The sequence below is a fragment of the Vidua chalybeata genome, chromosome 7, assembly GCF_026979565.1.
Source record: "Vidua chalybeata isolate OUT-0048 chromosome 7, bVidCha1 merged haplotype, whole genome shotgun sequence".
Taxonomy (NCBI): Eukaryota; Metazoa; Chordata; class Aves; order Passeriformes; family Viduidae; genus Vidua; species Vidua chalybeata.
In genome coordinates this window covers 2015156-2082512 of record NC_071536.1, presented here as the reverse complement: position 1 = coordinate 2082512, position 67357 = coordinate 2015156, and the positions used below count along the sequence as shown (strand labels likewise).

Here is a 67357-nt window from a genome sequence, read left to right as displayed (position 1 = left end):
GTCGGGATCTGACCGTGGCTCTGTTCGTCTCTCTTGCAGGCCTTGAAGAAGTGACAAATGACAGCAGTCCTGCCATCAGAAACATGGCAATTGAAACAGGGTTCGTGATCCGGGCAATACAGAGAGCTCCCTACTCCACATTCCGCAGGCTACGAGATCAATTCCGCAGCGCATGGAAGAGATGGCCTCGTCTATGCAGCCCTACCTTCCTGTGCTGCTGGATCCCTGTGGAGGCCTGATCTGGAAGGCTTTGCCTGCTGGGGCCACTTGAGCCAGCAGCTATTTTATTTTTCTTCAAGTTTTTTGTTGTCGTATTTTCATTTTGTTTAGTAGGTAAATATAGTATGTGTTATAAAAGACAGACTCCCAGGATCTTTCTTTTGCTACCCTGGATCTGCAGGGCATAGGGGAGGAGGGGGAAAAGGGTGCTTGCACTCAGCAAGTTTCCCAGTCGTGCAGTGTTACAGGGAAAATGGCCAGAAGCCCCCTGGCCTTTGGGGGTTCTGCTGAAGCCTTTGTGCTGCCCACAGAGCGGGTGGGCAGGGCCGGAGCCGCGGGGATCCCTGCGAGAGCGGTGCCTGGAGATGGCCACAAGGCCTGTCCCAGGCAGGAAGCGCCATCCGTGTCCTCCTGCCCGTGTGTTGCTGGCTGGATTGCTGAGGGCTCTGAGGTGCCTCTTGATGGGGCTCCCCTGGAGCTGCTGTGGGGCTGCGGCGCTGCTGCCGGGCAGGTTGGCCGGGCTGGGGGAGACCCGGAGGGGCTGGGGCAGTGGGCAGCCCTGAGCAATTGGGTGTCAGAGGCCACAAGCAGCCCCCAGGCAGCCGCCTTGTTCCTGGCACCCGGCTGCTCTGGCGCTTCCTCAGTGGGCGGTTGGAGGGACCCCCTGGAATCAGGCGTGGAACCCTGGTGCCGGCCTTTCAGGGCTGTGAGGCCAGGAGTTGTGGGGCTGGGCGTGTGCCCTCGCTGTGCTGAGACTGGAGTCCCTGGCCCCTCAGCCTTAGGCACCGAGCTTGACTGCCTGCTTGCTGAGTCTTGTTGCTGTTGCCGTGGGGGATGCCAGGCTCTGTGGGTTTAGACATTATTGAGCGAGAAGAGCAGCAGCTTTGAGCCCAAGAGGGGCCACAGAAAGGCCCTCTGGGCAAAGGGCATTGCTGGCATTCCCAGGGCAGGGACACACGAGAGTGCAGCGGGCACCTTCAGGGTGCCAGGCTGGCTTTGCTTTGGGCCACCTCCCTGTGTGCAGGGCTGGGTCTTTGCTTTGCTGTCGTTGGCCTTTTGCCCTCGTGCTGCTTTGGCTGCCTGCAGAGAGGGGCAGCCCTATCAGGAGGGTGAAAGGCCCTGTCTCTGACATCTCAAGGGGGAAATGGAGCTCTGCCGGCCCTCAGCCCACGCTGTGAGCAGAGCAGAGCCTTTTTCCCGCCCCAGTGGCTTTCTGCCTGCTGCAGGCCCCTGGCCAGCATGACCCACTCTCCTGGGGCTGAGTCACTGAGGGGGTGGGTGGCTGCTGCCCCACGGTTCGCTGACAGGCTGTGAGGGTTGCTGAGTGAAAGGTGGGTGTCCCAAGCGCTGCTGAGGGGACCTGGGTCACTGAGGGACATGAGGTTCACTGAGGGGTCATGCACCAGTGGCTCCTGTCCAATCAGTCTGCTGAGCTCAGGCTGAACAGGACCACTGCTGGATCTGACCGAGTGTCCTGCTTTAGGGCAGATTTGGGAGAAAACCTCCAAAAAGGGGTCCCCTCAGAAAACCAACCCACACCGCCCCTCCCTCCAAGTGGTTTGTGAAAAAAATCTCCTTCTGGAGAGAAGTGGAAAAAAACCTGTTAATTTAAAGAGGCAAAACACTCCCCAGCACAAAAAAGTGAACAATACCAGATGACAAAACTCATTTGCCGCTCTGATGGGATGACAAATTCAGAAAATCTCTCTGGTGGGTGGTTGCTCTGTTCTCAGTCCCTCTGGCCCAGGGAAAGGCTGCTGGCCCCAGTAGGCCACAAAGTGCGAGCTCTCGGTGTTTCCCCGGGTCCCAGTCCGGAGCAGGTTCAAACAGTTCCAAGAAAAAGGAAAGGAAAGGAAAAAAACAGTCCAGGGAAAACTTCTCTGCCTCAGCTAGCTAAACTGACTAAAAAGCAAAGGAGGGCCCTGTTCTGCCCCATCCGTGCCCAGACAACACAACAGTTCTGTGTTCCAGCAGAATGTGGAGCAGTGAGTGCAGGCTGATAACAAAACTCCGTGCTTCTTCTTCTCCCCGCCTTCGCTCTCAGAGCCAGTCTTGAAGGCACAGAATATAACATCCAGCATAAAGAGAACACACGACTGGGGATACAAGCATCATAACGTCACCCTAGGGCATTCCACCCCTTATCCCCGTCAACTTATATCCTCAACTTACTACCAAACATCATGCATTTTATTCACGTAAAAACTTCCATCTGTCCCACTCAAAAAATTACAAGCAACACCCATCATGCCCCCGTCACGTCCCCACACCAGACCACTGCATCCAGACCCCAGACTTCGGAGCTGCAGGATTCCCCACTTTCTTTTTACTCACTCCAACTCCATTTTTCACTTGCTCAGATCTTCAACACTTACACATTTCCTTCTATCTCATGTCTGTGTGGTTTAAGGTACAGACAGTGGCAGTAACATCCCGCAAACAGTGATATTGGCATCTGAGTCTCACCCCACAATCAGATCTCCCTGAGGTACACATCGTGTTGTTCCATCTCTGCATTATCCACCACGTGCAATCTGGTCCCTGGGCAGAGACAACGCCATGAATGAGTTTGTACTCGAGGCAGAATTGATCCACGCTGTCTTCCCTAACAAACCTCTGACATGTACCACTGGGACTTTGTCTCCTACATTCAGGGACTCAGAGCGGGCAGGACCTGCTCGGTTGGTGGAACCTCGGGGGATAACTAACCAGGTGGCCTTTGCTATATGCTGTTCCCAATTTTTGAAAGATCCCCCACCCAATGCTTTCATGGGTTTTGAACAGTGCATTGTAGCTCTCCACTTTGCCTGCAGCTGGTGCATGATAGGGGATACGGGACATCCACTCAGTGCCATGTTCCCTGGCCCAGGTGTTGATCAGGCTGTTCTTGAAATGAGTCCCATTGTCTGACTCAATCCTCTCAGGGGTACCATGCCTCCAAAGGACCCGCTTTTCCAGGCCCAGGATGGTGTTATGGGCAGAATTGTGAAGCACAGGCTAGGTTTCCAACCATCCCGTGGTGGCTTCTACCATGGTGAGCACGTAGCGCTTGCCTTGGCGTGTCTGGGGCAGTGTGATGTAGTCAATCTGCCTGGCCTCCCCCTACCTGTACTTGGACCACCACCCACCATAGCACAGGGGCTTCACTCGCTTGGCCTGCTTGATGGCAGCACGTGTCTCCCAGTCGTGGATAACCTGAGAAATACTGTCCATGGTTAAATCCACCGCTCGGTCTTGTGCCCACTTACAGGTGGCACCTCTGCCCTGATGGCCTGAGGCCTCCTGGGCCCATCGAGCTAGGAATAACTCTCCTTGTCTTGCCAATCCAAGTCTATCTTTGCCACCCCTATCTTTGCAGCCTGCTCTACCTGTTGATTGTTTTGCGGCTCTTCATTAGCTCTACTCTTGGGGACATGAGCGTCTACATGGCGAACCTTCACAGGTAATTTCTCTACCCTCCTAGCAATGTCTTTCCATTCTTCAGCAGCCCAAACTGGTTTTTCTCTACGCTGCCAGTTAGCCTCTTTCCACCTCTCCAGCCATCCCCACAGAGCATTGGCTACCATCCACGAATCAGTGTAGAGCTAGAGCTTTGGCCACTTCTCTCTTTCGGCATTGTCCAGGGCCAGTTGAAGGGCTTTGAGTTCCGCAAGTTGGCTTGATCCCCCTTCTCCTTCAGTGGCCTCGGTGACCTGTCGTGTGGGGCTCCATACACTGCTTTCCACTTCCAATTCATCCCTACGATGCGACAGGAACGGTCAGTGAAAAGAACGTAGCGTGTTTCTTCTGCTGGCAGTTGCTTGTATGGTGCAGCTTCTTCAGCCCTTGTCACTTCTTCTTCATCTGTGACACCAAAATTTTCACCTTCGGGCCAATTTGTAATTGCTTCCAAAATCCCAGGGCGATTCAGTTTACCAATATGAGCGTGCTGCGTGATGAGAGCAATCCACTTGCTCCATGTAGCACTGCTGGCATGGTGGGTGGAGGGAACCTTTCCTCTGAACATCCACCCCAGCACCGCTAGTCAGGGTGCCAGGAGGACTTGTACTTCTGAACCAATCACCTCTGAGGCAGCTTGGACTCCTTCGTAGGCAGCCAAGATTTCCTTCTCTCTTGGGGTGGAGTTGGCTTCAGACGCTCTGTAGCTTTGACTCCAAAATCCCAGTGGTGGGCATTGAGTCTCCCAAGGCACCTTCTGCCAAAGGCTCCAGGACAAACCATGGCTCCCGGCTGCAGAGTAGAGCACATTCCTCACCTCTGGTCCCGTCCTGACTGAGCCAAGGACGACTACATGAGCGATCTCCTGCTTAATTTGGGCAAAAGCTTGTTGCTGCTCAGGGCCCCACTGGAAATCTTTCTTCTTGTGGGTGACCAGGTAAAGAGGGCTCAGGATCTGACTGTTCTGAGGAATATGCATTCTCCAGAAACCAATGGAGCCTAGGAAAGCTTGTCTTTCCTTCTTATTGGTTGGAGGAGACATTGCTGCGATCTTGTTGATGACATCCGGAGGAATCTGACGCCGTCCATCTTTCCACTTTACTCCCAGGAACTGGATCTCACAAGCTGGTCCCTTAACTTTGCTCTTTTTGATGGCAAAACCAGCTTCCAGGATGATGCGGATGATTTTCTCTCCTTTCTCAAACATCTCTGCGGCTGTGTTCCCCCAGACAATGATGTCATCAATATACTGCAGGTGTTCTGCAGCCTCAGCCTTTTCCAGTGCAGCCTTGATCAGTCCATGGCAGATGGTGGGGCTGTGCTTCCAGCCCTGGGGCAGTCGGTTCCAGGTATACTGCACTGCCCTCCACGTGAAGGCAAACTGAGGCCTGCATTCTGCTGCCAGAGGAATGGAGAAAAAGGCATTGGCAACATCGATAGCCTTGGAATGCAGCTTGTACTGGAGCTCTAACATGTCTGGCACAGCAGTGCTCAGCCGTGGTGTCACTTCATTCCATGCACAGTAGTCCACTGTCAATCTCCATTCTCCTTCAGATTTAGGCACAGGCCAGATGGGGCTGTTGAAGGGTGAGTGGGTTTTGCTGACCACCCCTTGGCTCTGCAGCTCTCGCATCATCTTATGGATGGGAACCACAGCATCTCAAGTTGTTCTGTACTGTCGGCGATGCACTGTTGAAGTGGCAATTGGTACCTGTGTCTCTTCTCCCTTCAGAAGTCCTACTGTAGATGGATTCTGGGACAGACCAGGCAAGGTGTTCAATTGCTGGACACCCTCTGCCACTGCAGCTGCTATCCCAAATGCCCACCTGAATCCTTTTGGAGCTTTGAAATACCCACTTTGGAGGCAATCTATGCCCAAAATACGTGGGGCCTCTGGGTCAGTCACAATAGGGTGTTTCTTCCACTCATTTCCAGTCAGGCTCACATCAGCTTCCACTAAAGGAAAATCCTGTGATCCCCCTGTCACACCAGCAGTAGAGACAGATTCTGCCCCCGCATGTCTCGATGGGACTAATGTGCATTGCGCACCAGTATCGACCAAAGCTTTATATTCTTGTGCTTCAGATGTGCCAGGCCAAGGAATCAACACAGTCCACAAAACATGGCTTTCCCTTGCCTCTACCTGGCTGGAAGCAGGGCCCCTCTAAGCCTGCTTATCCTTCTTCCTTTGGGCACATGTCTTGGAGGTTCCTTCATGGGGTTCAGACATGTCATCATCATCATCATGATCATACGTGGCAGTTCAGCTACGGGCAACTGGAGCTGCTTTCCTTTTCGTGGTGAACCATATAAACCAAAACTCAAGGACAAAGACTCTCTAACTAGTCCAAGTTAGAAAGTGGTATGTTTATTAGACAGTCCCCGAAATGCGTGACCGTGCCACACAAGGATTTTTGCCTTCTAGAGGCTCACCACCTAGTCCACACACACCTCTTGGGATCAGGTAGTTACCCGCAGGCCATACACACTGCAGCAGCTGTCCTTCCTCTGATGGAGCTTCCCAGGACTCCAGATCTCTTGTAGGCTGCTCTCCGAATATCCTGGGGCTGTTCTTAATACCATTGATGTGAGCTGAGTCTTCCGCCCACTCTTGGGATTCTCTCATTGGAAGACAAACATTTTCTGGCTGGCTTCATGGAGAGGGAGGCAAAAGAAGGCACCCTTCAGATCGAAACAGTAAACTAGGTTAATTCAGGTGTTAAACAGGTTAACAAAGTGCAGGGCTTGGCAACCACTGGCTATAAATCCTCAGTTGTTTTATGAACAGCTCTTAAATCTTGTACTATTCAGTATGATCCATCAGGCTTTTGAACAGGTAAAAAAGGAGTATTGAACTCAAACTGACACTCTTTTCATAGCTCTGTCCGTAAAAACATTTTCATTACTTGGCTAATCTCTTCTCTGTCTTCCTTCTTTAAGGGATATTGTTTAATTTTTAACTGGTTCTTTCCCCCTTTTTAAGCTTAACTTGCAGTGGGGGTGCATTCTTTGCTCTCCCTGGTATATTAGAAGGCCACACCTCAGGAGATACCTGATCCATTATTTTCCTTTACTTCCCAAATAATCTCCCTATCTTTTGTTTTCAGCTGCTAGACAAACCTATAAATGCCCACTTGTTTTCCAAGTTTATATTTTGATCGTTTGCAAAAATATGCTCTTTCAGATTGGCCAAGTAGCTCCCCTTACCATGACATCATCATCGGTTATAGACATTAAGGCTTTATTTCACACTGAGTAAGTTGCCCCCATGTCTACTAAAAATTCCATTTTTTTTTTATAATTTCCACTTTTCTCAAATGTTATTTCCTTGCTCCTCGTGATCAGTTGCTACTAAAATCCTTATAGCTCTCTAAGTAGCCTTTGTTTCTTTAAAATGACAAGGTGCCTATCTCGGCCTTCTCTACTTAAATGTCTGTGTATACCACAACTTTTTACGCTGAATACAGAGAAAACAAACCCAGGGTTCACAAGGGGAGCCCTTTGAACAAGCAACCTCTACCAAATTCGGTCTCCTCTGATTTGTAATTTTATAGGACATTTCAGTTACTTATTTTTACTCACTCTACCTAAACTTTGACAAAATTTTACAGTCCTTTCCTAGTTTTTTCCTGCACAATCCAATCTTCAAGTACCAAAGTGACTTTGAAGACACCAACTTTAAAATCGTTTATCTCCGGTTGTTAAGAAGACACCATGTCCCCAATACCCACTGGCTTCCTGTTCAGTTAATTTGATTTGATCACCACCAGTGAGGGACACCCGGAAAACATATTCTGTTTCTGATTCATGTGGAAGGTGTACGTATTCCCTTTTCAGCTTAGCTAGCTCGGTGGCAGTGTTTAGTTGTGATGGTATGTGTTTGGTTGTGATGTGAGGGTCGAGATCATCATCACTGAGATAGTTATTCTCTCTTTTAATCAAGGGTCTCAAGTGATGGCAGCAATGTTCCCCACAATTACTTGCTGCTTCAAGTTCTTGATGAGGATAGATTTTTTTAATGTGAGGAGTTTCCTTCTCCTCAGGCTCTGTAGAGGAATCAGCATTATGTGATTTGTTAACATATTCCTCTGTTAAGGCAGCTCGCAATGCATAGATCACATTTTTTGCTTCATATAACTGTTTTTGCAAAATTTCAACTAGATTTTGAAGGGAGTCTATTATAGCATGTTCCTCACTTCTTCGCTCGAAGCGATTTTCTGTAGCTGCCATGAGACAAGCTCCCAAAACTGAGCCTAAGATAGTTTTATTTTTGCCCAGTTTGAATTTTGTTTCATGTTGTAATGAACACACTCTATCAATAGCATTTTCTAAGTTAAACCAATTACTCTGTGCCCATTTTTCTCCTTCCGTAGAAGGTTTGGCATTGTGTTTGGCTAGTAGTGCATAACATTCAGCTTTAATTTCAACACTAAGATTATCACTCATTTTGTGAAGGGACCAAAACCACAACAGGGAGGTACAAACTTAAGTTACACAAAACTACACAGCCCTCGCTGTGTCGCCCTTCGCTTCCCTGGGTGGGTGAAAGGACAATAATCTGCCTGGGAGGCTCTGCTTAGTTTCTGCAAGTTGTCCCTTCCTTCCCAGACCAGATACACACAACAACAACAAAACAACAGTGTCCCGCCTTTTGCACTAAGGGATCCTTTGTGAATTTCCAAAGACAGTGTGGATACCTTTTCACCTGCAACCCTTCTGTCTAGACAGAAATCCTGTCTGTGACACCAATTTTAATGTCATGATCCGCTTATTGCGAGGTGTCGTGATGGTTCATTTAACCGATACCAAAAGTGCAAAAAAGGCAAACAACAAGGGACTATCAGTTAATCACAAGAAATGCACCTTTATTAGGGGCCAAACCAGTAAATGCGATAGTGGGGATCAGAAAGGAGGTAGAAGGATAGAGAGAGAGAGAGAAGAGGGGTATGGGAATAGCTACCAACACAGGCGAGATCCTCAGTGGTCCGGACGATGGGGATCCGTCTGTCGTGTCGGGGAAGTCTTCCAAGTTCTGGTGGACTCGGGGGTCCAGTTATAGTCCACAGAGGAAAGAGGGAAGAACAAGTGTAACAGTGAAAGTCCATTGTAATCGCCACGAGGGAACAAGTGAGTCCACAGAAACCACCAAAGCAAGACAAATACAAATGAAGAATAAGTCCATTGAAATTACTGAAGGGAAACAGGTCATGTCATTAGTGGTCACATCACCAATTTCCCCTCCTGCCTATAGTCGGGGTCTCAGTCTCAGTGCTTGGGAGGAGAGTTCTCATTCTTTCTTTGTCACGGTGGTAAGGAGGCAGATGAGGTGTCTTCAATGAAGGACCACGGGAGTCACCCCAAAAGTTCATTCGGCTTAAGGAACGGAGATCAGAAGCAGGCCACGCATCAGGCTGTCCCGTGCTGGGTCCATGTCAGGTCTTTGCCAAGTCCTTGCCAACTCCTTGCCAAGTTCTTGTCAGGCCTTGTTTGGAACAGCGAGCATGACGGTTCAGTGGTTGCACCTGCACTGTGTCCTGTTGTAAGCCGGAAACTGCAGTGGGGGAAGGGATTCTTTCTCGTGGCAATCGGAAGGCAGAATGGAGAACGAGGGGCTTCAGACGGCCTCTTATAACATCTCCCACAACGTATCAAATGGCCTTTCCTGACCATGCATCTGCTATACAGGTCACTATTTAAAACTGTTTTAATTTTTAAACCTACTGTTTTGTCCGGAGTTTTAGTAGTCAGGGGTCCTTGTCTGCTCCTGGATGAACAGTCTGGGCAGCGGAGCCCACTCTTCCAGGAACACCCTGGGGTCGCCCCAAGGGGGTCCACAACCTGGGCTGGTCTCACAGCAGAGCAGAGGCTCCTGCTGCCTGGCTCGCCAACTGAATCATTAAAACCAAAAATCACAGACAAAAACTCTCTAACTGGTCAAAGTTAGAAAGTGGTATGTTTGTTACGCTGGTAGGCAGCACCATGGGGATTGTCCTTGAAATGCGTAACCGCGCCACACAAGGGTTTCTGCCTTCTATTTATTTCCCAAAATAATACATATGCGCAACCGCAGCACCTCCCATCTCCGCTTTGTATTCAAATGAGGTTATTAGTCCTTCATGCGTGCGCAGTTCTTCTCTTGAATTGGATCGGTGGTCTCAAATTGGGCCAGTGGTGCCAGGGAGGAAGTCAGGAAGGTCTTCATCAGGTCTCTGTGACCCTCTGGCATGATCCAAGGCCCCCTGTGTTATGGTTTGACACTGGCGCAATGCTAGTGCCCCCATGAAAATACACTTTCCCAAATAAATGCTGTGAGATGTTATCAGGAACAGAGTAGAGCAGGGTTAAGCTTAATAACAAAGGGAAAAAAAAAAACTTAATTAAACTACTACTACAGAAGACACATGGACTAAATCCAGGATGAAGACTTTTTAAAACACCCTTCTTCTTCCCAATTTCTAAAACACCTACTATGAAACATTACCCGGGATTCCTGATCAAATTACCACCTTTCAGATAATCAATACTCAAACTATTAAGGGAGAGAGAAGTCTCTCTTGCACCACAGACCCCCCAGGACACACAGTTGCCACCTCCTGTGTTTCCCTGTCACACATGGCAGCCGCACGGAGAAAATCTGCCAGTGTGACACTCTCTTTTCTGTGTCACAGTGTTCTCACCACTATGCATGGACAGACTGCTCATAGGGCTCTTTTAAGGATGCTTTGCTATGGACTCAAAGATATAACAGTCCAGCTTCTCATCCTGAGACTACAGTCCCCCCCCATTTTTCCTTGGGGCTGAGGGTCTAAGAACAGAGATCATCTTCTTCCTGAAGACAGAGGGCATCACCATTCCCTCCTCAGCTTTCCTCTGTTCTTGCCATTCTTTCGGTGGTGGTTGCTGAAGCAGGTCTCCTTGGGTTACTACTGCATCCCCCTAAAATGTAGTCTCTATTGCAGGAGATTTTGGTTCAGTCTATGGCTAACAAGAAAAGTCAAGCCAAAAGCTACTTCATCATCTCCTCCCACTTGAATATTTCTTCTTCTAACATCTCAGGTCCCGGACTGTCTCTCTTCCACTACAAATAGAGGAAGAGTAATATTTTACAAAGCCCTCATTTCCTGGAAAGGGTTAAAAGTTCAGACTCCCTGGACGGCTGAAATCTCTGTCTAGCATCCCGTCTCCTATGCTGGGCATCATCCCCCCCCCCTTTCTCTTTCTCCTCTGCTGGCAAATTTCCAGGTGCCGTCAGGCTCTCTGTCTCTTTCCCTCTGGGAGCGGGGGACAAAGGCATCTCCGATTCTCTCCACCCTTCCATCCGCAGGAGCTGGCTCGGTTCCAGACCTTCAGCCCCTCGGCCTACCTGGACAAGGCCGCATGGCTTCCCCTCCCCCTCCCAGCCCATGGCTGGGCTGGGGAGAGTCTGCACTCTCTGACGACCGGAAGCAAAGAGACCGTTCCCCTGGGAGTTCTTGCTTTTAACCCCCTGTGTTCTCTGAGGCGTGTCCATACTTTCAGTGGTCACTCCAGGTGCCAATATCCAAACCTGACCACTGATTGGTTTGACCCAACTTCCTAGAAAAAAATTCACTTCCGTGTCAAACCACGACACCCTGCTTCGTGATGGACTGACATAGGGTCCAGGTGCTGGGCATTGTTCTACTGGTTTCAATATGTTCCTGTTCACTTTCTCCACTTCCTTCTACAAACGAGCTTGTAATAGAACAATTAGCTTTAGCTTAAGCATCTAATCATCATTAACCTATCACTGGTGTATCTAACTTCAATATGAATTGGTTCTAACCATCAGCTAAAACCTTAACCCTTTAAAATCAGGATTCACAGGCAGATCCAATTCTAGTGCCAAGTTAGAGCGTATCAATACCCCCGGCTAGATAAACATGCACAGCCCAACATCCCCAGGGCCGCTCCTCCCATTCCCCCACTGGAAGGGAAGAGGCAGAGCCAGCCCCGCCCTCTGTGGGATCCCAGGTGGAGCTGACACCTCTCCTGATATCCCCCAAGCCGTGGAAGGCCCAGGCTAGGAAACAGGGACGTTTCCTGGCACAAATGATCACGAGATATCCCCATCATCATGAGCCACCCCCCAAGACAAGGTGCAAGTAACCCTCTGAAAGCCCAGAACAAAGGGTCTGTCACATTGAAAAATACTCCAGCAATGATCCTGAATCCATCCTGATATGGATAAGGCAGGGATGTCTGGATTTCAGAAGCCCCTGTGACACCTTAACAGCAGATAAAACGCCCAGCTTGCCAAGCACTCAAAAGTAGGTACTTGTAACTTTACTAACAGGATGTGATTTCAACTATTACCTACCAGAAGCTGTGTTACAGAGCCTACACGTCAACTTTTCTCCAACACCAACTGAAAGGAACATTGCCATGGTCCAAAAACTGTTGGAACATCCTGGCCTGCACAAATTGCTGCAACAGCAGAAGAAGACAAGTCAGAAGGCACTGATCAGTGTCCATCACAATACAGAAAAGGCACGTCATGTCCTAGAAGAAATGAAGAGGGATGGAGAGAATCACGGGCAGGAAAACTTGCTTGGATGGTCCCCAAGTGCCACAGGCTTTTCCAACCTAAGCTACATCCTGCAGTTGTGATACTGGCACTAACTGGGATTGGGTTTGTGTCAATAATTGCAGTGGATGTAAGAGTGTGGTACCTAATCCAGCAATCATGAAAACAAACTTGTCCAGAAATACACAGGATGAAGGAAGGAAAAGCAATGTGGGTTTTTTTTGCGCCAGAACCAGATGCTGTGGTTTTGTTCATAGATACCACTTGGTTTTAACATTTTGATAAAAGAACTGATTGGCTCCAACACTGAGCCAAGAGCCACCACAGAGACTGACTCAGAGAGGTGGGTATAGGCTTTATGTGGCGCTGGCTACGTGGGGGATTGCTCCTCTGTGAGAAATGAATTTGTAATGGATTCTCAGAAGCTGGCTGAAAGCTCACACCGTCCTGTACATCTGTATGCAAACTCTGAGATAAGGTGTGCGGACTTAGGAAGGCCATGGAATCAAGATGACATTGTTGAGAGAGAGATTGAACTAGAAATAAGTTTCAGAAGGTGGCCTTGCAAAAAGACCAGCTATTTTGAGAACTAGAACTGTGAAAGATGCATTGTAGCAAGATCACATGGGGTAAAATAATAGGTGGTTGGTGTTCGGAGTATTAGCAGCATTGTGTGGCAAAATCTAATAGGCTGAAAAACATTTCTAAGGTATTGCAAGCAGGAAATAGGGTGGCTTCTTATAGAATGGTGTTAAGCTTTACATCTCTTATGTCTCACCCTTCTACAATACTGGTAATGGAATAAAATCTTTGAAAAAGCCTCTCAGTTGCCCCGTCTCTGTAGAGCCAGGATTTCCCAACGCTCCTCCTAACACACACACTCAGCACATTGCACAGCACAATATATGGCTACATTTTGTGCATATTTATTACATTCCTTGGTTAGGACTGGTTATACAAATTACTTCTCAGAAGTCATTCATATCATTAGCATACGGGATGGCAAATTCAGTGTACTCTGGTGGTGCCACTGAGGAAGGCTCCGAGTCTTCCACAGGGCTCACTGCCATGAAGGCCGACAGTCTCATTCTGTCTGCACTTATCACCTTTCTTTCTGAAGCATGCACAGTCCTTTGTTGGCTGCTCCAATGGTATCAAGATGTTCTGTTCCTCTGATCTTAACAAGGAACCTTCCCTTTCTCTTAGCTTCAAATGGCTAAAGTGCATCTTGTTCCTTAGGCTTCTGCTTAATATTTGCTGACCCTTTCTCATGGTTTGACGCTGGTGCAATGCCAGTGCACCCATGCAAAGATATTTTTTCCAAATGAATGCTGTGAGATGCGGCTAGAAACAGAGCAGAGCAGGCTTGAGCTTAGAAATAAAGCAAAACACTTTATTAACCTACAACTAGAATAAAAGACACGCACAGAATTCAGAATGAAAACCTTCCAAAACATTCCTCCGCCCCCCACCCAATTCCCACCAAAACACAGTGAGACAAAACCTTGGATTCCCGATCAAGTTACCAGCCCTCAGATAATCAATTCTCAGCCCATCAAGGGAGAGAGGAGTCTCTCTTGTACCATAGACTCCCCCAGGAAACACAATTGCCACATCTTGTGTTTCCGCGTTACACACGGCACCACCTGGAGAAAACCTGCCATCGTGACATCCTCCTTCCATGTCCAGTGCTCTCAGCACCGTGCATGATGGATCGAGACTGCTCATAGGGTTCCTTTTAGGGACGATTTGCCAAGGAGCAAAGAACAACAGTTTCTCTTTTTGGGACAACAGTGCCCCCCATTTTCTCCTCCCCTGGGGACAAGGGTCTTGAGAACAGAGATCTTCTTCTTCCCTGAAGACTGAGGGCAGCACCACACCCTCCTCATCTTCCTCTCCACTCCTGCCACTCCCTTGGCATCACTGCAGCAGGTCACTCACACTCCAGCCCTGGCAGTCACTGCAGCCGGTCACTCCCTTGGCTCAAGCCATTACATCCCCCTAAAATGCAGTCTGTGTTGCAGGAGGAATTGCTTCCGTCTATGGCTATACAAGAAAAGTCCAACCAAGGCCGCTCCATCATCTCCTCCCACCTAGGATTTCTTCTTCTAACATCTCAGATCCCAGGCAGTGTCTCTTCTCTTTCCAAGCAAGGAGGATTAATGATTCACCAAGTTTTCTCTATCCAAGAAGGGGTTGAAGGTCTCGGGCTCCCAGGACGACTGAAGTCTTGGCTGCCCAGAACTCCCACGGCTGGGCACCTTCCCCCCTCCGCTTCTCTTTCTCCTCTGCCGGCATACTGCCGGCACATGAGATCAAATTTCCAGGTGTGTGGTAGTCTGTTATTTCACAGTTTGTTCTTCTGTAGTATATTTACATATTCCTTGTTCTAAGTTTGTAATGGTTGGTTCTATGTACCCAGTTTGGCCTCCCTAATGGTTCAGTCCTGAGTTGTTTACCAGTTTTCCCCCCCAAAATGTATGTCAATCTACTTGTCAGTCTCCCTGTATGCCTCCCTTGTTCCCTTGTCTTACCCCTGTCTGTCAAAGATAGCACACTCCTTTGGTTCTGGAGTGTTCCCTGTCATTCATCCCTTTCTCGAAGCACAATTGGATTGTAAGGTTTGCTCCCTCCCCGTGTTGGCTTCTGCTGGGGAGCTCTTACCCTGCACCCCTCCCCTAGTGCCCTCCTCTTGGTCAAAGGTTGTGTACTCCCCGTGTTCCCTCTACCCTTTAAAAGGAGTCCTTTCATCTTCAGATTTGGCACTTGCTCTGCCCCCCTTTGGGAATTAAATCCTTGGAGATTCAGACAAGTGTCCTTCCCTTATTCCTCTGCCTCTCTTTCCTCGTGCCCTGTGCCTTTGCTGTGCTGCCCACGCCACAGCAATCACCGCCACCCGCAACAGTCTCGGCAGAGAATTGGGGACGGCCACTCGCGTGTCTGCCCTTCGGCCACAGGCGGGACAGCTCGTCAGCGAACCTCCATCCCGTGGCCGCTGAGAGCCAGACTCAGATTTGCAAACCAATGGATGGCTTTTATTTTTTTTTTGCCTCCGTGTTATGTTTTCTAAAGTGACTCTCAATGGCTGATGTTAAGGCAAATGAGTTGCTGCTTTGAGAAGGGAAGCAAACTTGAAAATCTTTCATTTGTTAAAAATGACTAAGGCAAGAGTTGGCTCTCACAATTCAGAGATGAATATTATGTGCACGTGGAGAGAAGTTTGTAGAGTTCTGTTATTTTTCCATGTTCTCCCCATAGTCCTCTTTCCCTTCCCTCCTGAATTGGTGTCACTGGTCGGGGCTCTTAGAGGAGGGAGAGCTTGTTACTAGGAGGTGTGGCATGGCAAGACCTGACCTCCAATCAAGATGTAAAAAAGTAATCTCACTGATGGACAGCAGAGAAAGAGTTGACTGACAAAATTTTGGGAAGGGCTAAGGGTATAAAAGGCAGAGTATCCATTTTGCAGATGAGTACTGGTCATGGAGACTCCGAGCCCTTTCCTTATTCAGTTGTTTGTTGTATTTTTGTTCAGGTTTAATAAACCTTAGAAATTTTAAAAGTGAGTGTAATTTCTCAAAACATTCTTAGGCAATTCCAATTAATTTGGGAAGTTTGCAACTTATTGGAACTACTTGAGTTGAGCAATGGAAACTAAAGCATTCCTTAATTGAGGATTCTTTAATGCCAGATTCTTTTTTGTCTTCATGGTAAAGAAGTTTTTGTGCTGCAGGAAATGACTTCAATGAGAAAATAATTCCAGCATGGAGTAAGAGCTCCTGACAAATACCACATGTTGCCAGAAGTTGCTCCAGTTGCTCCTGCCAACAGCCCCCGATGCACGTGGGCTTTGGCTCCCTGTGGCACAGAAGCCCCCCAGGGGCACCGGTCTCTGGGGCAGGAGACGGGCACCAGCGCTGCCAGGGCTCGGGGGGTGGCAGGGCTGCTTGGGCGGGGACTCTGCCACACCTGCTGATGTCAGCGCTCCCCGGGCCCCAGGGCTCAGAGCAGCGTTCGTGCCCTGGCCCACACGTTCCTTGTCCCTGTCACAGCCGCGGGTTTAGGACGGCCACCAGCCGGGACTTGTCCCAAGGAGGCCGTGGCAGCTTCCGTGGAAGGCCCCGTGTCCTTCCCAGCGCGGCTGCGTCGGCAGCCCTGGGGGCTCCTTGTGCTGCCCTGAGCCCGCAGAGCAGGGCAGGCTTTGCTGATGCTCTGAGCCGTTCCTAAAGATCCTGTGCGGGCTGCCCCGGACCGCGTCCTGCAGGGTGACCCGCTGCTGCCTGATCAACAGGTGCCCTGATAGAGAAATGTAGCCCCAGCAAAAGACAGGAGGACTCTCGTGCTGCTGAAATCCTCGTGGGTTTATTGAGGACAGGTGGAAGGAGGAAGGAAGCAGGAACAGGAGCAGGGAGACAGCTCCAAGAGCAACTGGGGTAGGATGGGCCAGGGTATAGAACTGGGAAGGGATGGGAGTGCTTAGGGTACACACTGTCCAATGGGAAAAAGAGTTAAGGGATGAGCCCCAGGGCAGGTGACAGTGTTTCCAAGGGCCCTTTGTGACATGGTGCCGCACGGTCACCGTGGAATTGCAATGGAATCGGGTGTCCAAGGGCCCTTTGTGACACGTGGTGACACAGCAGCTGGTGGTGCCAAGAGCACGCCAGAGTGCTCAGAGCAGGCGACGGGACAGGACGGGACAGAGCAGTGCCGTGAGGAGTCCCCTCACAGCTCACTTGTTCGTGTCCGACCCGCAGCTTTTCTGAGGCGTTGTTCCTGCAGCTGACCTCGAGGCCACAGCACAGCACTTGGTGACCCGTGGCCTTCCCGAGGCTTCTGTTCTGCAGGTGCCCTTGAGGGCAGAGTGTGGGACTTGGTGCCCTGGAGCTTTTCTGAGGCATCTCCCAGCCCTGCCCCCAGTGCCCTCGAGGCCAGACCACAATCCCTGACAGGAGTCTCCTGTCCTTGTGGCAGGAGCCCTTGAGACCAGAGGGCAGGGCTTGCTTTCCTGAGGCTTCTCTCTGGAAGGTGCCTGCCAGGCACAACTGCAGGACTTGCTGACTTGGAGATTTTCTGAGGCATGTCTCCTGCATTTTCCCAAAAATCCAGTGACTGACATGGAGAAGAGACTCCCGAGAGTGCCCAATCTGGCCTGGGGGGAGGCGGAGAAAGAAGGCCCTGGAGCTGCCCCAGCACAGGAGACCGAAAAGGTGGTGCCGTTCCATCCACCGCAGGAGGGTGAGTGGCAGAGCTGGGCCCCAGGGCTAGTGCCTGCAACGAGCTTTGTCCCATCCCATCATATCCAATTGCATCCCATTGCATCCTCCCCCGTTGCATTTCATCCCATCCCATCCCATCCCATCCCATCCCATCCCATCCCATCCCATCCCATCCCATCCCATCCCATCCCATCCCATCCCATCCCATCCCCTGGGGACGTGCCCATGGAGACGAAGGAAGAAGGGCCTTGCTCCATCCCCCTGGGGCATCCCGGGGCTGTCCCTGCCTGGGGAGAGCAGGGCTGGGCTGTGTTCTCCGGCCTCTCCCGCAGCCCCTCAGCTCTGGCTGTGCTCACTCCTTGCCAGGTGCAGCCCTGGACCACAAACAAGAGCAGGAATCCACCCGAGGCCGCTTCCGCAGAGCAGCGCAGGTACCTGCAGCCATCCCCACCTGGGCTGGGCCTGCTGTCACTGCTCAGCCCAGCACCGTGTGTGGAGCACTCCATGCAACATCCCTGGCTTCTTGCCCTTCTCCTACAGCTCGTTTGCAAATTCATCAGGAGCATTCGGCAGGAAGGGACCCTCTCCAGGGGCGCTGGGCTCAAAGCATACTCAGAGGTCCTCAAACATGAGACCAGTGCTGCCCTGCTGGATTTGCTTGTGGAGAGGGGTGTTTTCAGAGCAGAGCAAGTAAGCAGCCTGTGGCCAGGCTTCAATTCCCTCATGAGTCACATGGCTTCCCAAACCACTAGTGTTGGTCCCTGTGAGCCTTTGAGGCCATCGCAGTGCGGTGGGAAGGGAAGCACTTCTCTGGGGACACTGGGAACGTTGCTCACTTCTGGCAGCCTTCCAAATTGCCCTGTGCCTTCTCCAGGTGCCTGCCATGGTGAGATTCATCCACCAGTGGCTCACGGCCAATGATTCTGCTGAGCACAGGCTGGATAACACCCTGCTGCATCTCACCGAAGCGCAGCCAGAAGACGCAGTAATGACACTCCTGCGTGTGGCCCCATCCTGTGACAGGTATGGGGCCCACCTGCCCAGGGGGCTCAGGGCTCCCCCCAGCCCATCGCCCTGTACAGCCTTTCCCAGGTGTCTGACCAACAGAGAGTTCCAGGGCGCTCTGGCTGCTCCCTTTCCCAGCCCTGGCATGTCAGGCCCCCCAGGCCTGCTGCCATGCTCCCTTGCTGCCCCTCAGGGGCCATGCCCAGGCCAGGGTGCTGTGCCTGAGACACCCTGAGACAGAGCTCTAACCCCACAGAGCTGCCATGGCCATGTGGAAGACCATCATGTGCTCACCCAGGACTGCGAAGGTGGTGCAGCTGATTCTCCTGGATGTGCTGGGGAGCTGGCCAGAGTACAGCACATGCACCTCTGATGGGGACAAAACGGGTGTCTTTGCCCTGGCTGTGAGTTTCTGCCAGTGGCCTTTGCTGGCCCCAAGGCTGCCTCTCCAGCAGCTCTCCTTCCTCCTTCCCCCACTGCATCTGCCTGCCTCAGGCGCTGCCCTGAAACCTGGCCTAGGGGCAGCTGCAGGGCCACCGGTCCCGCTGCTCCCCCTGTGTCTCTCTGGGCCTCTCCCTGCCACGCTCGGGCCCTGTCACACGGACACCTCGGCACTGAGCGCTGTCTCGGGGGGCTTTGTTCTTTGCAGGCAACGGTGGTGATGTGGAAGATCCTCCAGGAGCCCTGTGTCCCACACAATGTGAAGCTGCATTTCCCCCGCCTATTTGTGCGTCTGCTTTTCCAAGTCTTCTTCAGCACTAAAAAGATGCCAAAGAAGGTCCTTACCTTCTGGAAGGGATGCCGGGAGCAACACGGCCTTGCCACCAGCCCCAACAGGTGCTCCATCCCAGTCCTTCTGTCCCTGCCACATTGCCAGGGCAGGAGCCACTGCTCCCAGTGTGACCTGGGCTTTGCTCTGCACTCAGGTTTGCAGTGAGGACCCTGAGGTCCCTGCTCTGCTTTCTCCAGTGTGAGCATGTGGTGATGTCAATGGAATGTAAGCGTGGCTGGGACACGCTGCTCTGTGCTGACACCCACCACTATGCCGTGGGTCTGCTGGCCAGGTGAGATCCCCTTCTCCCCGCTGCCTCTGACATTTGTGCTCTGTGCCTGGGGTGCCCCACACAGTCCCCGTGGTCGTGGGCCAGAGGGCCTCGTCACCGAGTGACGGCCAAGCAGACTGGAAAAGGCTGGGAGAGGAGGGGGCCCAAGAGCAACCAACTCCTAAATGGGCCAGGTCTTCTTGCTGGAAGGGTGGTGGGGAAGATGAGAACTCTGTGAGTTACCCCTGGAGGAGGTTTGCCCCACTGGCTCAGGTCTTGTTTCCTTTTTCCTCTTGTCAGAGAATTGCGCCAATCATCCATAGACTTTTGTCCCGGGATTGCATTCTACCTGCTCAGGCTGCTCAGCAAAGAGATGCCATACTGGGATCTGCCTGCCCTGGCCTTCCTGGTGGAGGTGAGCCTGTTGGCCAGCGCTGCCTCGCTGAGCTGCCTCCCAGCTCTCTGCCCTCTCGTAGCCGCAGCTGCTTGGGACGGTGCCCACGCCCTGTGCTGCTGCCTGGGCCCAGCCCTGTGCGGTTCTGGGCTCCTGCCGGCCGGGTCCCCTGTCACTGCCCTGTGCCTTTCAGGTCCTCGAGTGCCTGGACTTGAGTGAATGCAGTGACGATGTTCTGGAGATCATGTCAAAGAACCTACAGCGCGAGTGCAGGGAGAGGCGTCGCCTGGCACTCAGAGGTCTCACGGTGCTCAGCAAGGATCCCTCGATGGTGAGAAGGGGGCAGCGGCTGAAACTGTGCAGGCAGCGTGGGGCTGAGGAATGCAGTTGCTCGGGCTTGGCTGGGCTTCCCGTGCTGTGGCAGCTGCTCCCAGCTCTCCTGCCTCCCACTTCAGCTGCCCGAGTGCTTCGGGACAGGCCTTTGCCGCAGGGTGGTGTTTCACAGACTTGTGTTCCACACAGGCCAAAGGAATGTGGAGCCTGACTGAAAATCTTGTGGAGCTGCTGGAGGAAAATGATAGCGACGTGGTCAGGATGACCACTGTTCTACTCAGATATTTATTCCTCCATAATCGTGCCCCAATACCGAGCCCCATGGCCCTGCAGCTGGCTGAGGCGCTCCTGCCCCTCTTTGACAACGTAAGGCTCTGTGCCCCCAGCCACGGCCTCTGGATGCTGCCTGGACACATTGTGCCCTGTGGAGATGCAGGTCTGCACCAATGTGGGCCAGAATCAGGTGATGCTGAGGTCTTTTGTCCTTCCTTCCTACAGGATGATAGCTTGGTGCAGCTGTGCTCCATGTCTGTCTTTCAAAACATGCTGGAGTTATTAATGGAAGAGGGAAGAAAGGCCCTGAAGTCACCTGTGCGCCAGAGCCTGCTGCCACTCTCCTTCCACTGCCATGATGAGAATCAGCATGTGGCAGAGGTGAGGACTCCTGGGCTGCTGCTGTCCCTCTGGGAGGGGGCTGGGCTGCCTCCTGCCCTGGTGCCTGGTGGGCTGCAGCCTCCTCCAGGCCTTGGCACTGGATGCTCCTGTTCCCTGGGCTGTGGGGCCATCTCCGTGTCTCTGCTGCTCTCCAGGCCTCTCGGGAAACGCTGTATTCTTCAGCCAGATTCCTGAAGCGGAGGGACATCGAACAAATGCTGCAGGTGGATCAGACATGGAGGTTCGGCGAGGGCCTGGTAAGGACGGCCTGGAAGCCCCAGGCTCAGCCTGGAGCATCCCCCTGGGTGCGGTGCTCAGTGTGTGGGCTGGCAGCTGTGCCCCTGCCCGCTGCTGCAGCCAGAGGCCGCGCGGGCTCTTCTCCAGGCTCCCGTGGGTCCCAGCCGGGTGCCGATGGAGCCCCGGCCCGGCGGGGCTGCGGGGCGGCACCGCGGCTCCCCGGGCAGCAGCCGGCCCTCTGCCCCCTCCAGAGCCCGGCGCCAGCGGCTGCTGGCCGGGCCTCAGGGCTGTGCGGGCAGGGGAGGCCAGGGCAGGGCGCAGGGAGCGCCCGGGCCAGGGGCTGAGCCCACCCCAACCCTTCCCTGCTGCCGCTCTCTCCAGCTGGCAGAGGACAGGAGCCGAGCGGCCGAGCACCTGCGCCGGGCCCTGCCCTACCTGCAGAGCCCACAGGAGTCCCTGCGAGAGGCGGCCGTCAGGTTCATGGGTGAGCCAGGAGCCCGGGCTCCCTCCCCGCCCCGCCGCAGCTCGGCCCCAGCCCCGCCTGCTGCCCCGGCAGCGCCATCCGGGCCCGGCGCCGTGGAGCCCCGCCTGGCCTGGGCGCTGCTGCCGCCCTCCGGCAGCCGTGCCCTTGGGCGGCAGCGTGCGGCAAGGGCCCGGGCTGAGCCCTGCCGGGCCACGAGGCCGTGTGGCCACAGGGCTGGCAGCGCCGCTGGCAGGGAGCTGTGCCGCTGGGCCGTGACAGGCTCTGTGTTCACAGGGATGGCCGGGCAGAGGTTGAGGGGGCAGCAGGGAGAGCTCCAGCTGATCTGCAATGGTGAGTGAGGGCAGCGGGCTGACAGCGGGGCTGGCGGGGGCAGCTGCCATCCCTGCCCTGGCTGCAGAGGGCTCTGCTCCCTGTGTGGAGCAGGGCTGGCCTGGGCAGAGCACACAGAGATTTCAGGGACACATGGGGGATTCGTGGCCCGCAGCTTTGGCCTGATCCCTATGGTCACTCTTCCTTCCCATGAAAAGAGCCGGCTGGAATGGCCCTGGCAGGGGGCTCTCCTCGGCTCCCCGCTGAGTCGGGATCTGACCGTGGCTCTGTTCGTCTCTCTTGCAGGCCTTGAAGAAGTGACAAATGACAGCAGTCCTGCCATCAGAAACATGGCAATTGAAACAGGGTTCGTGATCCGGGCAATACAGAGAGCTCCCTACTCCACATTCCGCAGGCTACGAGATCAATTCCGCAGCGCATGGAAGAGATGGCCTCGTCTATGCAGCCCTACCTTCCTGTGCTGCTGGATCCCTGTGGAGGCCTGATCTGGAAGGCTTTGCCTGCTGGGGCCACTTGAGCCAGCAGCTATTTTATTTTTCTTCAAGTTTTTTGTTGTCGTATTTTCATTTTGTTTAGTAGGTAAATATAGTATGTGTTATAAAAGACAGACTCCCAGGATCTTTCTTTTGCTACCCTGGATCTGCAGGGCATAGGGGAGGAGGGGGAAAAGGGTGCTTGCACTCAGCAAGTTTCCCAGTCGTGCAGTGTTACAGGGAAAATGGCCAGAAGCCCCCTGGCCTTTGGGGGTTCTGCTGAAGCCTTTGTGCTGCCCACAGAGCGGGTGGGCAGGGCCGGAGCCGCGGGGATCCCTGCGAGAGCGGTGCCTGGAGATGGCCACAAGGCCTGTCCCAGGCAGGAAGCGCCATCCGTGTCCTCCTGCCCGTGTGTTGCTGGCTGGATTGCTGAGGGCTCTGAGGTGCCTCTTGATGGGGCTCCCCTGGAGCTGCTGTGGGGCTGCGGCGCTGCTGCCGGGCAGGTTGGCCGGGCTGGGGGAGACCCGGAGGGGCTGGGGCAGTGGGCAGCCCTGAGCAATTGGGTGTCAGAGGCCACAAGCAGCCCCCAGGCAGCCGCCTTGTTCCTGGCACCCGGCTGCTCTGGCGCTTCCTCAGTGGGCGGTTGGAGGGACCCCCTGGAATCAGGCGTGGAACCCTGGTGCCGGCCTTTCAGGGCTGTGAGGCCAGGAGTTGTGGGGCTGGGCGTGTGCCCTCGCTGTGCTGAGACTGGAGTCCCTGGCCCCTCAGCCTTAGGCACCGAGCTTGACTGCCTGCTTGCTGAGTCTTGTTGCTGTTGCCGTGGGGGATGCCAGGCTCTGTGGGTTTAGACATTATTGAGCGAGAAGAGCAGCAGCTTTGAGCCCAAGAGGGGCCACAGAAAGGCCCTCTGGGCAAAGGGCATTGCTGGCATTCCCAGGGCAGGGACACACGAGAGTGCAGCGGGCACCTTCAGGGTGCCAGGCTGGCTTTGCTTTGGGCCACCTCCCTGTGTGCAGGGCTGGGTCTTTGCTTTGCTGTCGTTGGCCTTTTGCCCTCGTGCTGCTTTGGCTGCCTGCAGAGAGGGGCAGCCCTATCAGGAGGGTGAAAGGCCCTGTCTCTGACATCTCAAGGGGGAAATGGAGCTCTGCCGGCCCTCAGCCCACGCTGTGAGCAGAGCAGAGCCTTTTTCCCGCCCCAGTGGCTTTCTGCCTGCTGCAGGCCCCTGGCCAGCATGACCCACTCTCCTGGGGCTGAGTCACTGAGGGGGTGGGTGGCTGCTGCCCCACGGTTCGCTGACAGGCTGTGAGGGTTGCTGAGTGAAAGGTGGGTGTCCCAAGCGCTGCTGAGGGGACCTGGGTCACTGAGGGACATGAGGTTCACTGAGGGGTCATGCACCAGTGGCTCCTGTCCAATCAGTCTGCTGAGCTCAGGCTGAACAGGACCACTGCTGGATCTGACCGAGTGTCCTGCTTTAGGGCAGATTTGGGAGAAAACCTCCAAAAAGGGGTCCCCTCAGAAAACCAACCCACACCGCCCCTCCCTCCAAGTGGTTTGTGAAAAAAATCTCCTTCTGGAGAGAAGTGGAAAAAAACCTGTTAATTTAAAGAGGCAAAACACTCCCCAGCACAAAAAAGTGAACAATACCAGATGACAAAACTCATTTGCCGCTCTGATGGGATGACAAATTCAGAAAATCTCTCTGGTGGGTGGTTGCTCTGTTCTCAGTCCCTCTGGCCCAGGGAAAGGCTGCTGGCCCCAGTAGGCCACAAAGTGCGAGCTCTCGGTGTTTCCCCGGGTCCCAGTCCGGAGCAGGTTCAAACAGTTCCAAGAAAAAGGAAAGGAAAGGAAAAAAACAGTCCAGGGAAAACTTCTCTGCCTCAGCTAGCTAAACTGACTAAAAAGCAAAGGAGGGCCCTGTTCTGCCCCATCCGTGCCCAGACAACACAACAGTTCTGTGTTCCAGCAGAATGTGGAGCAGTGAGTGCAGGCTGATAACAAAACTCCGTGCTTCTTCTTCTCCCCGCCTTCGCTCTCACAGCCAGTCTTGAAGGCACAGAATATAACATCCAGCATAAAGAGAACACACGACTGGGGATACAAGCATCATAACGTCACCCTAGGGCATTCCACCCCTTATCCCCGTCAACTTATATCCTCAACTTACTACCAAACATCATGCATTTTATTCACGTAAAAACTTCCATCTGTCCCACTCAAAAAATTACAAGCAACACCCATCATGCCCCCGTCACGTCCCCACACCAGACCACTGCATCCAGACCCCAGACTTCGGAGCTGCAGGATTCCCCACTTTCTTTTTACTCACTCCAACTCCATTTTTCACTTGCTCAGATCTTCAACACTTACACATTTCCTTCTATCTCATGTCTGTGTGGTTTAAGGTACAGACAGTGGCAGTAACATCCCGCAAACAGTGATATTGGCATCTGAGTCTCACCCCACAATCAGATCTCCCTGAGGTACACATCGTGTTGTTCCATCTCTGCATTATCCACCACGTGCAATCTGGTCCCTGGGCAGAGACAACGCCATGAATGAGTTTGTACTCGAGGCAGAATTGATCCACGCTGTCTTCCCTAACAAACCTCTGACATGTACCACTGGGACTTTGTCTCCTACATTCAGGGACTCAGAGCGGGCAGGACCTGCTCGGTTGGTGGAACCTCGTGTGTTAACTAACCAGGTGGCCTTTGCTATATGCTGTTCCCAATTTTTGAAAGATCCCCCACCCAATGCTTTCATGGGTTTTGAACAGTGCATTGTAGCTCTCCACTTTGCCTGCAGCTGGTGCATGATAGGGGATACGGGACATCCACTCAGTGCCATGTTCCCTGGCCCAGGTGTTGATCAGGCTGTTCTTGAAATGAGTCCCATTGTCTGACTCAATCCTCTCAGGGGTACCATGCCTCCAAAGGACCCGCTTTTCCAGGCCCAGGATGGTGTTATGGGCAGAATTGTGAAGCACAGGCTAGGTTTCCAACCATCCCGTGGTGGCTTCTACCATGGTGAGCACGTAGCGCTTGCCTTGGCGTGTCTGGGGCAGTGTGATGTAGTCAATCTGCCAGGCCTCCCCATACCTGTACTTGGACCACCACCCACCATAGCACAGGGGCTTCACTCGCTTGGCCTGCTTGATGGCAGCACGTGTCTCCCAGTCGTGGATAACCTGAGAAATACTGTCCATGGTTAAATCCACCGCTCGGTCTTGTGCCCACTTACAGGTGGCACCTCTGCCCTGATGGCCTGAGGCCTCCTGGGCCCATCGAGCTAGGAATAACTCTCCTTGTCTTGCCAATCCAAGTCTATCTTTGCCACCCCTATCTTTGCAGCCTGCTCTACCTGTTGATTGTTTTGCGGCTCTTCATTAGCTCTACTCTTGGGGACATGAGCGTCTACATGGCGAACCTTCACAGGTAATTTCTCTACCCTCCTAGCAATGTCTTTCCATTCTTCAGCAGCCCAAACTGGTTTTTCTCTACGCTGCCAGTTAGCCTCTTTCCACCTCTCCAGCCATCCCCACAGAGCATTGGCTACCATCCACGAATCAGTGTAGAGCTAGAGCTTTGGCCACTTCTCTCTTTCGGCATTGTCCAGGGCCAGTTGAAGGGCTTTGAGTTCCGCAAGTTGGCTTGATCCCCCTTCTCCTTCAGTGGCCTCGGTGACATGTCGTGTGGGGCTCCATACACTGCTTTCCACTTCCAATTCATCCCTACGATGCGACAGGAACGGTCAGTGAAAAGAACGTAGCGTGTTTCTTCTGCTGGCAGTTGCTTGTATGGTGCAGCTTCTTCAGCCCTTGTCACTTCTTCTTCATCTGTGACACCAAAATTTTCACCTTCGGGCCAATTTGTAATTGCTTCCAAAATCCCAGGGCGATTCAGTTTACCAATATGAGCGTGCTGCGTGATGAGAGCAATCCACTTGCTCCATGTAGCACTGCTGGCATGGTGGGTGGAGGGAACCTTTCCTCTGAACATCCACCCCAGCACCGCTAGTCAGGGTGCCAGGAGGACTTGTACTTCTGAACCAATCACCTCTGAGGCAGCTTGGACTCCTTCGTAGGCAGCCAAGATTTCCTTCTCTCTTGGGGTGGAGTTGGCTTCAGACGCTCTGTAGCTTTGACTCCAAAATCCCAGTGGTGGGCATTGAGTCTCCCAAGGCACCTTCTGCCAAAGGCTCCAGGACAAACCATGGCTCCCGGCTGCAGAGTAGAGCACATTCCTCACCTCTGGTCCCGTCCTGACTGAGCCAAGGACGACTACATGAGCGATCTCCTGCTTAATTTGGGCAAAAGCTTGTTGCTGCTCAGGGCCCCACTGGAAATCTTTCTTCTTGTGGGTGACCAGGTAAAGAGGGCTCAGGATCTGACTGTTCTGAGGAATATGCATTCTCCAGAAACCAATGGAGCCTAGGAAAGCTTGTCTTTCCTTCTTATTGGTTGGAGGAGACATTGCTGCGATCTTGTTGATGACATCCGGAGGAATCTGACGCCGTCCATCTTTCCACTTTACTCCCAGGAACTGGATCTCACAAGCTGGTCCCTTAACTTTGCTCTTTTTGATGGCAAAACCAGCTTCCAGGATGATGCGGATGATTTTCTCTCCTTTCTCAAACATCTCTGCGGCTGTGTTCCCCCAGACAATGATGTCATCAATATACTGCAGGTGTTCTGCAGCCTCAGCCTTTTCCAGTGCAGTCTGGATCAGTCCATGGCAGATGGTGGGGCTGTGCTTCCAGCCCTGGGGCAGTCGGTTCCAGGTATACTGCACTGCCCTCCACGTGAAGGCAAACTGAGGCCTGCATTCTGCTGCCAGAGGAATGGAGAAAAAGGCATTGGCAACATCGATAGCCTTGGAATGCAGCTTGTACTGGAGCTCTAACATGTCTGGCACAGCAGTGCTCAGCCGTGGTGTCACTTCATTCCATGCACAGTAGTCCACTGTCAATCTCCATTCTCCTTCAGATTTAGGCACAGGCCAGATGGGGCTGTTGAAGGGTGAGTGGGTTTTGCTGACCACCCCTTGGCTCTGCAGCTCTCGCATCATCTTATGGATGGGAACCACAGCATCTCAAGTTGTTCTGTACTGTCGGCGATGCACTGTTGAAGTGGCAATTGGTACCTGTGTCTCTTCTCCCTTCAGAAGTCCTACTGTAGATGGATTCTGGGACAGACCAGGCAAGGTGTTCAATTGCTGGACACCCTCTGCCACTGCAGCTGCTATCCCAAATGCCCACCTGAATCCTTTTGGAGCTTTGAAATACCCACTTTGGAGGCAATCTATGCCCAAAATACGTGGGGCCTCTGGGTCAGTCACAATAGGGTGTTTCTTCCACTCATTTCCAGTCAGGCTCACATCAGCTTCCACTAAAGGAAAATCCTGTGATCCCCCTGTCACACCAGCAGTAGAGACAGATTCTGCCCCCGCATGTCTCGATGGGACTAATGTGCATTGCGCACCAGTATCGACCAAAGCTTTATATTCTTGTGCTTCAGATGTGCCAGGCCAAGGAATCAACACAGTCCACAAAACATGGCTTTCCCTTGCCTCTACCTGGCTGGAAGCAGGGCCCCTCTAAGCCTGCTTATCCTTCTTCCTTTGGGCACATGTCTTGGAGGTTCCTTCATGGGGTTCAGACATGTCATCATCATCATCATGATCATACGTGGCAGTTCAGCTACGGGCAACTGGAGCTGCTTTCCTTTTCGTGGTGAACCATATAAACCAAAACTCAAGGACAAAGACTCTCTAACTAGTCCAAGTTAGAAAGTGGTATGTTTATTAGACAGTCCCCGAAATGCGTGACCGTGCCACACAAGGATTTTTGCCTTCTAGAGGCTCACCGCCTAGTCCACACACACCTCTTGGGATCAGGTAGTTACCCGCAGGCCATACACACTGCAGCAGCTGTCCTTCCTCTGATGGAGCTTCCCAGGACTCCAGATCTCTTGTAGGCTGCTCTCCGAATATCCTGGGGCTGTTCTTAATACCATTGATGTGAGCTGAGTCTTCCGCCCACTCTTGGGATTCTCTCATTGGAAGACAAACATTTTCTGGCTGGCTTCATGGAGAGGGAGGCAAAAGAAGGCACCCTTCAGATCGAAACAGTAAACTAGGTTAATTCAGGTGTTAAACAGGTTAACAAAGTGCAGGGCTTGGCAACCACTGGCTATAAATCCTCAGTTGTTTTATGAACAGCTCTTAACTCTTGTACTATTCAGTATGATCCATCAGGCTTTTGAACAGGTAAAAAAGGAGTATTGAACTCAAACTGACACTCTTTTCATAGCTCTGTCCGTAAAAACATTTTCATTACTTGGCTAATCTCTTCTCTGTCTTCCTTCTTTAAGGGATATTGTTTAATTTTTAACTGGTTCTTTCCCCCTTTTTAAGCTTAACTTGCAGTGGGGGTGCATTCTTTGCTCTCCCTGGTATATTAGAAGGCCACACCTCAGGAGATACCTGATCCATTATTTTCCTTTACTTCCCAAATAATCTCCCTATCTTTTGTTTTCAGCTGCTAGACAAACCTATAAATGCCCACTTGTTTTCCAAGTTTATATTTTGATCGTTTGCAAAAATATGCTCTTTCAGATTGGCCAAGTAGCTCCCCTTACCATGACATCATCATCGGTTATAGACATTAAGGCTTTATTTCACACTGAGTAAGTTGCCCCCATGTCTACTAAAAATTCCATTTTTTTTTTATAATTTCCACTTTTCTCAAATGTTATTTCCTTGCTCCTCGTGATCAGTTGCTACTAAAATCCTTATAGCTCTCTAAGTAGCCTTTGTTTCTTTAAAATGACAAGGTGCCTATCTCGGCCTTCTCTACTTAAATGTCTGTGTATACCACAACATTTTACGCTGAATACAGAGAAAACAAACCCAGGGTTCACAAGGGGAGCCCTTTGAACAAGCAACCTCTACCAAATTCGGACTCCTCTGATTTGTAATTTTATAGGACATTTCAGTTACTTATTTTTACTCACTCTACCTAAACTTTGACAAAATTTTACAGTCCTTTCCTAGTTTTTTCCTGCACAATCCAATCTTCAAGTACCAAAGTGACTTTGAAGACACCAACTTTAAAATCGTTTATCTCCGGTTGTTAAGAAGACACCATGTCCCCAATACCCACTGGCTTCCTGTTCAGTTAATTTGATTTGATCACCACCAGTGAGGGACACCCGGAAAACATATTCTGTTTCTGATTCATGTGGAAGGTGTACGTATTCCCTTTTCAGCTTAGCTAGCTCGGTGGCAGTGTTTAGTTGTGATGGTATGTGTTTGGTTGTGATGTGAGGGTCGAGATCATCATCACTGAGATAGTTATTCTCTCTTTTAATCAAGGGTCTCAAGTGATGGCAGCAATGTTCCCCACAATTACTTGCTGCTTCAAGTTCTTGATGAGGATAGATTTTTTTAATGTGAGGAGTTTCCTTCTCCTCAGGCTCTGTAGAGGAATCAGCATTATGTGATTTGTTAACATATTCCTCTGTTAAGGCAGCTCGCAATGCATAGATCACATTTTTTGCTTCATATAACTGTTTTTGCAAAATTTCAACTAGATTTTGAAGGGAGTCTATTATAGCATGTTCCTCACTTCTTCGCTCGAAGCGATTTTCTGTAGCTGCCATGAGACAAGCTCCCAAAACTGAGCCTAAGATAGTTTTATTTTTGCCCAGTTTGAATTTTGTTTCATGTTGTAATGAACACACTCTATCAATAGCATTTTCTAAGTTAAACCAATTACTCTGTGCCCATTTTTCTCCTTCCGTAGAAGGTTTGGCATTGTGTTTGGCTAGTAGTGCATAACATTCAGCTTTAATTTCAACACTAAGATTATCACTCATTTTGTGAAGGGACCAAAACCACAACAGGGAGGTACAAACTTAAGTTACACAAAACTACACAGCCCTCGCTGTGTCGCCCTTCGCTTCCCTGGGTGGGTGAAAGGACAATAATCTGCCTGGGAGGCTCTGCTTAGTTTCTGCAAGTTGTCCCTTCCTTCCCAGACCAGATACACACAACAACAACAAAACAACAGTGTCCCGCCTTTTGCACTAAGGGATCCTTTGTGAATTTCCAAAGACAGTGTGGATACCTTTTCACCTGCAACCCTTCTGTCTAGACAGAAATCCTGTCTGTGACACCAATTTTAATGTCATGATCCGCTTATTGCGAGGTGTCGTGATGGTTCATTTAACCGATACCAAAAGTGCAAAAAAGGCAAACAACAAGGGACTATCAGTTAATCACAAGAAATGCACCTTTATTAGGGGCCAAACCAGTAAATGCGATAGTGGGGATCAGAAAGGAGGTAGAAGGATAGAGAGAGAGAGAGAAGAGGGGTATGGGAATAGCTACCAACACAGGCGAGATCCTCAGTGGTCCGGACGATGGGGATCCGTCTGTCGTGTCGGGGAAGTCTTCCAAGTTCTGGTGGACTCGGGGGTCCAGTTATAGTCCACAGAGGAAAGAGGGAAGAACAAGTGTAACAGTGAAAGTCCATTGTAATCGCCACGAGGGAACAAGTGAGTCCACAGAAACCACCAAAGCAAGACAAATACAAATGAAGAATAAGTCCATTGAAATTACTGAAGGGAAACAGGTCATGTCATTAGTGGTCACATCACCAATTTCCCCTCCTGCCTATAGTCGGGGTCTCAGTCTCAGTGCTTGGGAGGAGAGTTCTCATTCTTTCTTTGTCACGGTGGTAAGGAGGCAGATGAGGTGTCTTCAATGAAGGACCACGGGAGTCACCCCAAAAGTTCATTCGGCTTAAGGAACGGAGATCAGAAGCAGGCCACGCATCAGGCTGTCCCGTGCTGGGTCCATGTCAGGTCTTTGCCAAGTCCTTGCCAACTCCTTGCCAAGTTCTTGTCAGGCCTTGTTTGGAACAGCGAGCATGACGGTTCAGTGGTTGCACCTGCACTGTGTCCTGTTGTAAGCCGGAAACTGCAGTGGGGGAAGGGATTCTTTCTCGTGGCAATCGGAAGGCAGAATGGAGAACGAGGGGCTTCAGACGGCCTCTTATAACATCTCCCACAACGTATCAAATGGCCTTTCCTGACCATGCATCTGCTATACAGGTCACTATTTAAAACTGTTTTAATTTTTAAACCTACTGTTTTGTCCGGAGTTTTAGTAGTCAGGGGTCCTTGTCTGCTCCTGGATGAACAGTCTGGGCAGCGGAGCCCACTCTTCCAGGAACACCCTGGGGTCGCCCCAAGGGGGTCCACAACCTGGGCTGGTCTCACAGCAGAGCAGAGGCTCCTGCTGCCTGGCTCGCCAACTGAATCATTAAAACCAAAAATCACAGACAAAAACTCTCTAACTGGTCAAAGTTAGAAAGTGGTATGTTTGTTACGCTGGTAGGCAGCACCATGGGGATTGTCCTTGAAATGCGTAACCGCGCCACACAAGGGTTTCTGCCTTCTATTTATTTCCCAAAATAATACATATGCGCAACCGCAGCACCTCCCATCTCCGCTTTGTATTCAAATGAGGTTATTAGTCCTTCATGCGTGCGCAGTTCTTCTCTTGAATTGGATCGGTGGTCTCAAATTGGGCCAGTGGTGCCAGGGAGGAAGTCAGGAAGGTCTTCATCAGGTCTCTGTGACCCTCTGGCATGATCCAAGGCCCCCTGTGTTATGGTTTGACACTGGCGCAATGCTAGTGCCCCCATGAAAATACACTTTCCCAAATAAATGCTGTGAGATGTTATCAGGAACAGAGTAGAGCAGGGTTAAGCTTAATAACAAAGGGAAAAAAAAAAACTTCATTAAACTACTACTACAGAAGACACATGGACTAAATCCAGGATGAAGACTTTTTAAAACACCCTTCTTCTTCCCAATTTCTAAAACACCTACTATGAAACATTACCCGGGATTCCTGATCAAATTACCACCTTTCAGATAATCAATACTCAAACTATTAAGGGAGAGAGAAGTCTCTCTTGCACCACAGACCCCCCAGGACACACAGTTGCCACCTCCTGTGTTTCCCTGTCACACATGGCAGCCGCACGGAGAAAATCTGCCAGTGTGACACTCTCTTTTCTGTGTCACAGTGTTCTCACCACTATGCATGGACAGACTGCTCATAGGGCTCTTTTAAGGATGCTTTGCTATGGACTCAAAGATATAACAGTCCAGCTTCTCATCCTGAGACTACAGTCCCCCCCATTTTTCCTTGGGGCTGAGGGTCTAAGAACAGAGATCATCTTCTTCCTGAAGACAGAGGGCATCACCATTCCCTCCTCAGCTTTCCTCTGTTCTTGCCATTCTTTCGGTGGTGGTTGCTGAAGCAGGTCTCCTTGGGTTACTACTGCATCCCCCTAAAATGTAGTCTCTATTGCAGGAGATTTTGGTTCAGTCTATGGCTAACAAGAAAAGTCAAGCCAAAAGCTACTTCATCATCTCCTCCCACTTGAATATTTCTTCTTCTAACATCTCAGGTCCCGGACTGTCTCTCTTCCACTACAAATAGAGGAAGAGTAATATTTTACAAAGCCCTCATTTCCTGGAAAGGGTTAAAAGTTCAGACTCCCTGGACGGCTGAAATCTCTGTCTAGCATCCCGTCTCCTATGCTGGGCATCATCCCCCCCCCCTTTCTCTTTCTCCTCTGCTGGCAAATTTCCAGGTGCCGTCAGGCTCTCTGTCTCTTTCCCTCTGGGAGCGGGGGACAAAGGCATCTCCGATTCTCTCCACCCTTCCATCCGCAGGAGCTGGCTCGGTTCCAGACCTTCAGCCCCTCGGCCTACCTGGACAAGGCCGCATGGCTTCCCCTCCCCCTCCCAGCCCATGGCTGGGCTGGGGAGAGTCTGCACTCTCTGACGACCGGAAGCAAAGAGACCGTTCCCCTGGGAGTTCTTGCTTTTAACCCCCTGTGTTCTCTGAGGCGTGTCCATACTTTCAGTGGTCACTCCAGGTGCCAATATCCAAACCTGACCACTGATTGGTTTGACCCAACTTCCTAGAAAAAAATTCACTTCCGTGTCAAACCACGACACCCTGCTTCGTGATGGACTGACATAGGGTCCAGGTGCTGGGCATTGTTCTACTGGTTTCAATATGTTCCTGTTCACTTTCTCCACTTCCTTCTACAAACGAGCTTGTAATAGAACAATTAGCTTTAGCTTAAGCATCTAATCATCATTAACCTATCGCTGGTGTATCTAACTTCAATATGAATTGGTTCTAACCATCAGCTAAAACCTTAACCCTTTAAAATCAGGATTCACAGGCAGATCCAATTCTAGTGCCAAGTTAGAGCGTATCAATACCCCCGGCTAGATAAACATGCACAGCCCAACATCCCCAGGGCCGCTCCTCCCATTCCCCCACTGGAAGGGAAGAGGCAGAGCCAGCCCCACCCTCTGTGGGATCCCAGGTGGAGCTGACACCTCTCCTGATATCCCCCAAGCCGTGGAAGGCCCAGGCTAGGAAACAGGGACGTTTCCTGGCACAAATGATCACGAGATATCCCCATCATCATGAGCCACCCCCCAAGACAAGGTGCAAGTAACCCTCTGAAAGCCCAGAACAAAGGGTCTGTCACATTGAAAAATACTCCAGCAATGATCCTGAATCCATCCTGATATGGATAAGGCAGGGATGTCTGGATTTCAGAACCCCCTGTGACACCTTAACAGCAGATAAAACGCCCAGCTTGCCAAGCACTCAAAAGTAGGTACTTGTAACTTTACTAACAGGATGTGATTTCAACTATTACCTACCAGAAGCTGTGTTACAGAGCCTACACGTCAACTTTTCTCCAACACCAACTGAAAGGAACATTGCCATGGTCCAAAAACTGTTGGAACATCCTGGCCTGCACAAATTGCTGCAACAGCAGAAGAAGACAAGTCAGAAGGCACTGATCAGTGTCCATCACAATACAGAAAAGGCACGTCATGTCCTAGAAGAAATGAAGAGGGATGGAGAGAATCACGGGCAGGAAAACTTGCTTGGATGGTCCCCAAGTGCCACAGGCTTTTCCAACCTAAGCTACATCCTGCAGTTGTGATACTGGCACTAACTGGGATTGGGTTTGTGTCAATAATTGCAGTGGATGTAAGAGTGTGGTACCTAATCCAGCAATCATGAAAACAAACTTGTCCAGAAATACACAGGTTGAAGGAAGGAAAAGCAATGTGGGGTTTTTTTGCGCCAGAACCAGATGCTGTGTTTTTGTTCATAGATACCACTTGGTTTTAACATTTTGATAAAAGAACTGATTGGCTCCAACACTGAGCCAAGAGCCACCACAGAGACTGACTCAGAGAGGTGGGTATAGGCTTTATGTGGCGCTGGCTACGTGGGGGATTGCTCCTCTGTGAGAAATGGATTTGTAAAGGATTCTCAGAAGCTGGCTGAAAGCTCACACCGTCCTGTACATCTGTATGCAAACTCTGAGATAAGGTGTGCGGACTTAGGAAGGCCATGGAATCGAGATGACATTGTTGAGAGAGAGATTGAACTAGAAACAAGTTTCAGAAGGTGGCCTTGCAAAAAGACCAGCTATTTTGAGAACTAGAACTGTGAAAGATGCATTGTAGCAAGACCACATGGGGTAAAATAATAGGTGATTGTTGTTCGGAGTGTTAGCAGCATTGTGTGGCAAAAGCTAATAGGCTGAAGAACATTTCTAAGGTATTGCAAGCAGGAAATAGGGTGGCTTCTTATAGAATGGTGTTAAGCTTTACATCTCTTATGTCTCACCCTTCTACAAGACTGGTAATAGAATAAAATCTTTGAAAAAGCCTCTCAGTTGCCCCGTCTCTGTAGAGCTAGGATTTCCCAACGCTCCTCCTAACACACACACCCAGCACATTGCACAGCGCAAGATATGGTTACATTTTGTGCATATTTATTACATTCCTTGGTTAGGACTGGTTATACAAATTACTTCTCCGAGGTCATTCATATCATTAGCATACGTGATGGCAAATTCAGTGTACTCTGGTGGTCCCACTGCGGAAGGCTCCGAGTCTTCCACAGGGCTCACTGCCATGAAGGCCGACAGTCTCATTCTGTCTGCACTTATCACCTTTCTTTCTGAAGCATGCACAGTCCTTTTGTTGGCTGCTCCAATGGTATCAACATGTTCTGTTCCTCTGATCTTAACAAGGAACCTTCCCTTTCTCTTAGCTTCAAATGGCTAAAGTGCATCTTGTTCCTTAGGCTTCTGCTTAATATTTGCTGACCCTTTGTCATGGTTGGACACTGGTGCAATGCCAGTGCATCCATGCAAAGATATTTTTTCCAAATGAATGCTGTGAGATGCGACTGGAAACAGAGCAGAGCGGGCTCGAGCTTAGAAATAATAAAAAAAAAACTTTATTAACCTACAACTCTAATAAAGGACACCCACAGAATTCAGAATGAAAACCTTCCAAAACATTCCTCCGCCCCCCACCCAATTCCCACCAAAACACAGTGAGACAAAACCTTGGATTCCCGATCAAGTTACCAGCCCTCAGATAATCAATTCTCAGTCCATCAAGGGAGAGAGGAGTCTCTTTTGTACCATAGACTCCCCCAGGAAACACAATTGCCACCTCTTGTGTTTCCGCGTCACACACGGCACCACCTGGAGAAAATCTGCCATCGTGACATCCTCCTTCCATGTCCAGTGCTCTCAGCACCGTGCATGATGGACCGAGACTGCTCATAGGGTTCCTTTGAAGGATGCTCTGCCAAGGAGCAAAGAACAACAGTTTCTCTTTTTGGGACAACAGTGCCCCCCATTTTCTCCTCCCCTGGGGCCAAGGGTCTCGAGAACAGAGATCTTCTTCTTCCCTGAAGACTGAGGGCACCACCACACCCTCCTCATCTTCCTCTCCACTCCTGCCACTCCCTTGGCATCACTGCAGCAGGTCACTCACACTCCAGCCCTGGCAGTCACTGCAGCCGGTCGCTCCCTTGGCTCAAGCCATTACATCCCCCTAAAATGCAGTCTGTGTTGCAGGAGGAATTGCTTCCGTCTATGGCTATACAAGAAAAGTCCAGCCAAAAAAGACTAAGCCTGCCTATCTTTGTCTTCATTCTCTTAATTTTCTCTTGAACATTTCTAGTGAAGGCAAGTTTTCAGCAGCTCTAAGTGTTTACAAACTAATGAGTGAGTAAATAAACTCAGCATTAATGTGCTTTTTATTTCCAAAGTGAATTGGTGCTTTTTTGTCTGCTGAAGAGAAGAAAATGTCTTCCCATGGTGTTCTGAAATCTCATCATGGGAAGCAGTGCCACAGCTGACTCTTGCTGTAGCATTAGTTTAGGTTGGATATTAGGAAAAAGTTCTTTATGGAAAGGGTTGTCCAGCCCTGGAACAGACTGCCCAAGGCAGTGGTGGCACCCCCATCTCAGGGTGGGGATTTAAAAGCTGTGTGGATGTGGCACTTGAGGACATGAATTAGTGGTGGAATTGGTTCCAACCCAAATAATTCTATGATTTTACATTTAGCAGAGAATGTTTACCATTAGACCTGGAATCTCAGACATTCCCACAGCAGTAATCCAGATGGAGATGTGTAGTTAGCCGCATGAGTAGGGAAGACCTCTGAGGAGGAGAAGATGGTCTTTAGAATCATGGTATTTGAAACTTTGGAGACTTAGACTTGGATGTTTCTTTGATTGCCAGCTCAGGGAAACATTATCTTTGGGATCTGTTTCACTGTTTTCAGAGTAATAGTATGAGAGAAAAAAAAAAAAAAAAACAGAAAGAAAGCAAGAAAACAGAACACTGCTAGAGAACAAAATCTGCTCTGTATGATTGCTTAACTTTGCTAACTTGTGGCAGCTTGAGTATTTCCCTTAATCAGAGAGAGCTGATAGGAATGGACAAGAAAAACCAGACCCTTCCATATCTGTGGGCATGAACATTGCTGTCCACAAATAAGTGTTTAGGTTAAGACTACCCAGAGACAAGCAGCGTTGGATAAGAAGTCAAAGAAATACCAAAAACATCTCCTTGGTACTGGAAGCAAAAGTGTCTTGAGAAGGAAAATGGAATAGCATTCTACTAATAGTAATTTGCATGTTAGTTCATTTACTTGTACTAAAAACGATGCCAGTCACGTGCAGCCCTGCCTCCCTGGGAGGATGGAGCACTGGGGGGAGTTGGGGTGTGGTAATTAGCCAAGTTTTCCTGGGTATCCAGACTGATCCCATTGCTCCGTGTTCTCCTTCTGCTTCTAGGATGGTGCATCGATTTAGACAACTGGATGCAAAGGTACTTCTGACCCAGATTGCTCTGGGGAATGTGATTCTCTCTGGTAAAGCAGGGGGTGTGCCATGGCAAGGAAAATGAGCCTCCCAGAGTCGTGTGCAGTCTTTGTCACTGTCACCAGGACCCCATTTTAAGTGGCCTTTTTTGCCGTGCTCTTTTGATTCCATACATAGGAGTGTGTAGGGTGTGTAGTGATTAGGAGAAGAGGGAATGGTTTTGAACTTAGAGCAGGATTAGATGGGATAACGGGATGAAATTCTTGGCTGTGAGAGTGGGGAGGCCCTGGCACAGGGTGCCCAGAGAAGCTGTGACTGCCCCTGGATCCCTGGAAGTGTCCAAAGCCAGGCTGGATGGGGTTGGAGCAGCCTGTGTACCTGCCCACAGCAGGGGTGGAACACAATGAGCTGTAAGGTCCCTTCCAAGCCACAAGAGCTTCATATTGTGCAGGAAAATGAAACAAAGACACTTGCTTAGCACTGGAGGAGTGTTTCTCAGTATTCCTTGTGGGATGGAATAAAATAGAAGTAATTTCCATCTTAAACTGCAACATTCAGCTGTCTTAACAGGTCCATGAAACACCAGTGGGAAGAAGGGGTGTCACATACTTTTCATGTCCCCATCCCAAAGGTGTCTGTCAGGTTTAGCTTCTGGTGCTGTTGGCATGGGGTAATTAAGCAATATAAAGCTACCAATCTACCAGAGAGCACATGATGAGAATTGCCATACAAATAATCTTTTTATGACTGTGATGTTGAAATGGGTATGTGTGTCCACAATGGGTATTTTCTGAGGCTTGACTATCTTTTTGGCCTCTGAAGCGGGGAGTGGCTTTGGTATGAAGCACAGACTTTTTGAGAAACTCACAGGTGAAAAGACCCACATATACTTCAGAGTATTTTTGGTTTTTGGTTGCTGTCAAATAATTTAGATTGCAAAATAATAGGTTGCTTCCCAGACTGAAAGGGAAGTGGTGAATGAGTCTGTGGCTAGTGATGCTTCTCTTGAAACTGAAAGGAGATCTGCTAACCTTAATTCTCTCCTGAAAAGAAATACCCATCTCTTGCTCCTCTGTTCTGCTAACTGCTGGTTAACTCACTGAAATACAGAGGCATCGGGGCTCGCTGTATTAATCGCCCTGATGAACACTGTCATTGGGAGTGTCCTCTCGGGCACTCTTGCATTTGGTGTAATACTTGAAGAGGCAATTACTTGTTACCTTCATTAGTCATTAGCATTGCTTTCCTTCAGCTAGATGGACTTTACAAAAATAACCTCTTTTTTTTTTAAGCTCTCTGATTTGAAAGGCCTTCTGAAAGAGATTTCCAGTAAAATTAAATGAGTGCAGCTGAAATTCAAGAGCAGCTACTGGAGCAGGGTAAGCCCTCTTTAAATCCATTCTCTGCCTTGAAAAAGTTACCAGCATTTGTGGTGTTAAATTGGTGTGTCTTTGAAAGAAGAGCTAGTATTAATTGCTGATGGTTGTATTCATATTGTCTGATACTGGGGAAGAAAGGAGACCCGAATTGTCTTCCTCATTTGTGTTTTTCTTTCTGAAAAATACAGGTTTCCATCTGGGCTTTCTATCAGGTTTCGGCACTGTTTAAAACACTTTGTTTTGCTCGCTTGCCTCTGAATAACTGTGACTAACCCAAGGTTATTTTAGTTGTCTTTGTGTTGGAGGGCCTCTAGAAAATGAGGAGCTGCTGTGCTGGATCCTTTACCCTTGGTACCTTCTAACTCTGAAGAGCAGGCAACCCAAATAGAAAAGACACAAGTGAGGGCAGGAGTAAGGTTTATTTTTCCACTATCAAAGTGGGGCATTAGGCTGGACCGCTGTAGCCTTCTTGTACAATAAGCTGCAGTGTGAGGAGTTGACCCAAAGTCTCAGGTGCAGCTGAGTGTCTGGTCATCAGCCTTGTGTCCTTTTGCCTCCAGTTTCAAGAAAGAATTGGCTTGGATCCCACAGAGGGATGTGAAAGTCAGACAGAATACTGATGGATGCAGAGAACGCTGCCATCTTTAGAGACAGCAGGTTAAGAAGTGTAACTGTTGAATGGGATAATCTGGAACAACTTGATCAGCCTGGATATTACGGCCTGGCTCCTTCTTCCACAGAGTGGTTTTGTCCAAGAGAACTTAAACCTGTGCCAAACATTCCCCAGTCAGCTCACTGTTTTCCTGGGAGAACTGAATATTCACTTGACCTAAGTTCCATGTAGTCATGAATGACTTGCAACCACCTAATAAAATCTACAGAGATCACCAGTTCCTGGGCTGGTTCTAGGATGTGCTGGACTCCCAAGTTGCCTAAAAACAAGGCTGTAGAATAGTGGAACTCTGGAGGCCATTTAGTCCAGTGCTGCTCAAACAGTGCCAGCACAGATCAAAGGGAGCTGCAGTGTGGCTGGCAAACAGGTTGTAATTAGATACAGTGGGGCAGCCTGGGACAAGAGACAGCAGTTCATGATGGAGCTTGTGGAAAGGCACCTCTCATGATAGATGATAGTGCCTTCAGAAGAATCCTAGAATCCCAGAATGGTTTGGGTTGGAAGGGACTTTAAAGCTCATCCAGTTCTACCCTCTGCTATGTCCACCCTCCCCTGGACAAGGCATCCAGTCACGTGAGCTGATGTTGAGAGGATGAAAGCAAAGCCTTGAGGTGGGCTGGGAGCTCTACTCTCCAATTCTTTCTGTTGCTCACACAGGTACCAGTTCATGAAGAAAAATTGCTCGGAGCTGGCAGTAACCCCCAAGCAGATGGTAACGGAGGCATCAGAGTATCAATGTCTCGGCAGGAGTCAGCAGGATTTTCTTGCTATTTTTATTTTTGTTGATCAAACAGCCCTTTCTGCTTGTTGCAAGGTTGTGGTGAAACGGGAGATGATTGCTTATCTCCTGACATGATTCCTGCATTCCCCAAACTCTTCTCATCTGCCCTTATGTCCACTGGCAGCAATTAGTCCTTGTAAGCTGCTGTTGCAAAACACTCCTATTTCCAAGAGTTCTGCTGCTGTTGCCAAAATCCCTTTGCTTTTACACTTCACTCAAAGGGACCCGTGCATGGGTTTCCTTCAAGCACTAATTGCGCATCTGAATGAATCCATCTCCCTTCCTGTTCTGTCCTGCAGTAGCTGGATCTTGCTTGTTCCTTGCACGGGCTGTCTGTCAGACCTGCTGGGGTCTGGAATGCTGGCATGCCAGAAAGCAATGGATTTCAGCATCATCCCCCCAAGGAAAGCCTTTGGTCCAGCCCTTCATCCCTATTTCAGACTGTACAGGAACATTGTGGACTTGTTCCCCCTCTACCTGGAGCCTTTCAGCAGTGCAGAAGTTCAGCTATTACAGCCCTGCATGGGAGAGACATTAATTCATCTAGGAAATGTTTCTAAAGGCTTTGTGGGCAATCCTTGCTTGGTTTCATTGATGAAAATTTGTATTCTGGGAATGTTTGAATTCATTTGACTTTTCCAATGTGTGTTTGCTGATGTTTGCAGCTGGAAATGGAGAAGAGATTGTTGGAACCTTTAAATAGAGCAGTGCTTGATACGGTGAGGTGGCGCTTTGTGCTTTCTGTCTAAAATAGCAGCTGAATTCTGTCACATTTTGTTTGGTATAACTGAGAGCACAGCCAACTGAAAGCACTACAAATAGCATTTATTTACATGGCAAAGCATTGTATCAACCTTCCTTTCCAGTGTCCAGGAATCATGGAATCATAGACTCACCAGAGGAAAGGACCTGCCAGGATGATGGAGTCCAAGCCCTGGCCCTGCACAGACACCCCAACAATCCCAGCCTGTGCATCCCTGAGAGCATTGTTCAAATGTTCCTTGGGCTCTGTCAGCCTGGGGCTGTGCCCATTCCCTGGGGGAGTCTGCTCAGTGCCCCAGCACCATCTGGGAGAAGAACCTTTTCCTAAAATCCCACCTGACCCTGCCCTGACACAGCTCCAGCCGCTCCCTCAGGTGCTGTCCCTGTCACAGAGAGCAGAGATTGGAGATGTCCTCTGGGAGGAAGCTGCCAGCCATGCTGAGACCTGCTCCCTCTCTCTCCTCCTCTTCTCCAAGCTGACCAAGCCAATTGACTTTAGCCGTTCCTCATACAGCTTCCCCTCCTGTCCCCTCATCATCTTCACTCCCCTCTTTGAATACTCTCTGCAGGCTTTGTATCCTTATGATATGTTCAGAGAGGTTGCTGCTCTTTTCTCCCTGCACCTCATGACCCAGCTGTACTGTATGCTGTGCATGACACCATCCTGGGGGCTCCAGCACTAACAATAGCAGTGGTATTTGTTTACATGTGGAAACATTTCCTGCTGAAAAGTAAAGGGCTTTCACTGATTCACACGGCAGTTAGCTTGCACCATAAATTCTTGAGATAAGATTCCTTTCTGGAAGTTATTTTTCCCATAGAATTTGTCTGCCTTGGATGTGAAAATTGTGCTATTTGTTCACTCCCTTCCTATATAAAACCTGTGGAATCCTTTAAACCCTTCAGGGAAATCCCAAGGACCTTGCCTTGTAAGAATATAGCCTAGAGTCTCCACCTAGGCTTAAAGAGAAGACTTCTGCCATGGAGCCTTGCAACACCATGATCCACCTCAGTTCCTTTCCCCATATGTCCCAAATTCTTGTGGTTTTTCCTTTCCCTGTTTCCTCATTGGTTGTGGTATCTCTGGTGGCCAGCCCTGTCTTCCCTGTAGGCCAATGCCATCAGACCACTGGCCTCTGACCCCTACTTAACCTTGTGCAGAGCACAGGGCCAGGTCTTTGTCCCTGATCCCTTTGGCATGGTGGATGCAATAAACCTTCGCTGGAATACATCATAGACAGACCCTTCCTGTCTTTCCTCCGCTGAGCTATGTGTGTGAGTGGATTTGAAATGGCTGTTCTTGTGGCCTCACTCAGAGCAGCTTCTGAAGGAGACGCTTCAAAGAAGGCTGCAGCATTTCTACCACCCTGCCACGTGGCAACAAAAACCTGCTGTGTGGTTCCCGAAGCTCTAGTGATCTGTTGTTGTGTGAATGTAGCAGTGAAACCATGTTCTGTAAGGCCTGAATTCTGGAGTCAGTCCGTGTCCAGTGCTGCACCCAGGTGCACCAGCCTGTGCCGCACACGCTGCTGCAGCCAGAGGCCGCGCGGGCTCTTCTCCAGGCTCCCGTGGGCCCCAGCCGGGTGCCGATGGAGCCCCGGCCCGGCGGGGCTGCGGGGCGGCACCGCGGCTCCCCGGGCAGCAGCCGGCCCTCTGCCCCCTCCAGAGCCCGGCGCCAGCGGCTGCTGGCCGGGCCTCAGGGCTGTGCGGGCAGGGGAGGCCGGGGCTGGGCTGGCGGCCAGCCCGGGCCCTCGTGGCTGCCCAGGCCACAGCGCCGTGACCGAGGGCCCCCTGACACCGTGGGGAGGGCGGCCGTGTCTCCTCGAGCAGGGCTGTGGAGGTGCTGCTGTCCCGGCGGCTCTGGATCCCACAGAAACAGCACCGGAACGCGCACGAGAACAGCAAGTCTGCGAGCACTTCCCCTGGCTGCTCCTTTAGTGTGTTCACAACACACTGAGAGACACAGAACACCACCTCCTTCTCCTCTAAGAGTTATCCCTTTCCTCTGCATTTCCCAATGCACCAGTTATTAGCTGCTGGCTTGAGCTAGACACACAAACAGTGCTGCATTAAACTTTGAACTTGGCTGTTTTTCTGTTCCAGCATGCTTTAAAAATGCGCAGAAAAGTCCAGGGAGACATGACTGTGCCTCTGTCCTGTGAAAATCAATAGCTGTTGGTGCTTTTGTGTTGCTGCTAATCCCTTCTATGGAAAAAAATCATTCCTGGAAGGAACAACATCATCTCATAGATACCAAGTGTTGCCAGCATTTGCTCCAGCTGCTCCTGCCAAGAGCCCCTGCAGGGAGGAGCACATCCCCTGATGCACGTGGGCTTTGGCTCCCTGTGGCACAGAAGCCCCCCAGGGGCACCGGTCTCTGGGGCAGGAGACGGGCACCAGCGCTGCCAGGGCTCGGGGGGTGGCAGGGCTGCTTGGGCGGGGACTCTGCCACACCTGCTGATGTCAGCGCTCCCCGGGCCCCAGGGCTCAGAGCAGCGTTCGTGCCCTGGCCCACACGTTCCTTGTCCCTGTCACAGCCGCGGGTTTAGGACGGCCACCAGCTGGGACTTGTCCCAAAGAGGCCGTGGCAGCTTCCGTGGAAGGCCCCGTGCCCTTCCCAGCGTGGCTGCGTCGGCAGCCCTGGGGGCTCCTTGTGCTGCCCTGAGCCCGCAGAGCAGGGCAGGCTTTGCTGATGCTCTGAGCCGTTCCTAAAGATCCTGTGCGGGCTGCCCCGGACCGCGTCCTGCAGGGTGACCCGCTGCTGCCTGATCAACAGGTGCCCCGATAGAGAAATGTAGCCCCAGCAAAAGACAGGAGGACTCTCGTGCTGCTGAAATCCACGTGGGTTTATTGAGGACAGGTGGAAGGAGGAAGGAAGCAGGAACAGGAGCAGGGAGACAACCAGACGCAGAGGGAGACAGCTCCAAGAGCAAATGGGGAAGGATGGGTCAGGGTATAGAAGTGGGGAGGGATGGCAGTGCTTAGGGTACAGACTGTCCAATGGGAAAAAGGCTTCAGGGATGAGCAGGGATGGGGTGACATAATCCAAAGCAATGAGGGAGAAGGGAAGGAGTGGTTTGTGGAGGGAACCAATGGGGTTATCGAGAACAAGGAACTTTCTAGAGCTTGGGGAGATGACAAGCATGAACTGGTAGATGACAGATATGTGTTCATCTGCATGGGGAAGCAGGGAACTCTGGGCAAGTGTTCTACACAAATGAAGCCTCCCAGGGCATCCCTGAGCTGCTGTCCCCAGGGGCACATCCCAAAATCCTGTTGGGCTGTCTCAGACACTTGGGGTCGGGGATTCCTTCCAACCTGGGCCACTTTGGGTGGGCTGCGGGCGGCCCCAGGGCAGGTGACAGTGGTTCCAAGGGCCCTTTGTGACACGGTGCCGCACGGTCACCGTGGAATTGCAATGGAATTGGGTGTCCAAGGGCCCTTTGTGACACGTGGTGACACAGCAGCTGGTGGTGCCAAGAGCACGCCACAGTGCTCAGAGCAGGCGACGGGACAGGACGGGACAGAGCAGTGCCGTGAGGAGCCCCCTCACAGCTCACTTGTTCGTGTCCGACCCGCAGCTTTTCTGAGGCGTTGTTCCTGCAGCTGACCTCGAGGCCACAGCACAGCACTTGGTGACCTGTGGCCTTCCCGAGGCTTCTGTTCTGCAGGTGCCCTTGAGGGCAGAGGGTGGGACTTGGTGCCCTGGAGCTTTTCTGAGGCATCTCCCAGCCCTGCCGCCAGTGCCCTCGAGGCCAGACCACAATCCCTGACAGGAGTCTCCTGTCCTTGTGGCAGGAGCCCTTGAGACCAGAGGGCAGGGCTTGCTGTCCTGCAGCCTTCCTGAGGCTTCTCTCTGGAAGGTGCCTTCCAGGCACAACTGCAGGACTTGCTGACGTGGAGATTTTCTGAGGCATCTCTCCTGCAATTTCCCAAAAATCCAGTGACTGACATGGAGAAGAGACCCCCGAGAGTGCCCAAGCTGGCCTGGGTGGAGGAGGAGGAAGAAGGCCCTGGAGCTGCCCCAGCACAGGAGACCGAAAAGGTGGTGCCGTTCCATCCACCGCAGGAGGGTGAGTGGCAGAGCTGGGCCGCAGGGTCGATGCCTACAACGAGCTTTGTCCCATCCGATCACATCCAATTGCATCCTCCCCCATTGCATTTCATCACATCCCAGTGCATCCCATTGCATCCCATCCCAAGCCATCCCATTCCCTGGGGATCAGCCTGGGGACACGATGGAAGGGGTCCTGGCAGACACCCCTCAGTGGCCGTGCTCCATCCCCTGGGGCGCCCCGGGACTGTCCCTGCCTGGGGAGAGCAGGGCTGGGCTGTGTTCTCCGGCCTCTCCCGCAGCCCCTCAGCTCTGGCTGTGCTCACTCCTTGCCAGGTGCAGCCCTGGACCACAAACAAGAGCAGGAATCCACCCGTGGCCGCTTCCGCAGAGCAGCGCAGGTACCTGCAGCCATCCCCACCTGGGCTGGGCCTGCTGTCACTGCTCAGCCCAGCACCGTGTGTGGAGCACTCCATGCAACATCCCTGGCTTCTTGCCCTTCTCCTACAGCTCATTTGCAAATTCATCAGGAGCATTCGGCAGGAAGGGACCCTCTCCAGGGGCGCTGGGCTCAAAGCATACTCAGAGGTCCTCAAACATGAGTCCAGTGCTGCCCTGCTGGATTTGCTTGTGGAGAGGGGTGTTTTCAGAGCAGAGCAAGTAAGCAGCCTGTGGCCAGGCTCCAATTCCCTCATGAGTCACATGGCTTCCCAAGCCATTAGTGTTGGTCCCTGTGAGTCTTTGAGGCCATCGCAGTGCGGTGGGAAGGGAAGCACTTCTCTGGGGACACTAGGAATGTTGCTCCTTCTGGCAGCTTTCCAAATTGCCCTGTGCCTTCTGCAGGTGCCTGCCATGGTGAGATTCATCCACCAGTGGCTCACGGCCAATGATTCTGCTGAGCACAGGCTGGATAACACCCTGCTGCATCTCACCAAAGCGCAGCCAAATGACGCAGTAATGACACTCCTGCGTGTGGCCCCATCCTGTGACAGGTATGGGGCTCACCTGCCCAGAGGGCTCAGGGCTCCCCCCAGGCCATCGCCCTGTACAGCCTGTCCCAGGTGTCTGACCAACAGAGAGGTCCAGGGCCCTCTGGCTGCTCCCTTTCCCAGCCCTGGCATGTCAGCCTCCCAAGCCTGCTGCCATGCTCCCTTGCTGCCCCTCAGGGGCCATGCCCAGGCCAGGGTGCTGTGCCTGAGACCCCCTGAGACAGAGCTCTAACCCCACAGAGCTGCCATGGCCATGTGGAAGACCATCATGTGCTCACCCAGGACTGCGAAGGTGGTGCAGCTGATTCTCCTGGATGTGCTGGGGAGCTGGCCAGAGCACAGCACATGCACCTCTGATGGGGACAAAACGGGTGTCTTTGCCCTGGCTGTGAGTTTCTGCCAGTGGCCTTTGCTGGCCCCAAGGCTGCCTCTCCAGCAGCTCTCCTTCCTCCTTCCCCCACTGCATCTGCCTGCCTCAGGCGCTGCCCTGAAACCTGGCCTAGGGGCAGCTGCAGGGCCGCCGGTCCCGCTGCTCCCCCTGTGTCTCTCTGGGCCTCTCCCTGCCATGCTCGGGCCCTGTCACATGGACAGCTCGGCACTGGGCTTTGTTCTTTGCAGGCAACGGTGGTGATGTGGAAGATCCTCCAGGAGCCCTGTGTCCCACGTATAGCGACAGCGTATCTCCCCCGCCTATTTGTGCATCTGCTCTTCCAAGTGTTCTTCAGCACTGAACAGATGCCAAAGAAGGTCCTTACCTTCTGGAAGGGATGCCAGGAGCAACACGGCCTTGCCACCAGCCCCAACAGGTGCTTCATCCCAATCCTTCTGTCCCTGCCACATTGCCAGGGCAAGAGCCAGTGCTCCCAGTGTGACCTGGGCTTTGCTCTGCACACAGGTTTGCAGTGCGGACCCTGAAGTCCCTGCTGTGCCAAAAGCAGTACAAGGATGTGGTGGTGTCAATGGAACGCAGGTGTGGCTGGGACACGCTGCTCTGTGCTGACACCCACCACTATGCCGTGGGTCTGCTGGCCAGGTGAGATCCCCTTCTCCCCGCTGCCTCTGACATTTGTGCTCTGCACCTGGGGTGCCCCACACAGTCCCTGTGGTCGTGGGCCAGAGGGCCTCGTCACCGAGGGACGGCCAAGCAGACTGGAAAAGGCTGGGAGAGGAGCGAGCACAGAAGGAGACACCTCCTAAGTGGCCCAGGTCCCTTGGTGAAAGACCAGACCACTGTGAGCCTGTCCTGGGAGAGATTTCTTCAGGGGCCTGGTCCCTTTTTTGCCCTCCTAGGGAGATGCGCCATGCTTCTCTTGAGTTGTGTTCCAGTATTGCACTCCACCTCCTCTGGCTGCTCAGCACACAGGAGCCACGCTGGGATCTGCCTGCCCTGGCCTTCCTTGTGGAGGTGAGGCTGTTGCCCAGTGCTGCCTCGCTGAGCTGCCTCCCAGCTCCCTGCCGTCTTGTAGCCACAGCTGCTTGGGACGGTGCCCACGCCCTGTGCTGCTGCCTGGGCCCAGCCCTGTGCGGTTCTGGGCTCCTGCCGGCCGGTCCCCTGTCACTGCCCTGTGCCTTTCAGGTCCTCGAGTGCCTAGATTCAAGTGAATGTGGTGACAGTGTTGTGGAGGTCTCATCAAGGTACCTGCAGAGCGAGTGCAGGGAGAGGCGTCGCCTGGCGCTCAGGGCCCTTCTCGAGCTCATTGACGATCCCTCGATGGTGAGAGGGGGCAGAGGCTGAAGCTGCGCTGGGAACGCAGTCACTAGGCCTTCACTTCAGGCGCTGGGGCAGCTGCTCCCAGCTCTCCCGTTTCGGCTTCCCCAGTGCCTCGGGACAGGCCTTTGGCCTCCAGATCCTGATGAGCAGGGTGGTGTTTCAAAAACTTGTGTTCCACACAGGCTGAAAAAATGTGGCGCCTGACTGAAAGCCTCATGGACCTACTGTGGGACAGTGATGCTGAGATAGCTGGGCTGACACTCATCACACTCAGCTTTATATTCTTGCACAAATCCATTCTGATCTCAACTCCCATTGCCCTGCAGCTGGCTAAGGCGCTCCTGCCACTCTTTGACCATGTAAGGCTCTGTGCCCCCAGCCACAGTCACTGGGTGCTGCCTGGAAACTTGGTGCCCTGTGGAGTTCCAGGCCTGTGCCCAGGCAGGCCTGGAGGAGCCAAAGCGGAGGTGTTTTTTCGTTTTCTTCATATAGGAAAATAGCCAGGTACAGCTGCTCTCCATAAAACTCTTTCAAGACATGATGGGGTTTTTGGAAAAGGGAGAAAAGCCTTTGGAAAGGCCTGTGCACCAGAGCCTGCTGCCACTCTTCTTCCACTGCCACAATGAGAATCAGCGTGTGGCAGAGGTGAGGACTCGTGGGCTGTTGCTGTCCCCTTGGGAGGGGGCTCGGCTGCCTCCTGCCCTGGCGCCTGGCGGGCTGCAGCCTCCTCCAGGCCTTGGCACAGGGACACGGGTCCTGGGCCCTGGGCTGTGGGGCCATCTCCGTGTCTCTGCTGCTCTCCAGGCTTCTCGGGAAACGCTGATTTGTGTGGCTGAGTTCCTGAAGAGGAGAGATCTCGAGAAACTGGTGAAGAAGGAGAAACTCTGGATTTTCGCCAACTCCCTGGTAAGGACGGCCTGGAAGCCCCAGGCTCAGCCTGGAGCATCCCCCTGGGCGCGGTGCTCAGTGTGTGGGCTGGCAGCTGTGCCCCTGCCCGCTGCTGCAGCCAGAGGCCGCGCGGGCTCTTCTCCAGGCTCCCCTGGGTCCCAGCCGGGTGCCGATGGAGCCCCGGCCCGGCGGGGCTGCGGGGAGGCACCGCGGCTCCCCGGGCAGCAGCCGGCCCTCTGCCCCCTCCAGAGCCCGGCGCCAGCGGCTGCTGGCCGGGCCTCAGGGCTGTGCGGGCAGGGGAGGCCGGGGCAGGGCGCAGGGAGCGCCCGGGCCAGGGGCTGAGCCCGCGCCAACCCTTCCCTGCTGCCGCTCTCTCCAGCTGGCAGAGGACAGGAGCCGAGCGGCCGAGCACCTGCGCCGGGCCCTGCCCTACCTGCAGAGCCCACAGGAGCCCCTGCGAGAGGCGGCCGTCAGGTTCATGGGTGAGCCAGGAGCCCGGGCTCCCTCCCCGCCCCGCCGCAGCTCGGCCCCAGCCCCGCCTGCTGCCCCGGCAGCGCCATCCGGGCCCGGCGCTGTGGAGCCCTGCCTGGCCAGGGGGCTGCTGCCGCCCTCCGGCAGCCGTGCCCTTGGGCGGCAGCGTGCGGCAAGGGCCCGGGCTGAGCCCTGCCGGGCCACGAGGCCGTGTGGCCACAGGGCTGGCAGCGCCGCTGGCAGGGAGCTGTGCCGCTGGGCCGTGACAGGCTCTGTGTTCACAGGGATGGCCGGGCGGAGCTTGAGGGGGCAGCAGGGAGAGCTCCAGCTGATCTCTGAGGGTGAGTGAGGGCAGCGGGCTGACAGCGGGGGCTGGCGGGGGCAGCTGCCATCCCTGCCCCAGCTGCAGAGGGCTCTGCTCCCTGTGCGGAGCAGGGCTGGCCTGGGCAGAGCACACAGAGATTTCAGGGACACATGGGGGATTCGTGGCCCGCAGCTTCGGCCTGATCCTGTTGGTCCCTACTCCCTCCTGACCATGGCAAGAACTGGCTGGAATGGCCCTGGCAGGGGGCTCTCCTCGGCTCCCCGCAGATCCAGGATCTGATCGTGGCTCTGATCCTCTCTCTTTCAGCCCTTGAAGGAATGGCAAATGACATCAGCGTCAGCGTTGGAAGCCTGGCAATTCAATCATTGTGCATCCTCAAGGCAGCAGAGCAGGCTCCCATCCCAATGTTCCAGAGGCTGCGAGATCAGCTGCGCAGGGCATGGAAGACACGGCCTCGTCTGTCGCGGCTCGGCTGGCTGGGCTGCTGGGGCTCTGTGGAGGGCTGATGCAGCAGGCTGTTTTTGCTGGGGCCTCCTGAGCCAGCAGGGATTTTTTTTCCTTCAAAATTGCTCTTTCCTTTGTTGTGTTTTCCTTTAGTATGTAAATATAAGCTGTATTATAATAGACAGACTCCCAGGCTCTTTCTTTTGCTGCCCAGGGTGCCCAGGACATAGGGGGAAGAGTGGGAAAATGGTGCTTGCGCTCAGCAATTTTCCCAGGTGTGCAGTATTGCAGAGAAAATGGCCAGAAGTCCCCTGGCCTTTGGGGGTTCTTCTGAAGCCTTTGTGCTGCCCACAGAGCGGGTGGGCAGGGCCGGAGCTGTGGGGATCTCTGCAAGAGCGGTGCCTGGAGATGGCCACAAGGCCTGTCCCAGGCAGGAAGCGCCATCCGTGTCCTCCTGCCCGTGTGTTGCTGGCTGGATTGCTGAGGGCTCTGAGGTTCTCAGGCACAGCAGCACCCTGAACAACGGCACCTGCTCAACGAAGCTCCCGCACCAGCCAGGATGCCAGACGCAGGGAAGACCGTGGGCACAATTGCCATGCTTTGGCAAAAGGCTTCAGCAGTGTTCACCAGAATGGCTTTCTCTTGACTTGCCAGCCTCACAGCAAAGCTTGACAGCTTCAGCTGCTGCCTGTGCCCCTGACTGACTTCCATGGCCGTGCTTCAATATTGCATCCTGGGATGCGTTCAGATTAGGGGTTGTGATCTGTGTTTGCTAGCCAGTTCTGTGGACCCCCGCGCACCCCCTGAGTTTCCCCCCCCATGCTGGTCCGCTCCAGGTCTCTTGCCATTGGAGCTCACCGTGCCAGTCCTCTAACCACTCCCCTGTCCACTCTGGAGTGTTCTGTGTCCGTCACCCCATTCGCCCCGGAGCCCCGTGTCCGCCCCTGCCGCGTTCCCGTTAGTTGCCGTGGTCCGCGTCGCCGCCACGGCACCGGTCCCCATTGTGCGGGAGGGCTTCTGCCCTCCTTGTCACACGCCCTATAAAATCCTGCGCCTCCCCGGTCCCAGTGCCATTTTCTGTCCACGCAGCGCTGATAGCAAGTCGCGGTTTCTCCACCACAGATCCCCGTGGCAATAAAAGCTTTCCAGCAGACTGTACGGACGGAGTGGACAATTCCTTCCCTCTTTGTCTCGTCCCTCATGCCGACGGCAGAAGTGGCCAGCCTTACCCCGGTGCGTGGAAAGTAAAAGCGCCCGGGAATCGCGACAAACCTCGGTCCTGCCGAGAAACAGTGCATTGCCGGGCTCTCTGGAGCTGCCCAGGACAAGGAAAAACAACGCATCGTCGCACTTGAGGGCAGACTCGCCTTCCACTGGCGGGCGTCCCAAGGCAGAGGCATTGGTGCCATGGTGAGAGAGAGACTCTGATGGGGCACGAGCCCTGCGCTGCAGCTGCCCGCCCTCTCCTCCATGCAGGCACCTTAAAGACACATGCGTCAGCTCTGAAACTGAATCCTGGACTTGCTTGCAACAAAGAACAAAGGAGGTGCCGGAGAAAAGCTGGGACTTCTATGGCTCGGTTTTGCTCTCCACTTGGGGAATCACAGAATGCCAGAGCACTTTATCTTGCAAAGTATCATAAAGATCATCCAGTTCCTACCACCCTGCCACGGCCACAGGTGCTGTGCAGGCACAGCTGTCATAGGGTTGGAAGAACACTTCTCCATGTTTACCATTCCTCTCCTGGATTTCAAGCTAACATGAAAAAATCGGCTGGTTACAGCTGAATTTTGTAGCTCTCAGAACTTGGAATAGGAGTCTCCAGTGGCCATGGGATGTCCATTCAGCCTTTGTTAGATCATCCCGATGGAGCTCAGCCCTGTGCAGCCCAGGCGCAGGCACCAGGCTGCTGGTCCATTTCAGCATCCCAAAGTCTTTGTGGCTTCCTGTGCACCCTGAGGCTCTGGAATCCACTCTTGAATTCCCAGTTAGTGCTGTGCAGGACATGAGAACACAGGAATCGCCTGCTTGGCTCATTCTTGGCTTTGCTGCTCCTGCCTAAAGGAATAATCTGATGTAAAGCTATAGCTAAACACCAGGGACCTTTTCGGTAGTGTTTAAAACAAAACCCTTGTGTGACTCTTCAGAGACTCTAAAATGCAGGGTGAAAATGACAGCTTTGGTATTTAAGAATCCCATGGGATTTTTCTGGTCAAGGATTTGAATGCTAATGCAGAAATTACAAAAATGTTAAAAGTTGTTTTCATTGGCAACCCCTTTTAAATGGCATCAGCACACTTACAGGGGACAGAGTATGACACTGGGACAGTACTTGCTGTTGCGGTGTGTTAGTTTATTAAGACAAATGTTCTGTTATCTTGTGGTATGTTCCAGTGTCCTCCGAGTTATTCCAGGTGGTTTCTCCCCTCTGTTATGCCCTCCTACCTGGCTGTCCCTCAAAGAATCCCCTCCCTACTTTCCAGACATTTCCCTGCCTGTTAAGGCAACCTGGCCCCTTCGCCCTGTCTGTCAACCCAAACCCTACCCTTTGTTCCAGAAGGTTCCCTGTCCCTCATGCTCAAATCCAATCCTCAGCCAGATCCTGTCTCCTCCCCTTGCTCTGATTGGTTTTAGTCCCAGAAACCGCAGCCTAGAAGTTCCTCATTGGTTGCCGTAAGGTGTCCACCGCCTGTTTTGAAAGATTTAAAATCCGGGGCACAGGTGTGCTCGGGGCTCTTTTTTGCTTGTGCTCCCCTCTGTCATCCCTCCCCTGTACACCTTCCTCTTGCCTCTCCCAATAAATTGGCTGGACTTTGCACTACAGAAGAGTGTCCTCTGCTTCCTTTGCCCGGTCCTTGTTGCTCCTCCATGGGTCTCTACTGCTGGGCATCTGGCTCAGAGGTCCTGGCCCAGGCAAAACCCCAGCCTGGCCAGCCCACTCTCGCCACTGGCCCGGGGCATCGCAGAGCTAGCCAGGGCTCTGGAGGACAATGGCAACTTGGCACTTAATGGCTTCAGATCTGGGAGATACATGTTTTGCCCAGCTTCGCCCAGGAGTTCAAGTTCTCCCAGGACTTTGATCAACTGGTCACTGCAGGTAAATTTCACTAAATGCAAAAGGATGTAACAGCAGAACTTCTGGAGAATGTGCCCTAGGGAAAGGGAGAAAACCTTGAAAATGATCAGCAGGCTCTGGAAAACTTAAAAAAAAAATCAAAACCAGATGTACCCTGTGACTTTTCAGGCTTGACACTTTGGGTCTGGAGGAAATATTTGTCTGGCATCAGCTACGACACAGACAGACATGCAGCAACAGGAGCATGAAACATCAGAGATTGGGCTAGCGTGTTTTTCCCAGAAGAACAGACAGAAGATCACATTGATAAATGACAGTGTCTCTCTACAGTCGAATCGTCCAGGGAAACACAGCAGCTGTTGGTGTTGTGGTGCTACTGCTAATCTCTTCCATGAAAAGAAGCATTTCAGGACAGACTAACAGCTTCTGCCTTCTCACAGACACCAAGTGTTGCCAGCAGTTGCTCCAGTTGCTCCTGCCAGCAGCCCCCGATGCACGTGGGCTTTGGCTCCCTGTGGCACAGAAGCCCCCCAGGGGCACCGGTCTCTGGGGCAGGAGACGGGCACCAGCGCTGCCAGGGCTCGGGGGGTGGCAGGGCTGCTTGGGCGGGGACTCTGCCACACCTGCTGATGTCAGCGCTCCCCGGGCCCCAGGGCTCAGAGCAGCGTTCGTGCCCTGGCCCACACGTTCCTTGTCCCTGTCACAGCCGCGGGTTTAGGACGGCCACCAGCTGGGACGTGTCCCAAGGAGGCCGTGGCAGCTTCCGTGGAAGGCCCCGTGCCCTTCCCAGCGCGGCTGCGTTGGCAGCCCTGGGGGCTCCTTGTGCTGCCCTGAGCCCGCAGAGCAGGGCAGGCTTTGCTGATGCTCTGAGCTGTTCCTAAAGATCCTGTGCGGGCTGCCCCGGACCGCGTCCTGCAGGGTGACCCGCTGCTGCCTGATCAACAGGTGCCCCGATAGAGAAATGTAGCCCCAGCAAAAGACAGGAGGACTCTCGTGCTGCTGAAATCCACGTGGGTTTATTGAGGACAGGTGGAAGGAGGAAGGAAGAAGGAACAGGAGCAGGGAGACAACCAGACGCAGAGGGAGACAGCTCCAAGAGCAACTGGGGAAGGATGGGCCAGGGTATAGAAGTGGGGAGGGATGGGAGTGCTTAGGGTACAGACTGTCCAATGGGAAAAAGGCTTAAGGGATGAGCAGGGATGTGGTGACATAATCCGAAGCAATGAGGGAGAAGGGAAGGAGTGGTTTGTGGAGGGAAGCAATGGGGTTATCGAGAACAAGGAACTTTCTAGAGCTTGGGGAGATGACAAGCATGAACTGACAGATGACAGATATGTGTGGAGACAAAGGAAGAAGGGCCTTGCTCCTTCCCCGTTGGGCATCCCGGGGCTGTCCCTGCCTGGGGAGAGCAGGGCTGGGCTGTGTTCTCCGGCCTCTCCCACAGCCCCTCAGCTCTGGCTGTGCTCACTCCTTGACAGATGCAGCCCTGGACCACAAACAAGAGCAGGAATCCACCCGTGGCCGCTTCTGCAAAACAGCGCAGGTACCTGCAGCCATCCCCACTTGGGCTGGGCCTGCTGTCACTGCTCAGCCCAGCACCGTGTGTGGAGCACTCCATGCAACATCCCTGGCTTCTTGCCCTTCTCCTACAGCTCGTTTGCAAATTCATCAGGAGCATTCGGCAGGAAGAGACCATCTCCAGGGGTGCTGGGCTCAGAGAATACTCAGAGGTCCTCAAACATGAGTCCAGTGCTGCCCTGCTGGATTTGCTTGTGGAGAGGGGTGTTTTCAGAGCAGAGCAAGTAAGCAGCCTGTGGCCAGGCTTCAATTCCCTCATGAGTCACATGGCTTCCCAAACCACTAGTGTTGGTCCCTATGAGCCTTTGAGGCCATTGCAGTGAGGTGGGAAGGGAAGCACTTCTCTGGGGACACTGGGAACGTTGCTCCTTCTGGCAGCTTTCCAAATTGCCCTGTGCCTTCTGCAGGTCCCTGCCATGGTGAGATACATCCACCAGTGGCTCACGGCCAATGATTCTGCTGAGCACAGGCTGGACAACACCCTGCTGCATCTCACCGAAGCACAGCCAGATGACGCAGTAATGACACTCCTGCGTGTGGCCCCATCCTGTGACAGGTATGGGGCCCACCTGCCCAGAGGGCTCAGGGCTCCCCCCAGCCCATTGCCCTGTACAGCCTGTCCCAGGTGTCTGACCAACAGAGAGTTCCAGGGCGCTCTGGCTGCTCCCTTTCCCAGCCCTGGCATGTCAGCCCCCCAAGCCTGCTGCTATGCTCCCTCGCTGCCCCTCAGGGGCCATGCCCAGGCCATGGTGCTGTGCCTGAGACCCTCTGAGACAGAGCTCTAACCCCACAGAGCTGCCATGGCCATGTGGAAGACCATCATGTGCTCACCCAGGACTGCGGAGGTGGCGCAGCTGATTCTCCTGGATGTGCTGGGGAGCTGGCCAGAGCACAGCACGTGCACCTCCGATGGGGACAAAACGGGTGTCTTTGCCCTGGCTGTGAGTTTCTGCCAGTGGCCTTTGCTGGCCCCAAGGCTGCCTCTCCAGCAGCTCTCCTTCCTCCTTCCCCCACTGCATCTGCCTGCCTCAGGCACTGCCCTGAAACCTGGCCTAGGGGCAGCTGCAGGGCCGCCGGTCCCGCTGCTCCCCCTGTGTCTCTCTGGGCCTCTCCCTGCCACGCTCGGGCCCTGTCACACGGACACCTCGGCACTGGGCTTTGTTCTTTGCAGGCAACGGTGGTGATGTGGAAGATCCTCCAGGAGCCCTGTGTCCCACGTATAGCGACAGCGTATCTCCCCCGCCTATTTGTGCATCTGCTCTTCCAAGTGTTCTTCAGCACTGAACAGATGCCAAAGAAGGTCCTTACCTTCTGGAAGGGATGCCAGGAGCAACACGGCCTTGCCACCAGCCCCAACAGGTGCTCCATCCCAGTCCTTCTGTCCCTGCCACATTGCCAGGGCGGAGCCACCACTGCAAATGTGACCTGGGCTTTGCTCTGCACACAGGTTTGCAGTGCGGACCCTGAAGTCCCTGCTGTGCCAAAAGCAGTACAAGGGTGTGGTGATGTCAATGGAATGCAAGCGTGGCTGGGACATGCTGCTCTGTGCTGACACCCACCACTATGCCGTAGGTCTGCTGGCCAGGTGAGACCCCCTTCTCCCCACTGCCTCTGACATTTGTGCTCTGTGCCCCACACAGTCCCTGTGGTCGTGGGCCAGAGGGCCTCGTCACTGAGGGACGGCCAAGCAGACTGGAAAAGGCTGGGAGAGGAGAGATCACAGAAGGAGACACCTCCTAAAGGGCCCAAGTCCCTTGGTGAAAGACCAGACCTCTGTGAGCCTGTCCTGGGAGAGATTTCTTCAGGGGCCTGGTCCCTTTTTCGCCCTCCTAGGGAGATGCGCCATGCTTCTCTTGAGTTGTGTTCCAGTATTGCACTCCACCTCCTCTGGCTGCTCAGCACACAGGAGCCATGCTGGGATCTGCCTGCCCTCGCATTCCTTGTGGAGGTGAGCCTGTTGGCCAGCGCTGCCTCGCTGAGCTGCCTCCCAGCTCTCTGCCCTCTCGTAGCCGCAGCTGCTTGGGACGGTGCCCACGCCCTGTGCTGCTGCCTGGGCCCAGCCCTGTGCGGTTCTGGGCTCCTGCCGGCCGGTCCCCTGTCACTGCCCTGTGCCTTTCAGGTCCTCGAGTGCCTAGATTCAAGTGAATGTGGTGACAGTGTTGTGGAGGTCTCATCAAGGTACCTGCAGAGCGAGTGCAGGGAGAGGCGTCGCCTGGTGCTCAGGGCCCTTCTCAAGCTCATTGACGATCCCTCGATGGTGAGAGGGGGCACCAGAGAGCTGAAGCTGCGCTGGGAACACAGTCACTTGGGCTTGCCTTCAGGCGCTGGGGCAGCTGCTCCCACCTCTCCTGTTTCGGCTTCCCTAGTGCCTCGGGACAGGCCTTTGGCCTCCAGGCCCTGCAGCAGCAGGGTGGTCTTTCAAAAACTTGTGTTCCACACAGGCTGAAAAAATGTGGCGCCTGACTGAAAGCCTCATGGACCTACTGTGGGACAGTGATGCTGAGATAGCTGGGCTGACACTCATCACACTCAGCTTTATATTCTTGCACAAATCCATTCTGATCTCAACTCCCATTGCCCTGCAGCTGGCTAAGGCACTCCTGCCACTCTTTGACCATGTAAGGCTCTGTGCCCCCAGCCACAGTCACTGGGTGCTGCCTGGAAACTTGGTGCCCTGTGGAGTTCCAGGCCTGTGCCCAGGCAGGCCTGGAGGAGCCAAAGCGGAGGTCTTTTTCCCTTTTTTTCATATAGGAAAATAGCCAGGTACAGCTGCTCTCCATAAAACTCTTTCAAGACATGATGGGGTTTTTGGAAAAGGGAGAAAAGCCTTTGGAAAGGCCTGTGCACTAGAGCCTGCTGCCACTCTTCTTCCACTGCCATGATGAGAATCAGCGTGTGGCAGAGGTGAGGACTCGTGGGCTGTTGCTGTCCCCTTGGGAGGGGGCTCGGCTGCCTCCTGCCCTGGCACCTGGCGGGCTGCAGCCTCCTCCAGGCCTTGGCACAGGGACACGGGTCCTGGGCCCTGGGCTGTGGGGCCATCTCCGTGTCTCTGCTGCTCTCCAGGCTTCTCGGGAAATGCTGATTTGTGTGGCTGAGTTCCTGAAGAGGAGAGATCTTGAGAAACTGGTGAAGAAGGAGAAACTCTGGATTTTCGCCAACTGCCTGGTAAGGACGACCTGGAAGCCCCAGGCTCAGCCTGGAGCAGCCCCCTGGGCGCGGTGCTCAGTGTGTGGGCTGGCAGCTGTGCCCCTGCCCGCTGCTGCAGCCAGAGGCTGCGCGGGCTCTTCTCCAGGCTCCCCTGGGTCCCAGCCGGGTGCCGATGGAGCCCCGGCCTGGCGGGGCTGCGGGGCGGCACCGCGGCTCCCCGGGCAGCAGCCGGCCCTCTGCCCCCTCCAGAGCCCGGCGCCAGCGGCTGCTGGCCGGGCCTCAGGGCTGTGCGGGCAGGGGAGGCCGGGGCAGGGCGCAGGGAGCGCCCGGGCCAGGGGCTGAGCCCGCGCCAACCCTTCCCTGCTGCCGCTCTCTCCAGCTGGCAGAGGACAGGAGCCAAGCGGCCGAGCACCTGCGCCGGGCCCTGCCCTACCTGCAGAGCCCACAGGAGCCCCTGCGAGAGGCGGCCGTCAGGTTCATGGGTGAGCCAGGAGCCCGGGCTCCCTCCCCGCCCCGCCGCAGCTCGGCCCCAGCCCCGCCTGCTGCCCCGGCAGCGCCATCCGGGCCCGGCGCCGTGGAGCCCCGCCTGGCCTGGGCGCTGCTGCCGCCCTCCGGCAGCCGTGCCCTTGGGCGGCAGCGTGCGGCAAGGGCCCGGGCTGAGCCCTGCCGGGCCACGAGGCCGTGGGGCCACAGGGCTGGCAGCGCCGCTGGCAGGGAGCTGTGCCGCTGGGCCGTGACAGGCTCTGTGTTCACAGGGATGGCCGGGCGGAGCTTGAGGGGGCAGCAGGGAGAGCTCCAGCTGATCTGCAATGGTGAGTGAGGACAGCGGGCTGACAGCGGGGGCTGGCGGGGGCAGCTGCCATCCCTGCCCCGGCTGCAGAGGGCTCTGCTCCCTGTGCAGACCAGGGCTGGCCTGGGCAGAGCACACAGAGATTTCAGGGACACATGGGAGATTCGTGGCCCGCAGCTTCGGCCTGATCCTGTTGGTCCCTACTCCCTCCTGGCCATGGCAAGAACTGGCTGGGATGGCCCTGGCAGGGGGCTCTCCTCGGCTCCCCGCTGAGTCAGGATCTGACTATGGCTCTGATCCTCTCTCTTTCAGCCCTTGAAGGAATGGTGAATGACATCAGCGTCAGCGTTGGAAGCCTGGCAATTCAATCATTGTGCATACTGAAGGCAGTAGAGCAGGCTCCCATGCCAAAGTTCCAGAGGCTGCGAGATCAGCTGCGCAGGGCATGGAAGACACGGCCTCGTCTGTCGCGGCTCGGCTGGCTGGGCTGCTGGGGCTCTGTGGAGGGCTGATGCAGCAGGCTGTCTTTGCTGGGGCCTCCTGAGCCAGCAGGGATTTTTTTTCCTTCAAAATTGCTCTTTCCTTTGTTGTGTTTTCCTTTAGTATGTAAATATAAGCTGTATTCAAAATAGCTTTTTTCTTCATTTTGTTTTCCTTTAGTATGTAGATATTAAATGTAAATAAATATCTTGTTTTCTTTTCCTTTAGTATGTAAATATAGGATGTGTTAGAATAGACAGACTCCCAGGATCTTTCTTTTGCTACCCTGGATCTGCAGGGCATAGGGGAGGAGGGGGAAAAGGGTGCTTGTGCTCAGCAAGCTTCCCAGTCGTGCAGTGTTACAGGGAAAATGGCCAGAAGCCCCCTGGCCTTTGGGGGTTCTGCTGAAGCCTTTGTGCTGCCCACAGAGCGGGTGGGCAGGGCCGGAGCCGCGGGGATCCCTGCGAGAGCGGTGCCTGGAGATGGCCACAAGGCCTGTCCCAGGCAGGAAGCGCCATCCGTGTCCTCCTGCCCGTGTGTTGCTGGCTGGATTGCTGAGGGCTCTGAGGTGCCTCTTGATGGGGCTCCCCTGGAGCTGCTGTGGGGCTGCGGCGCTGCTGCCGGGCAGGCTGGGGGAGGCCCATAGGGGCTGGGGCAGTGGGCAGCCCTGAGCAATTGGGTGTCAGAGGCCACAAGCAGCCCCCAGGCAGCCGCCTTGTTCCTGGCACCCGGCTGCTCTGGCGCTTCCTCAGTGGGCGGTTGGAGGGACCCCCTGGAATCAGGCGTGGAACCCTGGTGCCGGCCTTTCAGGGCTGTGAGGCCAGGAGTTGTGGGGCTGGGCGTGTGCCCTCGCTGTGCTGAGACTGGAGTCCCTGGCCCCTCAGCCTTAGGCACCGAGCTTGACTGCCTGCTTGCTGAGTCTTGTTGCTGTTGCCGTGGGGGATGCCAGGCTCTGTGGGTTTAGACATTATTGAGCGAGAAGAGCAGCAGCTTTGAGCCCAAGAGGGGCCACAGAAAGGCCCTCTGGGCAAAGGGCATTGCTGGCATTCCCAGGGCAGGGACACACGAGAGTGCAGCGGGCACCTTCAGGGTGCCACGCTGGCTTTGCTTTGGGCCACCTCCCTGTGTGCAGGGCTGGGTCTTTGCTTTGCTGTCGTTGGCCTTTTGCCCTCGTGCTGCTTTGGCTGCCTGCAGAGAGGGGCAGCCCTATCAGGAGGGTGAAAGGCCCTGTCTCTGACATCTCAAGGGGGAAATGGAGCTCTGCCGGCCCTCAGCCCACGCTGTGAGCAGAGCAGAGCCTTTTTCCCGCCCCAGTGGCTTTCTGCCTGCTGCAGGCCCCTGGCCAGCATGACCCACTCTCCTGGGGCTGAGTCACTGAGGGGGTGGGTGGCTGCTGCCCCACGGTTCGCTGACAGGCTGTGAGGGTCGCTGAGTGAAAGGTGGGTGTCCCAAGCGCTGCTGAGGGGACCTGGGTCACTGAGGGACATGAGGTTCACTGAGGGGACATGCACCAGTGGCTCCTGTCCAATCAGTCTGCTGAGCTCAGGCTGAACAGGACCAACTGCTGGATCTGACCGAGTGTCCTGCTTTAGGGCAGATTTGGGAGAAAACCTCCAAAAGGGGTCCCCCCAGAAAACCAACCCACACCGCCCCTCCCTCCAAGTGGTTCGTGAAAAAAATCTCCTTCTGGAGAGAAGTGGAAAAAAACCTGTTAATTTAAAGAGGCAAAACACTCCCCAGCACAAAAAAGTGAACAATACCAGATGACAAAACTCATTTGCCGCTCTGATGGGATGACAAATTCAGAAAATCTCTCCGGTGGGTGGTTGCTCTGTTCTCAGTCCCTCTGGCCCTGGGAAAGGCTGCTGGCAGTCAGATCTCCCTGAGGTACACATCGTGTTGTTCCATCTCTGCATTATCCACCACGTGCAATCTGGTCCCTGGGCAGAGACAACGCCATGAATGAGTTTGTCTGTACTCGAGGCAGAATTGATCCACGCTGTCTTCCCTAACAAACCTCTGACATGTACCACTGGGACTTTGTCTCCTACATTCAGGGACTCAGAGTGGGCAGGACCTGCTCGGTTGGTGGAACCTCGGGTGTTAACTAACCAGGTGGCCTTTGCTATATGCTGTTCCCAATTTTTGAAAGATCCCCCACCCAATGCTTTCATGGGTTTTGAACAGTGCATTGTAGCTCTCCACTTTGCCTGCAGCTGGTGCATGATAGGGGATAAGGTACATCCACTCAGTGCCATGTTCCCTGGCCCAGGTGTTGATCAGGCTGTTCTTGAAATGAGTCCCATTGTCTGACTCAATCCTCTCAGGGGTACCATGCCTCCAAAGGACCCGCTTTTCCAGGCCCAGGATGGTGTTATGGGCAGAATTCTGAAGCACAGGCTAGGTTTCCAACCATCCCGTGGTGGCTTCTACCATGGTGAGCACGTAGTGCTTGCCTTGGCGTGTCTGGGGCAGTGTGATGTAGTCAATCTGCCAGGCCTCCCCCTACCTGTACTTGGACCACCACCCACCATAGCACAGGGGCTTCACTCGCTTGGCCTGCTGGATGGCAGCACATGTCTCACAGTCCTGGATAACCTGAGAAATACTGTCCATGGTTAAATCCACCGCTCGGTCTTGTGCCCACTTACAGGTGGCACCTCTGCCCTGATGGCCTGAGGCCTCCTGGGCCCATCGAGCTAGGAATAACTCTCCTTGTCTTGCCAATCCAAGTCTATCTTTGCCACCCCTATCTTTGCAGCCTGCTCTACCTGTTGATTGTTTTGCGGCTCTTCATTAGCTCTACTCTTGGGGACATGAGCGTCTACATGGCGAACCTTCACAGGTAATTTCTCTACCCTCCTAGCAATGTCTTTCCATTCTTCAGCAGCCCAAACTGGTTTTCCTCTACGCTGCCAGTTAGTGTCTTTCCACCTCTCCAGCCATCCCCACAGAGCATTGGCTACCATCCACGAATCAGTGTAGAGCTAGAGCTTTGGCCACTTCTCTCTTTCGGCATTGTCCAGGACCAGTTGAAGGGCTTTGAGTTCCGCAAGTTGGCTTGATCCCCCTTCTCCTTCAGTGGCCTCGGCGACCTGTCGTGTGGGGCTCCATACAGCTGCTTTCCACTTCCAATTCATCCCTACGATGTGACAGGAACGGTCAGTGGAAAGAACGTAGCGTGTTTCTTCTGCTGGCAGTTGCTTGAATGGTGCAGCTTCTTCAGCCCTTGTCACTTGTTCTTCATCAGTGACACCAAAATTTTCATCTTCGGGCCAATTTGTAATTGCTTCCAAAATCCCAGGGCGATTCAGTTTACCAATATGAGCGTGCTGCCTGATGAGAGCAATCCACTTGCTCCATGTAGCACCTGTGGCATGGTGGGTGGAAGGAACCTTTCCTCTGAACATCCACCCCAGCACCGGTAGTCAGGGTGCCAGGAGGACTTGTACTTCTGTACCAATCACCTCTGAGGCACCTTGGACTCCTTCGTAGGCAGCCAAGATTTCCTTCTCTCTTGGGGTGGAGTTGGCTTCAGACGCTCTGTAGCTTTGACTCCAAAATCCCAGTGGTGGGCATTGAGTCTCCCAAGGCACCTTCTGCCAAAGGCTCCAGGACAAACCATGGCTCCCGGCTGCAGAGTAGAGCACATTCCTCACCTCTGGTCCCGTCCTGACTGAGCCAAGGACGACTACATGAGCGATCTCCTGCTTAATTTGGGCAAAAGCTTGTTGCTGCTCAGGGCCCCACTGGAAATCTTTCTTCTTGTGGGTGACCAGGTAAAGAGGGCTCAGGATCTGACTGTTCTGAGGAATATGCATTCTCCAGAAACCAATGGAGCCTAGGAAAGCTTGTCTTTCCTTCTTATTGGTTGGAGGAGACATTGCTGCGATCTTGTTGATGACATCCGGAGGAATCTGACGCCGTCCATCTTTCCACTTTACTCCCAGGAACTGGATCTCACAAGCTGGTCCCTTAACTTTGCTCTTTTTGATGGCAAAACCAGCTTCCAGGAGGATGTGGATGATTTTCTCTCCTTTCTCAAACATTTCTGCGGCTGTGTTCCCCCAGACAATGATGTCATCAATATACTGCAGGTGTTCTGCAGCCTCAGCCTTTTCCAGTGCAGCCTTGATCAGTCCATGGCAGATGGTGGGGCTGTGCTTCCAGCCCTGGGGCAGTCGGTTCCAGGTATACTGCACTGCCCTCCACGTGAAGGCAAACTGAGGCCTGCATTCTGCTGCCAGAGGAATGGAGAAAAAGGCATTGGCAACATCGATAGCCTTGGAATGCAGCTTCTACTGGAGCTCTAACATGTCTGGCACAGCAGTGCTCAGCCGTGGTGTCACTTCATTCCATGCACAGTAGTCCACTGTCAATCTCCATTCTCCTTCAGATTTAGGCACAGGCCAGATGGGGCTGTTGAAGGGTGAGTGGGTTTTGCTGACCACCCCTTGGCTCTGCAGCTCTCGCATCATCTTATGGATGGGAACCACAGCATCTCAAGTTGTTCTGTACTGTCGGCGATGCACTGTTGAGGTGGCAATTGGTACCTGTGTCTCTTCTCCCTTCAGAAGTCCTACTGTAGATGGATTCTCGGACAGTCCAGGCAAGGTGTTCAATTGCTGGACACCCTCTGTCACTGCAGCTGCTATCCCAAATGCCCACCTGAATCCTTTTGGAGCTTTGAAATACCCACTTTGGAGGCAATCTATGCCCAAAATACGTGGGGCCTCTGGGTCAGTCACAATAGGGTGTTTCTTCCACTCATTTCCAGTCAGGCTCACATCAGCTTCCACTAAAGGAAAATCCTGTGATCCCCCTGTCACACCAGCAGTAGAGACAGATTCTGCCCCCGCATGTCTCGATGGGACTAATGTGCATTGCGCACCAGTATCGACCAAAGCTTTATATTCTTGTGCTTCAGATGTGCCAGGCCAAGGAATCCACACAGTCCACAAAACATGGCTTTCCCTTGCCTCTACCTGGCTGGAAGCAGGGCCCCTCTAAGCCTGCTTATCCTTCTTCCTTTGGGCACATGTCTTGGAGGTTCCTTCATGGGGTTCAGACATGTCATCATCATCATCATGATCATACGTGGCAGTTCAGCTACGGGCAACTGGAGCTGCTTTCCTTTTCGTGGTGAACCATATAAACCAAAACTCAAGGACAAAGACTCTCTAACTAGTCCAAGTTAGAAAGTGGTATGTTTATTAGACAGTCCCCAAAATGCGTGACCGTGCCACACAAGGATTTTTGCCTTCTAGAGGCTCACCGCCTAGTCCACACACGCCTCTTGGGATCAGGTAGTTACCCGGAGGCCATACACACTGCAGCAGCTGTCCTTCCTCTGATGGAGCTTCCCAGGACTCCAGATCTCTTGTAGGCTGCTCTCCGAATATCCTGGGGCTGTTCTTAATACCATTGATGTGAGCTGAGTCTTCCGCCCACTCTTGGGATTCTCTCATTGGAAGACAAACATTTTCTGGCTGGCTTCATGGAGAGGGAGGCAAAAGAAGGCACCCTTCAGATCGAAACAGTAAACTAGGTTAATTCAGGTGTTAAACAGGTTAACAAAGTGCAGGGCTTGGCAACCACTGGCTATAAATCCTCAGTTGTTTTATGAACAGCTCTTAAATCTTGTACTATTCAGTATGATCCATCAGGCTTTTGAACAGGTACAAAAGGAGTATTGAACTCAAACTGACACTCTTTTCATAGCTCTGTCTGTAAAAACATTTTCATTACTTGGCTAATCTCTTCTCTGTCTTCCTTCTTTAAGGGATATTGTTTAACTTTTTAACTGGTTCTTTCCCCCTTTTTAAGCTTAACATGCACTGGGGGTGCATTCTTTGCTCTCCCTGGTAAATTAGAAGGCCACACCTCAGGAGATACCTGATCCATTATTTTCCTTTACTTCCCAAATAATCTCCCTATCTTTTGTTTTCAGCTGCTAGACAAACCTATAAATGCCCACTTGTTTTCCAAGTTGATATTTTGATCGTTTGCAAAAATATGCTCTTTCAGATTGGCCAAGTAGCTCCCCTTACCATGACATCATCATCGGTTATAGACATTAAGGCTTTATTTCACACTGAGTAAGTTGCCCCCATGTCTACTAAAAATTCCATTTTTTTTTTATAATTTCCACTTTTCTCAAATGTTATTTCCTTGCTCCTCGTGATCAGTTGCTACTAAAATCCTTATAGCTCTCTAAGTAGCCTTTGTTTCTTTAAAATGACAAGGTGCCTATCTCGGCCTTCTCTACTTAAATGTCTGTGTATACCACAACTTTTTACGCTGAATACAGAGAAAACAAACCCAGGGTTCACAAGGGGAGCCCTTTGAACAAGCAACCTCTACCAAATTCGGTCTCCTCTGATTTGTAATTTTATAGGACATTTCAGTTACTTATTTTTACTCACTCTACCTAAACTTTGACAAAATTTTACAGTCCTTTCCTAGTTTTTTCCTGCACAATCCAATCTTCAAGTACCAAAGTGACTTTGAAGACACCAACTTTAAAATCGTTTATCTCCGGTTGTTAAGAAGACACCATGTCCCCAATACCCACTGGCTTCCTGTTCAGTTAATTTGATTTGATCACCACCAGTGAGGGACACCCGGAAAACATATTCTGTTTCTGATTCATGTGGAAGGTGTACGTATTCCCTTTTCAGCTTAGCTAGCTCGGTGGCAGTGTTTAGTTGTGATGGTATGTGTTTGGTTGTGATGTGAGGGTCGAGATCATCATCACTGAGATAGTTATTCTCTCTTTTAATCAAGGGTCTCAAGTGATGGCAGCAATGTTCCCCACAATTACTTGCTGCTTCAAGTTCTTGATGAGGATAGATTTTTTTAATGTGAGGAGTTTCCTTCTCCTCAGGCTCTGTAGAGGAATCAGCATTATGTGATTTGTTAACATATTCCTCTGTTAAGGCAGCTCGCAATGCATAGATCACATTTTTTGCTTCGTATAACTGTTTTTGCAAAATTTCAACTAGATTTTGAAGGGAGTCTATTATAGCATGTTCCTCACTTCTTCGCTCGAAGCGATTTTCTGTAGCTGCCATGAGACAAGCTCCCAAAACTGAGCCTAAGATAGTTTTATTTTTGCCCAGTTTGAATTTTGTTTCATGTTGTAATGAACACACTCTATCAATAGCATTTTCTAAGTTAAACCAATTACTCTGTGCCCATTTTTCTCCTTCCGTAGAAGGTTTGGCATTGTGTTTGGCTAGTAGTGCATAACATTCAGCTTTAATTTCAACACTAAGATTATCACTCATTTTGTGAAGGGACCAAAACCACAACAGGGAGGTACAAACTTAAGTTACACAAAACTACACAGCCCTCGCTCTGTCGCCCTTCGCTTCCCTGGGTGGGTGAAAGGACAATAATCTGCCTGGGAGGCTCTGCTTAGTTTCTGCAAGTTGTCCCTTCCTTCCCAGACCAGATACACACAACAACAACAAAACAACAGTGTCCCGCCTTTTGCACTAAGGGATCCTTTGTGAATTTCCAAAGACAGTGTGGATACCTTTTCACCTGCAACCCTTCTGTCTAGACAGAAATCCTGTCTGTGACACCAATTTTAATGTCATGATCCGCTTATTGCGAGGTGTCGTGATGGTTCATTTAACCGATACCAAAAGTGCAAAAAAGGCAAACAACAAGGGACTATCAGTTAATCACAAGAAATGCACGTTTATTAGGGGCCAAACCAGTAAATGCGATAGTGGGGATCAGAAAGGAGGTAAAAGGATAGAGAGAGAGAGAGAAGAGGGGTATGGGAATAGCTACCAACACAGGCGAGATCCTCAGTGGTCCGGACGATGGGGATCCGTCTGTCGTGTCGGGGAAGTCTTCCAAGTTCTGGTGGACTCGGGGGTCCAGTTATAGTCCACAGAGGAAAGAGGGAAGAACAAGTGTAACAGTGAAAGTCCATTGTAATCGCCACGAGGGAACAAGTGAGTCCACAGAAACCACCAAAGCAAGACAAATACAAATGAAGAATAAGTCCATTGAAATTACTGAAGGGAAACAGGTCATGTCATTAGTGGTCACATCACCAATTTCCCCTCCTGCCTATAGTCGGGGTCTCAGTCTCAGTGCTTGGGAGGAGAGTTCTCATTCTTTCTTTGTCACGGTGGTAAGGAGGCAGATGAGGTGTCTTCAATGAAGGAC

General features: G+C 52.6%; 4 protein-coding genes and 1 long non-coding RNA gene across 7 annotated transcripts in view; all 5 read left to right on the top strand.

Moving 5' to 3' along the window:
• The window catches only part of LOC128790424 (uncharacterized), a 5135-nt gene extending 4772 nt beyond the window's left edge, over nucleotides 1-363 (top strand). Inside the window, exon 15 of the mRNA XM_053947106.1 lies at nucleotides 40-363. Within this exon, the coding sequence (XP_053803081.1) occupies nucleotides 40-239 (200 nt within the window). The 3' untranslated portion in view covers nucleotides 240-363. The remainder of the gene's footprint in view (nucleotides 1-39) is intronic.
• Nucleotides 364-16082: 15719 nt separating this feature from the next.
• Nucleotides 16083-22504, top strand: LOC128790420 (uncharacterized). Of its 2 annotated transcripts, none has more exons than XM_053947101.1 (16): nucleotides 16083-16632; nucleotides 17306-17434; nucleotides 17782-17846; nucleotides 17956-18105; nucleotides 18290-18438; nucleotides 18677-18824; nucleotides 19070-19257; nucleotides 19347-19484; nucleotides 19764-19878; nucleotides 20051-20188; nucleotides 20380-20556; nucleotides 20689-20844; nucleotides 21000-21101; nucleotides 21463-21565; nucleotides 21839-21895; nucleotides 22181-22504. In XM_053947101.1, exons 2-16 carry the CDS (start codon nucleotides 17314-17316, stop codon nucleotides 22378-22380), a joined length of 2007 nt encoding a protein of 668 aa, XP_053803076.1. In that variant the 5' UTR covers nucleotides 16083-16632; nucleotides 17306-17313; the 3' UTR covers nucleotides 22381-22504. The 2 variants fall into 2 exon arrangements, with proteins under 2 accessions (XP_053803076.1, XP_053803075.1); XM_053947100.1 differs by lacking the exon at nucleotides 16083-16632 and adding an exon at nucleotides 16699-17043.
• A 14654-nt stretch (nucleotides 22505-37158) lies between these two features.
• Nucleotides 37159-42451, top strand: LOC128790425 (uncharacterized). Its single transcript, XR_008431750.1, has 3 exons — nucleotides 37159-37629; nucleotides 38915-39001; nucleotides 40332-42451. It is a non-coding gene; the product is annotated as an uncharacterized LOC128790425 (long non-coding RNA).
• Nucleotides 42452-43575: 1124 nt separating this feature from the next.
• Nucleotides 43576-50279, top strand: LOC128790422 (maestro heat-like repeat-containing protein family member 6). 2 transcript variants are annotated; one of them, XM_053947105.1, is made up of 16 exons: nucleotides 43576-43993; nucleotides 45162-45290; nucleotides 45608-45672; nucleotides 45782-45931; nucleotides 46115-46263; nucleotides 46501-46648; nucleotides 46879-47066; nucleotides 47156-47293; nucleotides 47551-47665; nucleotides 47837-47974; nucleotides 48154-48330; nucleotides 48464-48616; nucleotides 48776-48877; nucleotides 49239-49341; nucleotides 49615-49671; nucleotides 49962-50279. In XM_053947105.1, exons 2-16 carry the CDS (start codon nucleotides 45170-45172, stop codon nucleotides 50159-50161), a joined length of 2004 nt encoding a protein of 667 aa, XP_053803080.1. In that variant the 5' UTR covers nucleotides 43576-43993; nucleotides 45162-45169; the 3' UTR covers nucleotides 50162-50279. The 2 variants fall into 2 exon arrangements, with proteins under 2 accessions (XP_053803080.1, XP_053803079.1); XM_053947104.1 differs by lacking the exon at nucleotides 43576-43993 and adding an exon at nucleotides 44712-44888.
• A 4118-nt stretch (nucleotides 50280-54397) lies between these two features.
• Nucleotides 54398-57748, top strand: LOC128790634 (maestro heat-like repeat-containing protein family member 1). The gene is made up of 11 exons (XM_053947553.1): nucleotides 54398-54419; nucleotides 54654-54718; nucleotides 54828-54977; nucleotides 55161-55309; nucleotides 55547-55694; nucleotides 55925-56112; nucleotides 56201-56338; nucleotides 56587-56701; nucleotides 56873-57010; nucleotides 57195-57371; nucleotides 57505-57748. The coding sequence occupies exons 1-11, from the start codon at nucleotides 54398-54400 to the stop codon at nucleotides 57601-57603; spliced, it is 1389 nt and encodes a 462-aa protein (XP_053803528.1). The 3' UTR covers nucleotides 57604-57748.
• Nucleotides 57749-67357: the final 9609 nt, after the last annotated feature.

Excerpts from the sequence above, each read along its gene's own strand:
- LOC128790420 (XM_053947101.1), top strand. The coding sequence starts at position 17,314 with ATGGAGAAGAGACTCCCGAGAGTGCCCAATCTGGCCTGGGGGGAGGCG. Across the intron at positions 18,439-18,676 it reads GTGGCCCCATCCTGTGACAG|AGCTGCCATGGCCATGTGGA; the intron begins GTATGGGGCCCA and ends CTAACCCCACAG. Across the intron at positions 20,845-20,999 it reads AGAATCAGCATGTGGCAGAG|GCCTCTCGGGAAACGCTGTA; the intron begins GTGAGGACTCCT and ends GCTGCTCTCCAG.
- LOC128790422 (XM_053947105.1), top strand. The coding sequence starts at position 45,170 with ATGGAGAAGAGACCCCCGAGAGTGCCCAAGCTGGCCTGGGTGGAGGAG. Across the intron at positions 45,291-45,607 it reads GTTCCATCCACCGCAGGAGG|GTGCAGCCCTGGACCACAAA; the intron begins GTGAGTGGCAGA and ends ACTCCTTGCCAG. Across the intron at positions 45,932-46,114 it reads GTGTTTTCAGAGCAGAGCAA|GTGCCTGCCATGGTGAGATT; the intron begins GTAAGCAGCCTG and ends TGCCTTCTGCAG.
- LOC128790634 (XM_053947553.1), top strand. The coding sequence starts at position 54,398 with ATGAGGGAGAAGGGAAGGAGTG. Across the intron at positions 54,420-54,653 it reads GAGGGAGAAGGGAAGGAGTG|ATGCAGCCCTGGACCACAAA; the intron begins GTTTGTGGAGGG and ends ACTCCTTGACAG. Across the intron at positions 57,011-57,194 it reads TCATTGACGATCCCTCGATG|GCTGAAAAAATGTGGCGCCT; the intron begins GTGAGAGGGGGC and ends TGTTCCACACAG.